Here is a 72,089-nt window from a genome sequence, read left to right on the forward strand (position 1 = left end):
AAGGGTAGTCTGGTCATTTTCACACTCTCAATAATATTTATTGCACTAATTTGCAATAAGGGTAATATGGTCATTTTCACAGTCTTTAATATTTACTTTACTTATTTCCAATAAGGGTAGTCTGGTCATTTTCACATCATAGTCTTTAGTATTTACTTTAATTATTTTTGATAAGGGTAGTTTGGTAATTTTCATAGTCTCCATGATATTTATTGCACTTATTTCCAATAAGGGTAATTTGGTCATTTACAGTCTGTAATATTTGGTTTGCTTATTTTTGATAAGGATAGTTTGGTCATTTTCATAGTCTTCATGATATTTATTGCATTTATTTTCAGTAAGGTTAATATGGTCATTTTCACAGGCTGTAATATTTACTTTACTTATTTCTGATAAGGGTAATTTGGTCATTTTCATAGTCTCCAGAATATTTATTACACTTATTTCCAGTAAGGGTAAAATAGTCATTTTCATAGTACGTAATATTTACTTTACTTATTTATGATAAGGGTAGTTTGGTCATTTTCATAGTCTCCATGATATTTATTGCACTTATTTCTTGTAAGTGTAATATAGTCATTTTCATAGTCTCCACGATATTTATTGCACTTATTTCTAATAAGGGTAATATGGTCGTTTTCAAAATGTGTAATATTTCCTTTACTTATTTCCGATAAGAGTAGTTTGGTCATTTTCATAGTCTCCATGATATTTATTGCACTTATTTCTAGTAAGGGTAACATAGTCATTTTCATAGTCTCCATGATATTTATTGCACTTATTTCTAGCAAGGGTAATATGGTCATTTTCACAGTAAGTGTAATATGGTCGTTTTCAAAATGTGTAATATTTCCTTTACTTATTTCCGATAAGGATAGTCTGGTCATTTTCACAGTCTCCATAATACTTATTGCACTTATTTCCAGTAAGGGTAAAATGGTCATTTTCACAGTTTGTAATATTTACTTTACTTATTTCTTATAAGGGTTGTATGGTTATTTTCACAGTCTGTAATATTTACTTTACTTATTTCCGATAAGTGTAGTCTGGACTCTGGTCATTTTCACTTTTTCCATAATATTTATTGCACTAATTTCCATTAAGGGTAATATGGTAATTTTTCATAGTCTGTAATATTTATTTCACTTATTTCTGATAAGGGTGGTCTGGTCATTGTCACAGTCGGCATAATATTTTGTTGCACTTTTTTCCATTATGGGTAATATGGTCATTTTAACATTCTGTAATATTTACTTTACTTATTTCCGATAAGGGTAGTCTGGTAATTTTCACAATCTTCAGAATTTTTATTGCACTTATTCCGATAAGGATAGTCTGGTAATTTTCACCGTCTTCGGAAAAAACAGATATGTCAAAGTCAAATTTCTATAAAGTCATGACTTGTTGACTAGGTCTTGATTTTGTTTTCTAATATTAAGAAAATTAAAATGAAAAATGCATTTTGATTTATAGAAGTGAAATATAATTGTTAGTTTGTACAAATGTGGGATAATTAGTGACAAGTAATATTCAAAGTGTTATAATTTTAGGGTTGTTTTAGTTGTGGTGAAATATTTGGGTGGAATTATCACTTTGAATTATAATTGTGATTGTCTGTAAAATTGTCAACAAATATTATTGTGACTAATAAAAGAATTTAATATTCCTAATTGTTATCATGAATACAAAATCTAATAACAGTTATAACTGTTGCAGGACTTATCAGAGGTGTATCTGTGACAGAAAAATAAACTGTGACAGGTTGCACTGTTACAAAATCCTGGTTTTGGTGTAGTGATGGACGAAATTGGAGATTTGTCGGTATTATGTTAGAACCGTGTATATTGCATTTTGAATGTTTTCCTCCTTATTTCACCATTAATTTTTATGGTAAATAGTTAGGTTTGATTTTAGAGAAGATATATGCACCGTATAAAATGTTACGGCGAGCAATAAGGAGAGTTGCATATTTTGCGCCCTTATGTACTCCTGTTAGCTTTGCGACATGCATAATATGCGCCTATTATATGCATTGATGAGCTTTAAAAAGCTAGTGCTTAATTTGCACTTTGTATATGTTGTTACAACAATAATGAGAGATGCATATTTTAATTGCGTCTCGCAGATATACAAAAGTCGAGCGACAATGAGTGTCGCATTTCTTTAAATATGATATTTAGAGTTAATATCATGTCTTCTGGTCGTCTGAGCAATTATTTAAATCATGAATTTGGTGAATAAAATTTGCACTTGTACCTATACAAATATTAGTCTATCTTTGGAAAATGAATAGACTTGAAAAATGAGGAAGATGCAATTGCGGTAGGCATATCTGAATATGGGAACCACAATAGTTATCAGGTTTGAAAATCTGGTAAACACCGTACCACCACAAGTGAAAAAATACGGAACAGTAGCATAAGAAATGGTTTGAAGAAACAATCTTTGAGCCTGGTAGAGCTCTGCTATCGTTGTGACATAGAAGATACTGTACGTGCATTTGAAATGCCGTTCATTGTTGTTGATCTCTATCGGTCGTCTTGGTAGGACTGGTACTGATATTGAGATACTGTCTATAGTCACAAAATTTGTTTACAGTTTACTGTTCATTTTACATGGCAATGTAAATTCTTAAATTTTATTCCAGCTGGACAGTAAACGAGAGAGGAAGCCTGATCAGTTACCTCTCCTGGGTTGCGTGTTATTGTTGTTTTCTGCACCCAGTTGCTCCATTGATAGGTAGAGTAATGCGGAACTAAAGGTTCTGTTGATGAGACATTCCCTCCTTAGGAACAGGGGGAGAATCTCGATGATATTGGTTAATTCCAATTTCGTCTCATCTAAATTCTCACACCGAGAAATGCCTGAGGTGTTGGAGATTACTCTGTTGCTATATTTAGCAAGAGTGCGCTTGCTTGATTCGGCATATATTAAAGTCCTTGCAAGGCTTGCCATGTAACCACAACGATTGTTTTGTCTAGAAATATGCTTAGAAGCATAGACGAAAACCTCTTGTATGAGGTATGCCAATCTAATCGGATGATGCCCATATTCTCTTTGAGTTATGAGTTGATATATCTCCTGAAGAGGAGCATATCCATAAAAGTTGCATTGATATCTCGTGGTGAAGAATATATGCATACTGAAATCTAGCACCAATGGATTAAAATATCCTCATGCTCTTGAGAATGATGTAAGATCGTTAACTTGCCTGATTATGAACTGGTTGTCGATAATGTTCAGAGTAGCTACTGAAATTGTTGTGGATAGATATCCCTCATTTGCAAAGGAATTATCGACAGAGTTTATATGATTGGCAGATATGGGCCTTGGTTCATATTGAGGTGTTTTCTCCCTTGTGTACGCTTTTGGAACCTTAGTCTTAGCATCAGTCACAAATTTGATGCTTATATGAAAGCGTAGTGAGAAAACTGATTGAGGTTACTTGTTATGCATCGCCACCCCTTGACAAAAATAAACCAGGATGTATATTGGTAGGCTCGGAAACTTACAATAAAATACTGCAAGCGCACAACATCTAACTAGTAGACAATGGCAAGTACAGGTCGTTCCCACAAGGAGTGTGAAATACTCTGCCAACTAATACCAAGAATTAACTAATCAATAGGATGATGTTTAGGGATTTTTCAGATATCCGGAATAAAATGAAATAATAAATAATCGTAACAAAATGGGTTATGGGTTATTAAGGTTTTCGATTTCCACCAATTCAATCATATAAACTCAACTAATCTCTATGTATTACTCAAGACAAATATTGAACTCAATCTCATGCCTCGGAAGATGGTATGTTAAATTTTAAAATATTGTTTCTCCGCTGTTATCTCCTTCGCTTCATGGGTAGTGATTCTAAAGCATTACCTATCAATCCTAAAACATATCACGTCAATGGATTTAACAGAAGCACGAAATATCAATTGAAAAGCATAGATAATCAAAACAACCACATAAACGATTAATCACCAAGCTATATGAAGAGAAATTACTAGTCAATGAATTATTATTAGAGATATCATCGTAGTGTTTAAACAATTAATTGATTTCCATCTAGACCCTAACAAACGATTTAGCAAACCATGAAGAAAATGAAATCAAAATCACAAAACCCTTGTTTCTCCTCTGCGGATCTGCAGCCGTGCCTCTCCTCTCAAATATTCGACACCCCTTCTTATAACCTTCCCTTTCTTTTATTTCATTAATCAAAGAATCAAAATAAATTATTCTATGAAAATATCTTGCATGCAAGTTGACGTCGTCATCAGTATGTTTCCCCAAATAGTATTGCCACCTCGTTCTTCCAATGAAATAATAATCTCTCCTTATTTCCAAAATTTCCCAAATGAAGAAAGAGTTACTTTATTTCCAAAATAATCTCACGTGTAAATATTCCTCAATTAATTCTTCACATGGAAAATAAATTATCTTTCCTGGTGAAATATATTTGTAATAAAGTAAGAAAGATAAAATACTCCCATTTTCAGTTTGCATGTGCCAACCCCACTTTGATTTAAATTCATTTGTTGCGTTTGTGCCTCGCCTATGAAACAATTTTATGCTGCTGATATATATGGAGATACCATGCCAACAACATTTTGTCATTTTTTCATTGTGGTTGCTGATATATGGAAATACCAGGCCAACCTCATTTCATCATTGTGGTTGCTGATATATGGAAATACCAGGCAAACCCCATTTCATAATTGTGGTTGCTGATACATGGAAATACCAGGCCAACCCGGCTGCTGATACATGGAAATACCAGGCCAGCATAATAAGCGCTGCTGATATATAGAAATACCAGGCCATCATAATCGATCATTGTGGTTGCTGATACATGGAAATACCAGGCCAACCACATTTCATCATTGTGGTTGATGATATATGGAAGTACTAGGCCAACCACATTTTTCCATTTTCGTCGCAAACACAATTAAGTCTCACATTTTGCTGTTTATTCGCTGGATGATCGAATTCACTTGTACTTTCTACAAAAGTACTAAAATAGTATTAGTAACTAAAATATTGTATCATAGCTAATATAAATATGGGTATAAAATGTAGCATATACATGCTTATCATATCTCCTCTGGATGTTTTCAGCAATGAAAGACATGTAGAAGGCTTGATATCTTCAGAAATTGCAAATCAAGTTTCTTCATGAGAAGTTGTGTATATAGTAGATAGTGTATCATTTAAAACACACCACAGTGTGGATGACTAGTTGATTTAAAATATTCTGCACCTCCTAAAAGGAAAGAATCAATCACAATCATTGAAAGATAGTGCTCTCAAGGAGACTATCAAAGGAAGATCTGATTTCTCTAAGTATATCTCTTCTGATAAGAGAACATCTCTGCAAAAGCTATGATACCTCAAAATGAGAGGATTTCCTTGAGGCATGCATGCAATAGAGAAATTTTCGATCGTAATTCAATGATTGTTGATGACATAGTCAAAGTATCCACTGATACTGTCATAGGTGTTGTTGGTTTTAAACCACTCTCTATGAGAATGTCATCAAAGGTATGATTGGTTAAACCAGGAGAGATCGAAGCAGAATAACAGCTTTCTTGCAAAATGCATAACATTGGTACTGCAACTCGATCACTCGATAATGTGAACCACTCTTAGCCGCAGGTGAGTGTTTGCAGTTCCGACATCCGATAATGTAACTCCTAGTGGTTACAGGTGGGTATATGTGCAAAGTGAGAAAAGTAAAGTAAACTAATGGCACAGAGTCTTTTACAGGTACCTGATATGGATTTCTTTGTAACATATTCCCTATTATGGATGCAGCTACCTTTATGGTATTTTTCTAACAGTCTTTAAGGACTCGATGTGCATCTAGTTGATGTGGTTATTGCGAATCTCTATGAAGTATAGATAACTGCATATAAATTCCTGAAGGTTTCCACTTATCAGTAGAATTACCATGTCATATGAATTTGCTCAATAAGGACGAGAGTGGTCAAACGTCTACGTGAATGCCATTATCCAGGAATATATGAACCATCTTCTATGCCCATATACTGTGCATTTACTAGGTTTAACACAATATATACTTCATTGGAACTTCTGAAGAGTCCTCCAAAGCACAAAAATGCTTAAAGCAGAAGTTCGAGATGAAAATTCTCGGTAAAACAAGATCTCAACCTGTTGATTGAGCATTGTAGCTTGAAGACCATTAATTTTGTCAACCTTAATGGTTTGGACATGTTTAAATGGGCAAGCTAATGCGATTCAGTCATCCAATCTCTTATCTTTAAGAGTGATCGATTTACATCTCAACAAAGGAGATGTATTATCTTGTGGTTTACATTACATAAAGATGTGTAATTGGTTTTTTTGTCGTAATAAAAAGAGCATAATATGATCGGGGAAATAAAGATGTTAAGTTGAAACCAAGATGAACTTAGCAAACATATATTATGGAAGTATTATTTCTCTCAACTATTTTGTATGACGTTTTGTTTCATGAACGGCGTACTACGGGTTTTTGTTTAGTTGAAATTTTAATTAATCGTTTACTTTACTTAATTACTTTGTCGGTCACATGCTATTTGGAATTCACAAAATTGGTTAAAAACACCAAAATCAACAATTCCTGGGTGAAAAAGACATGTAAGATTTGATACTGTTTAAATGGAAAAGAATGTAAAAATAGCCAGGATGTAAACAGTTTCATCCCACCCATTTTGAAATACTTTTTCTTATTTTTAATTTATATCAGGATGCATCCAGTTTCATCCTCGCTCTTTTTTAAGTTTAAGCCAGGATGAATTCAGTTTCATTCTTGCTATTTTTTTGTGTCCATTTCATCCATACTAATTTTTACTCGTCCATTTGAACCATGTTTTAAAAATATCTGGAAAAATGACCCATTTTACGTTTGGAATTTTGTTGGCTCGGCATATCTCAACTGATTCCCATCTAGTTCAGTTGAACCAAATTGAACTCGCGCATATCAGTGCATGCCTATATGTACACATTTTAATCATTTTTGTTTTTATACATTGGGTAAAAATCCGATTCGGTAGAGCAACAAGCAAATAAATGATGTATTGTCCATCATTGTTTTTTTATTTTAGTTTGCTTCATTTATTAGGAAACGAAAAAATCTACCAAAATTTGTAATAAATCGGTTGGATGTTCATTTTTTACAAACGATTTTTTTTGGTCAATCAACAATTTCAGCCTCGTCAGCATCCCTATTTTTAGGAGGAACGCGATTGTGAGGTTTATCTGATGACCTAGGTTTGTCTCTTGAAAACCGTTTACTTCTCTTCAATAGAAGATCCCTAAACTGTCTTGTGATCAAGGAGACATAAATACTTTTACTTTTATCAAGTAATTTAGTGTTCTTCTGTGCTTTAAAGGCAACATCCTTTCCGATTTTGGATGTATGCTCATGATCAAAGATTTTTAGCTTTCCAACCAATGTATTTCTGGAAAGATTATCAAGGTTATTTTCCTCAACAATGGCATGCTTCTTAGACTTGTATCAAGATGACAGTGATATGAGAATTTTCATCACAATATCTTTTTCAGGAATAGTCTTACCCAATGCAAAAGATGCATTAACAATTTCAGACACTCTGTGATTAAACTCATCAAATATATATTCATCTGCCATATGAAGGTTCTCCCAATAAGAATTAAGGTTTTGAAGCCTAGCTTCCTTTTCACTGGAGTTACCTTCAAATACGGTTCTAAGATATCCCAAGCATCTTTAGACCTAGTGCAATTTGACACATGGTGTTGAAGATTTGGAGAAATGGCATGTATGACGGCATTCAAACCGTCGGAATTTTTCTTTGCAGCAAGTATCTCGGAAGGACTGTATTCACCAATATTCTTGGGAACGTTTACATCTCTAACTGCCACAACGGGAGCATCATAGCCATTACAACATATACCTATGATTTAAAATCACGCGCTTGAAGAAAATCTCGCATAGCAATTTTCCACCATAAGTAATTAGAGCCATCGAAGACTGGTGGTACGTTAATAGAGATAGCACATCTGTCCATAGAGTCAGATCGCTACAAACACAGACTTGTAAGGTCTTGAACGTGTTTGCCTGCTCTGATACCAATTGAAAAAGCGGGGGTCTAACGACACCACCAAATATTTCGCTTAGCAATCTGTATGGACAAACTCGAATACACTTTTAAGAGAATCAACAAGACTCAATCAATTAAAAGTATATCAACGAGTTTATATCTTTCTTCTTGATTTGATTTACTCAAGCAAGAACTGCGAATTCTAATCAAATACAAGGAATAACTTGGATGGTACCAAAGACCAATATCCAAGGATCAATCAATATCAATCAACAACAAATGGTCGGATTTCCAATTGATTGATTCAAACGCACAACTTGTATTATTTCAATTATATAAACAAATATAATGCGTAAATAGAAATAACACAAACACCAGAAATTTTGTTATCAAGGAAACCGCAAATGCAGAAAAACCCCGGAACCTAGTCCAGATTGAACACACACTGTATTAAGCCGCTACAGACACTAGCCTATTCCAAGCTAACTTCGGACTGGACTGTAGTTGAACCCCAATTTTAGCCATTTTATATCATAAACATGCGACATTATTTAAGTGGTGGGGAAATTGAGACATACAATGTGCAATATTTGGGGGCAGAGGATGCACCACCGTTGACTAGAGACCTGCGACATGACTACTTATATCTCAGATGAGACTTTTAACCGGTTCAAAATGCATTCAATTTTATTTTGCCGAATTTGGAGTTATTTGTTAATTTGGTATGTCTCAAACCATAAGAAGAAAAACTCATAATAGATTTTAATTATATTCCAGTGTATGTGTATTGTTGAGTTATGAAGAGGCATTTGATAGAAAAGAAGAAAAAAACAACACAACATGGAAACAGATAATCCATTAACAGAAATCGGGCTTCTTCTAATCACAGGTGTGCTTAAAAATCAGTCTAATATTTTCCTCATGGTAATAATCTGGGTTCTCTCTTGAGGATGATAAAACCTTCAAGAATGGGTGAAAGGGGAATGATGTACTTCTCAGTAGCGAGCTGTGCTCTATCACCTGAAGCTAAAGAACAGGCGCTGAGTGTGTCTGGAATCCGGTGATTGTCATGGGCCTACCAGCCTGACCATACTGATAGAGGTTTCTTATACTCATCCACAATCATCAACATTCTCGGCTTCATGGCTATAGCGAGAATTAAAGGACATAATGGTACTTCCCAAGAATCAAAAAAGTTCATGCCAAGACAAGTATGGAGCAATACGATCAATCTAGCCTTGAATAATGCTAATCCACGTATCTAACCACAGATTTCATCGAATCAAAAACAAATATCAAATCACAGAGAATCAGACATTGAATGTATTATTGCATTCCAGAGTTTTACGTATGCACAGCACAACCTCATTTGTTATACAACTTCAGGGATCATGTCATGAACCCAAAACTCAACAAAGCTGACTAAGTGGAGAAACATTTTGTATTTTTCCATTATTGTTTTGCCAAATGATAACATTCTTCTACAACTCTCCTAATATTCTTGTCTGTATAAGAACAATCAAAGAACATCTTGATATTATAAATTCAGTAACAAAACAACTGCAGTCGTATAAAATCAATTCAATTTGAATCTACAATCGCTATCAAGTTGCAGATACAATATCTAGTAATAGACTAGCTCTCTTGTAACAGAGATTTGTGATATTTCTGCAATGCAAATTCAAACAATGTGTATCTCCAGTCTTTCCAACTGTGATTTCAGTCATTGCTCTGCTTCGGCGGTTTCTGTTCTGTAAGCTTGCAATCTCTCCTTCAACTTTTTACTCTCTTCAAAGTTTGCTTTTCGCTTTACAGCTTTCTGTGTAAGAGATGAGAATAAAAATGTGAGCTTCTAAAAATGAACCTGGAAGTGGATAATGGAAAGAAAAACAAATAAATGAAAACTCACTTCTTGACGGAAACAACGATCAAGCTTTATCTTCAAATCTGTACACTCACCGAAGAATTTTGCATAAGGATGCTCTATGTGACATTTTTGGAACTCCTCAATTATCTGCACCAAAACATGCTAATATTTTCATTTTCTCCTCTTAGAAAAGAAACAATGTAACAATTAACTTGGATCTCTAAGACCATAAGGATTAGGAAATGTCTGAAAATGTTAACTTTCTGATAGACAGCGAAAAAGGGTAACATATACTATTGCAGGAAAAGTGAGTCATAGAATTGAAAGTAAGATGTGCAAGTGCTCAGTTAGAAATATTGTTCTCAAACTATAAAAGAAGGATGAAGTTAAATACCTCCGCGCACATTGGGTGCCTATGCAAGGTTAAAGGAGGATGCATACTTTTCCTTGGAAAAAACTTGTCACACTGCAAAACATGCCATAGAGATGGATGAAAGTAAACATTAGTAGTCAAATACCCTTAAAGAATATATAGACGTATGTAAGCATATGCGTCATGATTTGGAAGCAGTTAAAACCTAAAGTAAGAACAATTTTGAGGCACATGAGCCTTAAATGCCTAATAAACTAAAAGCACAGGGCAAAGTTATTAGCTGTATTCAGATCAGATCATACCCAAATAGACAACAGAGAGGTAAATACACTAGAAGCCATATAATAATGCTCTTGAGTATATATACCCTTTACTTCATGAACTCAGAATGTGTATATTGGGTCAATGATGAAACTCTTCTTCTCAGCGTTTGGGATAGTCCTACAACAAATTTTACAGTCATGCACATACATATCCCCTCGGACAGGTGTTTGAATATATTTTCTATGACTTTATCCACATTGTAAGGTAGTGGGCAGGCTTCACAGTACTAAGAATGCCAAGAATAAAATCATGTTTTTTGAAATATCAATTAGGATGATAAGTGGTGGGATGCCTAATAAACGGTTGATTCATTCACGGAATTTTGGACAAGATAATTGTGGACGAAACTGCGTAACTACGGTTTACTCCACTACTTCACTGCCCCACCAGGGCGGGGATCATTCACTAGGCGACTACTTCTTCGAAGTGGGGATTATCTCTCTAAGATAGTATTTCGAATACTTCAAAGAATAAATAATATCAAACATCCATCTAATAACACTTTTAAATCCACTGGAGCGTAAAAAATACTTGGGGAGATGATCCCAACCGTGAAGAAATAGTGAAGTAGCAGCCTAGTGGGATAATCCCGAAGTAGTAAAGCATTGGGATAAACAGTAGTTACGCCGTTTGGTCCACATTTATCCCGTCCAGAATTCCGCGAATGAATCAACACATATCATCTTATTTGATATTTCAAAAATTAAAGACTCATAACATTCGACAAACACCTTGGGGACATGAAAAATCGGTAACATAACAAATTTGTCAATCACTCCTACCTACTATTACTTCATTTCAACCTGAGAGAATGAGCATTTCATCAATCAAAAAATCCTCTCCACACCAAATGGTATATCAGAACACCACTAGATGGTTTCAGATTGCCATAGTTGCAATATGGTTTCACAAAATTTAACCTAACCTGATATAGAATGAACCAATTGTTCACAGTTTAAATGAATAAATTGTGATTTGGAGTTGACTAACCTTAACAGATCAGAGCTTGACCGGAAAAATATGATGCGAAGGTTTCAGAATGTGCCGTCGCCGTGGCCTTCGGTGGAACAAGAGATGATGGCTAGAGGGAACTGTTGGGAATTTCGTGTTCTTTCAAATAGTGGTTGAAGTGGTAATCACGTAAGTAAAAGTCGGTGTGCCTTCATCATCAATATCTAGGTGACCGACTTACATTAGCCCCACTTTGTTGGGCCGTGCCACCATGGTCTTGTCGTCAAAACTCCCACCCAAAAATATATACTAAGGTCTGTTTCTACGAAAGTGTTTTTTTTTTGGAACTAGGGTTTTACAAAAAAAAAAAAAAAAAAAACAGTTTTTGAAATCAAGATTCAATGGAGAATAAGCAGGAGATTCTTACTCGTGTTATTCCTTCCGATATCATAATTTATGACATACTCACAAGACTTCCTGTGGAGAGTTTGGTTCGGTTCAGGTGTGTATGTAAAAACGGATCCAACTTATTCTTCCGTGATCAATTATTCGTTAATTTACATTCTCAAAGGCATAAAAACTCATCTTCTTCGTCGGGTTTAATGGAACTCACTGATGATTGTCTCGTCTTTACTGATCACAATGACAAGAAAAAGAGGGTTATCATGCCAACTATTATTGGATACGACAACACTATTGCTGTTGAAAGTATTCAAGACTCTTTAAATGGCTTATTCATTTTATGGTGTTATAGTCACCAAAATTTTCCTCCGGATTTGTCTAGGAGAAGATATGATTTTAATTACACGTACTATGTTCATAATCCAATCATTAATTATTTAATTATGATCCCCAAACCAACCGAAGATGTTGATAGCTATGACTTCCGTTTGTGCTATGACCCGAAATTAGATAAATATAAAGTGGTGGTTTGTGGAGTCTTTAAGAAGCTATGGGAGATCAAAATCCTCACTCTAGGACATGGATTACGAGAGGAACGCAGTGATGATGATTATACTTGGAAAGATATTGTTGTCCCGGTTATGGAGCGTCTGGTTTTGGATTCTACTGGTAGGTACTTTTGTCTAAATGGTTCATTATACTGGATCATTGAAACTGATTCGGCTAAACCATATATTATTGGTCTCGACATTGTTAGAGAGTTTTTCTTTAAAATTAAGCTCCCTGAGGAGATTTCAGCTTCAACGTTGGAATCTAGTAATCTGAATGAGATGGATGGATTATTATGTTTATCGCATTATTTCATCCACACACGTGAATTAAAGATATGGACTTTGAAGAAAGAAGACCACGAGGATGGAAGTGAATGGTTGGAGTCGTACAAAGTTGATATGAAAAATAGCATGGTGAATATCTCTAACCCCCTTTTTGACCGGATCGTAGCTGTTTTTCCATTAGCAATTTTCACGGCTCCTAAACTGAAGTTTATTATGAGCAGTGAAAACTACAGCCACATCCATTTTCCAAAATCAGTAATTTCTGGGTGAAAAGGACATTTAGATTTTGATACTGTTTAAATGGACAAAAATTTAAAAATAGCTAGCATGTAAACATTTTCATCCTACCCATTTTTAAATATTTTTTTTATTTTTAATTTACATCAGGATGCATCCAGTTTCATCCTTGTTATTTAAAGTTTAAGTGAGGATGAATCCAGTTTCATCCTTGCTATTTTTTTGGTGTCCATTTCACCCATACTAATTTTTACTCATCCATTTGAACCATGTTATAAAAATATTTGGACAAATGACCCATTTTCCGTTAATTATTTGGATTTCGAATGGGCTTAAATATGATAAACATCCAGAATTATCACCCACAACGTCATCACGTGCCAAGTGTATATTGCATTATTAAGAATAAGCGTATGTCTTATGGATCGCATCAATAGCAATACTAGTGTAGCCAAAATTAATATAAGAAAGCTTATTATACTACTACGACTATTAGTTGAGTACAAAGTAAGTGGAAGAAGAATTGCGGCTCTCATTACTTCTTCTGTTTTCAACCATGTATCAGTTACAAAATGATACGATGATTATTTATCCTCGCATTTTTAGGGGCCACCCGAAAAGGATTTAGGGGCCATCAATTTATACCCATCCAAAGACTCTAGTTAAGGGGTACCCTATATGATATTGAAGTTACATAAATGCCCTTCTGATAAAACTGTATAAAAACCAAATCAAAAAAAATTCTACTCATTTCAACTCTTCTTCTTCCAGTTTCATATTATCTTCCGATTGTGGAAGAAAAAAAAACTTTCCCTCGTTCTTGTGTTCAACCGAAACATCGCCGCGAATCGTAAAATCAAAACATCGTCGATTCGTTTATAAAACAATGGATAAGGGAAATGAAACCCACAGACCTAGAACCAAAAACGTTGCTCGGGGTATCGATCCAAAGATTGGGATTTTAGCAAGAAATAAAGAAATTGTTGCTGCAAATGAAGAAGAACGCGAAGAACGCGAAGAAGAAGTACCCGTCGATGTAGTCGGTGGTGGCGATTCTGATAGTCAAACACTTCATCAACTTCAAATGGCCCCAATTAGGTAAGAATCTACCATTTTTGGGGTTTATTTCGCTTTAATTCGACGAATCGAGAAAAAAAATTTCAAGGGTTTTCGGTTATTTATCCAGATTCGGGAAATATTCATGCTTATTTACTTCCGAATGTAGTCGTGTTCTTCATTTCTCACGAACATCGACAGTATTCGGGAGAAATATTTGATGGTTATCGGCCGAATATTGTTGGCCATATCTTCCTGGATACAAACTGGTAATAATCGGTAGTTTAATGAATTTTTTGACTCCCAAATATATTTAGTAGACACACAGTATTCGGAAGTACACTCACTACCGAATATATATATATTGAAAAAATCTCAAAATTTCTGATATAGGAAAAATCCCATTTTGGGGCCAGTATTTATTCGGAAGACAATATAATGTTTTATACCTCCGATTGTGTAGGATAAAATTTTAGAGTTTCTGAACTCCAATTGATGAATATTCGGTTGTAAACATGTTTAAATATATTCCGATTGTTTTTCATTCAGGAAAAATATGTGTCTTCTTACTTCTGAATTTGTTTATTCGGGTTATAGTTGTGTACTTTGTCTTCCGATTGTGTAGGATGAAAAATTTAGAGCTTCTGAACTCCAATTGATGCATATTCGGTTGTAAATATGTTTAGTTAGCTTTCGATTGTTTTGTATTCGGGAACAGTATGTGTCTTCTTACGTCCGAATGTGTACATACGGGTTATATTTCCATACTTTGTCTTCCGATTGTATAGTTTGTAAATATTGTTACTTTCTTTGTTGTTTAGACAAAGTCGAGAAAGGAGGAAGAAAGTGACAGCTAGTGCTAGGAGGGAAAGGAGTGCCAAAGATAATTCAAGTGCTCAACAAAGCTTACAAGAACAAAGCAGTCAACAAGGAGTGCAATCAAGTGCTGAACAAAGTGTAGAACAACAAAGCAGTGAATAAGGGGTGCAACCAAGTGTTGAACAAGCCGCTCAACAAAGTGCAGTTGATCCAGTGCCAAGAGTAGAAGAAGAAGGACAACCAAGTGGTACCCAAAAAGCCAAAAAAAAGGAAAAGATGGTGTAAAGAAGGATATTGCTAAGAAATCATCACATCTTGTCCCTCAGCACTTGAAGAAGAAGGGTATTCCAGCAGGCACAATCCTTGGGCTACCGGCGGATGGAGGAAAATTGCTATTTGGATACAAAGACTCATGGGCCAGAGAAATATACGAAACCGAGGTAATAAAATTACTATATTTTATTAATGTATTATCTATGTGTTATATCGTAATATTTGTATTAAGGATTTTTTTATGTACTTTAATAGGATCATCAAGATGCGGTCCGTCTACTCAAACCTACCGCCGCACCAACAAAAATGCTTGCGTGGCCTTTATCCGGTGAATGTGAAAGGTTCAAGTCAATTGTTTCCAACTCGGGGTTAGCTAATGCCGCTGAGAATTCATTGTTGGAACATGATCGTGTGGACATATCGGCGTTCGTGGAGAGAATGTATCCTGAGACCGATACTTTTCATATGTCGTTTGGGGAGATGACGACTACCCCGGATAAATTACTACCGAATATACATAATCTATTTAATAAAACTTGGTTTCTTATGTATATAGGCATGGATCTATGACCACTTCCCTATCCTGAAGTTGTCCAGAGAGAACCCGGGGTGGTGCAAAGGTACTCCTAGAGGAACAAAGTATATATTTGAAGACAACCGTTCTAGGACAAAAGAGCAGCAGTTGATTTGCATGAGGGAGATTTTGGACCAATTGAAGGCCTCAGACGTATGCTTTGATCCATACAAGGAAGATCGAGCCAGTGGGCATATAAATGTTCGGTCGGACTTGTCCCTTTATTTTGGACCATTGTGGCACCCCACAGGATATGTGATGTATAATCCCTCTAGGGTGATGCGACAACACGGGTATATACAACATAAACCTGTGGAGAAAATGGGGGATTACTACAAATTGGAGTTGGAGTTGTGCTTTTCTAGTGGTGTTTCCAAAATATTAACTGCATACATGAAGAGCGGAGATCCCATGCCAGCTGAGAAGATCAAAGAGGCTAGAGACCTAGTTGATAATATGGATAACGAAGATTATGCTGCCCAGTTTGGGGAGAAAGTCACGAAGAGGCATCCGTCCAAGGTGGCAGTATCAAAGACGGGTAAAAGAACTCGAGCTTCATCAAGCGCTGAAGGTGCTCCAATTGAAGCTGCTCCAACTGAAGATGCTCAAACCCGTGGTCGTGCAGGACTGGGAGGTAGTCACGGTCGTAAAGTAAAGAAGAGCAAATAAATGACAATGATTTGTGTTGTACATTCGGAAGTTTGGGTAACTAAGTTGACTTCCGATTATTGCAAGTTCAAAATTTGAAACGTATCAGTTTTTCCCAAATTATGATTTTTGGGCCACCGTACATTCAGGACTTTACAAAAAAAAATTATCCTCTGAATATTACAAGTTCAAAAAAAACCATGCCATGTCTCTAGGTGGTTCCAAGGGCCAATATAGAAGGTTTGACAACCCATTTTCGGAAGTTTGGGTAACTAAGTTGACTTCCGATTATTGCAAGTTCAAAATTTGAAAAGTATCAGTTTTTCCCAAATTCTGATTTTTGGCCATCGTACATTCGGGACTTTACAAAAAAAAATTATCCTCCAAATATTACAAGTTCAAAACAAACCATGCCATGGCTCTAGGTGGTTTCAAGGGCCAATATAGAATGTTAGACAACCCATATTCGGAAGTTTAGGTAACTGAGTTGACTTCCGATTATTGCAAGTTCAAAATTTGAAAAGTATCAGTTTTTCCCAAATTCTTATTTTTGGGCCATCGTACATTCGGGACTTTACAAAAAAAAATTATCCTCCGAATATTACAAGTTTAAAACAAACCATGTGATGGCTCTAGGTGGTTCCAAGGGCCAATATAGAAGGTTAGACAACCCATATTCGGAAGTTTGGGTAACTGAGTTGACTTCCGATTATTGCAAGTTCAAAATTTGAAAAGTATCAGTTTTTCCCAAATTCTGATTTTTGGGTCATCGTACATTCGGGACTTTACAAAAAAAAAAAAAATCCTCCGAATATTACAAGTTCAAAACAAACCATGCCATGGCTCTAGGTGGTTCCAATGGCTAATATAGAATGTTAGACAACCCATATTCGGAAGTTTGGGTAACTGAGTTGACTTCCGATTATTGCAAGTTCAAAATTTGGAAAGTATTAGTTTTTCCAAAATTCTGATTTTTGGGCCATCGTACATTCGGAACTTTGCAAAAAAAATTATCCTCCGAATGTTACAAGCTCAAAACAAACCATGCCATGGCTCTAGGTGGTTCCAAGGGCCAATATAGAAGGTTAGACAACCCATATTCGGAAGTTTGGGTAACTGAGTTGACTTCCGATTATTGCAAGTTCAAAATTTGAAAAGTATCAGTTTTTCCCAAATTCTGATTTTTGGGCCATCGTACATTCGGGACTTTACAAAAAAATATTATCCTCCGAATATTACAAGTTCAAAACAAACCATGCCATGACTCTAGGTGGTTCCAAGGGCCAATATAGAAGGTTAGACAACCCATATTCAGAAGTTTGGGTAACTGAGTTGACTTCCGATTATTGCAAGTTCAAAATTTGAAAAGTATCAGTTTTTCCCAAATTATGATTTTTGGGCCATCGTACATTCGGGACTTTACAAAAAAAAATTATCCTCCGAATATTACAAGTTTAAAACAAACCATGCCATGGCTCTAGGTGGTTCCAAGGGCCAATATAGAAGGTTATACAACCCATATTCGGAAGTTTGGTTAACTGAGTTGACTTCCGATTATTTCAAGTTCAAAATTTGAAAAGTATCAGTTTTTCCCAAATTCTGATTTTTGGGCCATCGTACATTCAGGACTTTACAAAAAAAAATTATCCTCCGAATAATATAGTCGTGTTTAGAAATACCAACCTAATCGGTAGATAAAAATTTAAGTTCGCTACCGAATGTCCTATTCGGAGGGAATACGTGTATCGTTAGCAACCGATTGTAGTGCATCATTGATACGAAACCTCAACGGACATATTTTCAGAAACCTCAACGGCCATATTTTCAAAAATTAGAGCCCTTTCGAACTCTAATCTATATAAGGAGGGTAACCCCTCTCAGTTATTATTGAGTAAAAAATCAGAATGAAAAACCTTTTCAATGGTAAGTCCATCATCAATCGACAACATACTTCGAAGATGCAAGCGAACAACTACATCAATTGCAGCAATGGAAGAACAAATACAAAAAAGGAACAAACAACCCAAAAAAATTAAACCATCGTTAGTGGGAACGAAGGAGGAGGAAGAGGAAATCAAGGCTAAGAAGTGAGGTCAAGAACAATTCCATCATAGAGAAAGATTAAAACAAGTTGAGAAAGAGATCGAATGGATAACAAATTATTACATTGTGAAAGATCTACCCAAAGAACAGTAGGACGATCGTATATTTTGGATTAACGTTTCATTGGGTCCTTTTGTTGTTAAGTACAAGAAGCCACGCCACAATTATGAACCATCCCATGTTTCTTCAAGGGTGCACCATGTTATAAAATTGTGCATCGAGTACAACCGTATTCTTGCTAGGCACAGAGACGACAGGTTTGCGGCACAAGATGCTTATTCCAAGTGGAGAGGAGAGTCGTTTATACATTTCGAAGCCGCGTTGATTGTTGCATCTCGGACTGGGAAAAAAGAATAACATGTGATGTTTGAGTGCTGTAAATTCAAATTTTTAATATTAATCGGCGGTTTGATGAAATATGGAATTCCCGAATATGATTAATCGGATTGAAGTGTTATAATACTGTTGTTCCGATTATAATATTCGGAATCAAAACGTGTATCAAAGAGCCCAATTCCTACATTCAGGAGACAACATTGTATTTTTGGCGACCGATTAAATCATATATCTTCACAAAAAAGTTTCCAAAAAACTTGTACAAATTACATGTTCGAAAAAAAACGATCAAACATCGTCATCACCCGAGGGGATCAATTCGAGTAACTCAGCGGGAAAGTTGTTGTCCATAACGCGATCCCAATCAACCATGTTGGACTCATATTGTTTCACCCAATCCTTGCAATGGTTCATTGGGAAGTAATCGTGCCACTTACTCAACGGAGGTAACGGACAATCTTTCTTTACTCTTAAACCGATAAAATGCATTTCATTCACAAATGCCATTACGATTCTTCTATCTTTAACTGACTCGTCGCAAGCCGTTCGTGTGGGTGCAAACGTCATGCTAAGTCCATACATAGGAGGAACAAAGAAATGTACCACGCAATTCAAAAAGTCCGCTAGGAGATATCCAAATTTAGGCATTGTCATCCAATACTTGGATCCGATTTTCTTCAATCCCTTTTGGCACTTCACATGTGCAACTAAGTCTTTGAACTCTTGTTCTTTGTCGTATCTATCTTCTCGCCTCATCATCTCCATATAAAAATCCTTGTCCTTCACTAGTTGTACCGCCATCTTATTTCTTAAATATTGGCATTGGGTGACATCTCCGATATCCGCCTCTCTAAAGAAACCCATTTGTTCTGTAGCAACGTGAAACCCACAATTTCCATCCCCATCAACCTCGCCGGTCGACAAAACAAATGGAATGATAAGTGGAGGGAGTTGTTCCAAATACTCTTTGTATATTGTATATGTGGATCGATTTGGTCTTCCATTAAGATCTCTAGGGAAACGAAGAGTACCTTTTTCCTCTTTTATATTAAAAATTTCCATTGGTTGGGTTTGTTGCGAGGCGTTCATTTTCTCAACAACTTCTTCGACAACATTGGGTTGACTTACTTGAGAAGGCTCTGTAGAGATCTTTGGCCTTACTTGTCGGGTGGTTGGTCCACTTTGATCATTTCTTGGACGAACTCTTTTCTTAGGTTCCGTCTCATCTTCAAATTCGGATTCCGAACGCTCGTGCCTAGACAATATTCTTTTATTAGACAAATACTCCTTCAACTCTTTTATTTGGATGGTCCTCGACACTTCGGTGTTCGTCCTACCGGTGTTCTTTTGCTTAATAGGTTCATCAACCTCCCTTAAACAAGGGTGAAGGGATTCCTCCAAATTATGCATCAATATTTGCTTTTTGGTGCCGTTTGATGTAGCGTAACGCTCGGCTATTCGTGCACACAATTCTGACTCCAAGAAAGACGGACCATCAACTACCGTATTCTCGTCATCATAAGTTTTATATAACTTCAATTGTTTCATCATGCGATTTATTTCCCATCTTGAAACTTTATGAACAACTCCCCTTAGAAGCAATTTTTCCTTAATATGTTCCATCGAGAATTGGTGTACACTAAATTGCATACATTTCCTAATCTTTACGAGATCACTTGGTGAATTCATGGATTGCTTCTTGGATCGACACAACTCCATTTTGACTACCAATTAGTATTTTCTTTAGTCGACCATGAGACCCCTCCGCAATGCTTGTCGCCTCGTTCTTGAAGTTACGATATTCATATGTCCATGCAAACACAAACCTCTCCTTAATCGTTAACATTGTTTTTTACAATATTCAACCGGTTTTGGGTAGTCCGTGCCATATTCATCCTCAAATTTCTTCAAGTTACATTCGTAAATTTCCTCGGTCATCGACCAAACGATTTTGTACCATGCTTTCATGAACATTTTCCAAATAATTCCATCCTCCTACCACTTTTCTTCAAATAACCTATCCTCTTCCTTACGTTCTTCCACAGTTAATTTACTAATGCGCTCATCCTCTTCCTTTGACCTCTTGGTACCCTTCCTTGGTCTTTTATCTTGGAAATGATGATGGCAATTGGTTTTGAGATTGCATTGAATGTGCCACGTACATTTCAGGTTTTGGGCTTCCGGAAATACTACCGCTATTGCATGCATTAAGGCTTGATCGTTATCCGTTACAATAACCCTTGGAAAATTATCACCGTTATAAATGGACCTCAACGTCTACAACATCCAAATGAAACTCACATTGTTCTCATGATCCATTAAACCCCATGCAATCGTAAACGTGTTTTTGTCCGAAGTATGGCAAGCAATGTTCAACAACGACATGTTATACTTGTTTGTCTTATAAGTAGCATCTATCAACAAAATTTGATGAAAGCATTGAGCCAATTGGATCATTTCGGGATGTGCCAAGAAAATACGAACCACTATACCATCCTTTTATTCCCTTCTCAAAGTGTAGCCGTGTAACTCCGCTAACCAGTCCGACTGTTGCATGACCGTTCTACCATCCCATTCAGTCCTTTTGATCGTAGTTAGGGACGACTTAATTGTAGACAAAGAAGACAAGTTGTCGGGGTCGTCCGCCTTTATTTTACTTAAGATCGCACTCGTTTTTTGGATCCGCGTAGACCTCACCGTCTGCATTTGATGTGGTTTTAACTTGGCAACCATTACATGTCCAATTAAATCCAACGGATCATCATGGTTGTGACAACAGTTATCAACTTTATACATTTTATACTCTTTACCTTTAATACCATCGGGCTTATAGAAGACAATCTTAAATGGGCATCCTATCTTCTTGGTATTGCTTCGGTATTTCCTATTCGTCTTCCGTACGTACTTACTATTCTTTCCCTCGTGACTCTTTCGCGTCCCACCTCGCTCACAAATCATTTCAAATCGAGTGTCACTAACATGATTATTTTGAACTACCACGCACATGTTATCTTTTGCCTTGTTCATAAGCCATTCCTTTGCCTCCTTCTTACTTCCAAATGTCTAAACGTGCATAAAACAAAACAAATCTAACAAGCATAACCATTTAACATATAAATTCTGGAAAAAAAAGTAGTAATGAGTATACCAAATCGTTTGCATAGTATAGGGAAGTGTGGGGCCTCAAATATAAATCATCAACAAACTCTTCAACGGCCTGCATATGAAAGAAACGAATTATTATACAATAATCGGAGGTTATTAAATAAGTCAAACTGCCGAATATACTATATTCAGAATCCTATCGGTTACACAAAACACCCGATTTATGCAAATGAATGTACACAATTTACTGAGTGCAAAAAATGATATAATCAGAAGTTAAAATATATAGTAAAACAGCCGAATATAAATAACCGGGAGATAACTTTAATTGATAAACATCCGATTTTCAAGTTTTCGGAAATTTTATTTTGAGGCCACCATTATATTCAGCAGTCAAATAATGTTAAACCATTACCGATTGTAAAGGATAAGAATACTGAGTTTTGAAATTTTTAGAGGAATTCGTTTTTGGGGCCATTCGGGGGTAAATAACTCTACATAACTACCGAATGTAGATTTTTTTGGAAAACCAGTTTGGGTTTTTTTTCTCATATTCAGCAGTAAACTACTATCTTTAAACTACCGAATATACATATTTGGTACTTTGTGTGTTATATTCGTAAGTTTATTCGAGAAATTATCTACCGAATCTGGGTAGTTCATGGAATTCAATGCATGCAATAATCGGTTTTTCTTGTTTACAAAAGCACACAAACGCATGCAAATCGAGTATTTGAGTTTCTTAACACAATACCTGTGTTTTACATGCATCGTTAGCTTTAATATCAGGCGATTCTCCATTTTCTTCCATGAAAGGGTCGTCTAGGTTTTCCTCTCCACAAAAGTTTGGATCATTCAACATATACCCCAAATCGTCTTCGCCATGATTCTCACCTTCTTCTTCATATCCATCCATTTTTGTAGTGATAAAATGGGTTTTCCCTTTTTTCCTTCACCTTCTTCTCTATAACTCTGACAACTCAAAAATGAAAAAGAAATGGAAAAAATGAAACATAAATCATTCTACTACTGCACCGACAACAATCGGAAGTCTGGGTATTATTTTGGCTTCCGATTTAAATCGGAGGATAAAAATGTTATCATATCCTCCGAATATGTAAGGGTAATTTTGCCATTACGAATTACGCGAGATAAGGGCTGGCTACATTTTCCCTTTGAGTGACCTTTTTTGTTTTATTGTTGGCCCCTAAATCCTTTTGAGTGGCCCCTAAAAACGCGAGGTTATTTATAGTCATACGTTGAGAACAAAATGATGACACGTAATAGTATTGTGTGTCAATATTACATTTAATGCTTAATGGTCAAGGAATTCCCAGGTAATGTCTATCTCTTTCGTCGAATCTCTTGAATAAGTCGGTGGATCAGCCACCAATAGCATCTTTACACAACACTCCCCTTGGATGATCCACCATCTATAACCTTTCTCTTTGCCAAAACTGTGTCGGGAAAACTATTTAGGAGAAGTTTGATCTTAGAGTAATGTTGTATATTGCCGTGAGATACTTCTTCCGTCAAAATCGCGTTAGGAAAACCACTTGGGACAAAGCCTAGACGCCTGCGCCAGGAAAACCGCTTGGGACAAAATCTGAGCGCCTGAAACAGATAACATGCAGTTATCCGGTAACAACATTTCAAGAAAATCTATGGATACACATCACTTTAGATGATGATCACCGTCCTAAGTTGTTATCCCAATAAAAACCTCGTCAGGAAATTAAATCCAGAGGGACAAAACCTGAACGTAGGAAAACATGAGTTCTCGGAACAATGATAAACCCGCAGATGTTGCCTCGTTAAAACCTTGCCCGGAAAAACCCAAAGAGACAAAAACCAGACGAAGGAAAAAGAGTACAACATTTCGAACTGCGGATGGTAGTGGACTCGCATGCCTCATCAAAACCTTGACAAGGAAAACCCAGTGGGACAAAACCTTGATTAAGGAAAAAGAGTACACGACGTAATGTCCAACATACCCAATATCCATAGTCTTATGTGTCTTTACTCCCCCTGATGAGTAGCCTTCTCAGTTGACCATTGTGCCCGATAATATTTCATAGAGACAACGAACCATCTTTGAGTATCTTCAGCAGCTTCAACTTCCTTTAGTTGAGAAAACTTGGTCTGATCTTCCTCTGTGCAATTTCTTAATGATCTTCTGATTGTACCAACTTTTTATTCTCAACTAGCTTTGTCTGAACAACCATAATTGATCGGAGTATAAACAAATATCCTCTATTACCAGACTTCAGCTAGGAAAATGTTTTAGATGTTTTAACTAACCTGTCAAAGATCGGAACTTAAAAAGACTGATTAGCTTTTCTCTGTGGGAGACATCCAACGATCTTTTATGCAAAATCCATCTTAATGGTACCACGAAGATGAGGGAGACTTTCTTCGGACCAATGTCTCGATATTGGTGCTAGGAAGAGCTAGACTTACATTTGTACTACAAACCCAATATCAGGCATCTATAGCATATTTCAGCTACTGTAACGACCACCTACTCGTTCTTCCAGTACTAATGGCTACATATAGATTTGATGTTACAATTTTCCTATACTGCAGAAAATTGGTCCAGTAACTTACAAGCTGGAGTTACCTTCTCATTCCCTCATACACCCAGTATTCCATGTCTCTCAACTGAAGAAACACATTGGTACTCAACTCATTCCTTCTCGTACTCTGCTAGTGGTGGATCTTCATGGTGATATCATTATGGTTCCTGAAAGAGTGTTGCAGAAGAGGACTGTGCTGATTGGCAGCAAATTGATACGCCAGGTCCTAATCCAGTGGACCAATTCATCACCAGGGAATGCTACTTGGGAGGCCGTCACCAATATCAGAACACGCTATCCAAGATTCATCCTTGAGGACAAGGATGCTGTTCAGGGGGAGGCAATGTTGCATACTTAAGCTGTAACGGCTAGATTTAGGCCGCCTTTATCTATCTGTCGAGTGCCTTAATACAATCAGTCCCGTCCATTTGATTCTCGTCACGTGTCGTCCATCCATTGTGCCTCTCTAAGATTATTGATTGCTTAAATATTGTAAGAGAAACTCTTATCTGTTTATGATGAGAAATAAATGAACTTATTGGCTGCGCTGTTTATAACCGTATTTGGTCCAAATCTTTGATTTGGGAGCTACTAATTTCAATTTATATATCATTTCTGTTGTTAATTTGTTGTAAATATACAATAGAAAATTCACACATAAAAGAGTTAATCAGTTGAGATGTTAACAGTTATACCTCAACTTGTTGTTAAATAATTTGCAGCTTCACAAAAGACATCCAGTTATTACCAATCAGTTCTTGAACACGGTTTGTTCACAGATATATAATTCACAGGTATCTGCTCTTTCGTTAGTTTTTCTGGTTTATTTCCTATCTACTATTACGAAACGTGACAAGTGACAGGGGGAAATGTAAAAGAAAACAAACCTCGAAGTTTTTGTTCGTTCTTCCAGTACTAATGGCTACATATAGATATTAATTATTTCTGGGCCTAAGACGGCCCTGACGTAGAGATGCTAGATTGGAATCAGCAGATAGCTGCCCAGCCAACAAAAATCCAAACAGATGTGACCGACCGACCAGGTAACAAAGTAAAGTAAAGTAAACCGTTAAAAATTTCAACCAAACAAAAACCTGTACTTGTACTTTGGGGGTTCGGTATATCCCAGGAGTATCTCCCTCTTTATCCCTTTGTCCAATTTCTATTTTTCTCTGCTTTAAAAATCTCATGAGTCTCATCTTCTTCACATTCTCTGGATCAAATTTCTTCTTCTTCCATGGCTCACACCACTAACCTTAATCACATTCTCCTCCTTCACCACAACAATCTCTTCTCTTCATATTCATCTCCGACCACTTCTACCTCCTCCTCCTCTGGTAAACCACTTAGTTTCAAACCACCACCACCACCGCCACCGTCATTACATTCTCTTTTCCTTCCTTCTTCTTCTTCTTCTTCTAGAGTGACTAAATGTGGTGTGACGACAGTACCAGTAGCATACTCATCGCCATTACCGGATTCTGATTTTGCTAAAGAAATTTCAAGATTGAAATTACTGATTTCTAAATTATCCAGTACTTCTGAAAACCCTAAATTGAAGCTAGAAATACTGAATAGGGATTATAGAGTCAAAGAATTTTTGAAGAAAAGTCAATTGACTAGGGTTGTGAATCAGTTTGAGGTTCATGAGGTTGTTTTGATTTTGAGTTTAGTTGCTTGTGGTCAACAACATGTTCTTAGTAGTCAGGAGTTTGATTTTGTTGAAGGCAAGAAGACGAGTAAGAAGAGAAGTTCATTGAGAAGTGTGTTGTTTGGGTTGGCTGAAATGGTTGAGAATTGGGATATTCATGGCGGTGCTGGTGGTGGTGCTGGCGGTAGGGAATTGAATGGATGGAAACACGAGGATGTTGCGAAAGTTGAGATTATTGAGCCATTGAAGGAGCTTTTGAGGAGTTTAAAAGAGATTGATCACTTTTATAATTGCATTGGTGGCATTATCGGGTAAGTGTTTGATGATTTGTTAACTCATAATTGGCATTATAGTTTTGTTAATTGCGGAAATGTGAATACTTATAGCTTACATTTGTTTTGTTATGATCAATGTAGCTTTTTTTTTTTAGTTGGATACATTAGGACATGTATAAACTAGTAATGTTAGACTGCGAAGATTAAGCGGGATTGCTGCTAATATATGGAAGTTCTACACTTTTATTGAATGCATACGTACTGAATAGTCAAATTTCTATACTTGCAGCTCTCTATTGCCATGTTCTTTGTGTTTATAATTAGAGAAAAGAGATACATTATATGGATGTGTAATTCCGATATGTTTTTGTTGCAGCTATCAGGTTATGATATTAGAGCTTCTTTCGGCATCTACATGTGAAACCAGAAAACAAAATTGGTCTTCTCATCTTGATGAGTCAAAGAAGCGTCAGATTTTAGAAATTCATGTTCCATCTGGGTTGGATCTTTCTAAAGATACGGAATACGCTTCACAAGCAGCTCTTTGGGGAATTAAGGTTAGTTTAATGAGCATTTTTTCTTAATGTTTAGTAAAAGATGAAATTGCAGGTTGTCCTTTATTAGAATGTCCGATTAATTTGGATGAGTAATCAGGTTTACATCATTTCCAGGGTCTGCCGGAACTAGGTGAAATTTATCCTTTGGGGGGAGCAGGGGACAGGCTTGGATTGGTTGACCCTCATACAGGCGAATGTCTTCCAACAGCGATGCTCCCTTATTGTGGACGGACTTTATTGGAAGGTCTTATAAGAGACCTACAGGTATGTTCCTTTTAACAAAGTTTATAACACCCCTTTTCACTGTTAACTATTTAGATTTGAAAAATATGAGCCTAAGTATGCATTGGATCACAACCTTAGTTTCTGAATGTATGCTCGTTCAGATTGATTATTGAGGACGTCTCTATTCTTACCAGGCTAGGGAATTTCTCTACTACAAGATATATGGCAAGCAATCTATTACCCCTGTAGCAATAATGACAAGTTCCGCAAAGAACAATCATGAGCGCATAACCTCATTATGTGAAAGACTCAGGTGGTTTGGAAGAGGGCAATCAAGTTTTCAACTTTTTGAGCAGGTACGATTTTGAAAGCTGTCAGGTTTCCACCTCTGTCTCTCTTTCTCAGCTACTTTCCCGTTAAATCCATTCTTTTCTAAAATAAAAGTAGCATTTTGCACTCAGTAGCCTAGTTTTGTTTTACTGCCAGCCTCTTGTTCCAGCTGTTAGTGCGGAAGATGGCCAGTGGCTTGTTAGTAAACCTTTTGCACCAGTTTGCAAACCCGGCGGCCATGGAGTGATATGGAAGCTTGCATATGACAAAGGCATATTTAAGTGGTTCTCTGGTCATGGAAGAAAAGGTGCAACTGTACGGCAAGTCAGGTTAGCTTAGTTTATGTGAGTTTGATCTTTAAAATGACTTGACGAGATATATTCATGAATGCCCGTGGGCTAATTTTGTTCTTGGTGCTGATTTTGCAGTAATGTCGTGGCTGGTACAGATTTGACTCTTTTAGCATTGGCAGGAATGGGACTCCGCCATGGAAAGGTACTGTTCACAATATATAAAATTGACAACTAAGCTTACCTCATCCTTAATAGTAATTTTCAAATGCTTTTTCCTGATTTCAGAAACTAGGGTTCGCATCATGTGACCGGAAATCTGGTGCTACAGAAGGCATTAATGTTCTCGTTGAAAAAAAAAATGCTGATGGAAAGTGGGCATATGGTTTATCATGTATCGAGTACACTGAATTCGAAAAGTTTGGAATCACAGATAAAACTACTGCTCCATGCAGGTAGAAATTTATCACTGCAGTAGTATTACACAAGATTTTTAAACCAATCAACATGGTCTGGTGACTTTTGTAGTCATTACTTTCAGCATTTGGCATCATGTTTTATAAGATTTCACGAGAACTTAAATTTTCTCCTTAATCGCTCAGTAGTACTAGGTCATTACAGCAATTATAATACAACTCTGTATATTCATCACACTGTTGAGACCTTTGATTTAAGGAAGGTTACCATCACTGTTGAAAACAAATAAATCAAGTAGTTATTCTACTTAGCATTCAATGTGGTATATTTGTTTTATTTGGAGTCCTTAAAATCATTCTTGTTGAGATGTTGGCATGCATTACAGGTAAATGTTGTTGAGTTTATGAATTTGTATAGATCGGAAGTCTTTTTCAGGAGTTAAAGCATTGCATTTGAGCCATCCTGACTCCTGAACCGAATGATAGCGTGTCACACAAGCGAGTAAAGAAAACTTATCTCACTTATTTCCTGCTCAAACCCTTAACAACTAAACTTATTCTGAAACGATTTGGTGCCCCTTAGATGTTATAATTTGCAGCTGCACTCACTAAATGTATCTGCAATTTTTCACTTTTTCTTTCGTATGCTCCTTGTGGTTCTCATTGGCTAGTAATATGTTGTTCAGTGTGAACCTTTTTTTTTTTGTGGTTAAGCTTGCAGGCAGAGTTTCCAGCAAACACAAACATTTTATATGTTGATTTAGCTTCTGCGGAAAGAGTTGGTTCAAGTAAAAGTTCTGCCTGTTTACCTGGAATGGTATTAAATCTTAAAAAGAATATTGTGTACACAGATCATCTTGGACTTCAACACAGGTAGACCATATTTATTATCATATTTATGCTTTCCAGTTTGCACATTTTTTTAGGAGGACGAGTACAACGTTTTATTTCCATTAACATCTGCTTATTCTATGTTTCAGTGTTCCTGGTGGCAGACTTGAATGCACAATGCAAAACATTGCAGATAATTTTATGAACAGATATTCAGCTAGAAATTATACAGATATAGAAGGTAAGATATCCCTCAGCTCTCATGCATTCTTGTTACCAACTTACCATTTTGGCCTGCATTAATGACACCTATAACAAGCCAATCTGTTACAGACGAGCTGGATACATTTATTGTGTACAACGAAAGAAAAAGGGTTACGTCGTCTGCTAAGAAGAAAAAAAAGCATACAGATAAATCTATGCGTCAGGTACATGTTTCTATCCTTATTGTTTTGTTCGCTTTTTGGTACACGACAATTAATGTTTAAAGTAAACTGTTATAACAGTATGAGGCCTTTAACGTGATAACGGTATAGAACAAAGAAATGAAAACGAAAAAGACCTAAACAACAGCCTTTAGAACTGTAACTAACCGAAAAAATGGCTGTTGTAGACCGTCACTGAGGACGGTAACAGCCAGGTACTGATACGTTATAATGTCTGTTCTTCAAACATTGGATGCTTTTGCTCATTATTAAGAATTTGACTTGGTATGCAGACTCCAGATGGATCGCTGCTGGATGTCATACGCAATGCAGCCGACATTTTGTCTCAATGTGATATAAAAGTTCCCAAGGTAAAAAATCTGTGTTAGACCATGTGTAGTTTATGAAGTGATGAATATCTTTTCCAGTTGACGTGATAAATATCTGTTCCAGTTGGCATGCTATATGTAGTTCAGCAAAAACTTACTTTTTGCTTGGTGTTTGATGTCCAAAATGCTTCTCAGTTCTCACCAATATTTTCTGAGCTTATTTATATCTATGATTCCATGTTTGCCAGATTAAAGAAAATGTAAAATACTTCGATTCTGGACCACCGGTCCTGATTTTCCTACATCCTGCTTTAGGCCCACTTTGGGAGGTCACTAGGCAAAAGGTATGGTTGCAACTCGCGCGGCGCTTTTGGGGTTCATTTATTATGATATTGCAAAGTAACCTGTCATATCTTTATTTTATCTTAACTATATCTCATTGGCTCAGTTCCAAAGAGGTGCCATAGCTGAAGGTTCCGAGTTACAGATTGAGGTTGCAGAGTTTTCATGGCGAAATGTTGAGGTAGTTCTTACCAGATACATGATCTTTTGATTCTGGCACTTCCTTGATTTTGGATGTGATTAAATGTTTGGTTTCTGAAATTGCCTTTTTACTTCCAATGCAGCTCGACGGAAGCTTGACTGTTGCTGCTGAAAATGCTACGGGATCGTCGAGGACAGATGAAACTGATGAGTCCATACTACAATATGGATACAGGTAACTTATCAGTTTCGATATCAAGTCTCAATATATTCTACAAGGAATATCATTCAGAGATGAATGTTGGAAATGAGGCAAACATCTTGTTTGGTGATAGGTGTGGAAAGTGTAAATTAGAGAATGTTAAGGTCATCAATAGAGGGATCAACTGGAATCATCCTGAGAATATTTATTGGAAACATGATGTTCAAAGATTCGAAGCTGTTAAGATCATGCTGCACGGAAATGCTGAATTTGAGGCATTTGATGTAGTCTTAGAGGTTAGTACGAAGTAGGCAGCCGATATTATGGTTTCTGAAGTACAATACCATATTCAAATGAAATATCAAGGATTATAAAAAGGTTGAAGGTGTTTGTCCCAGAAATGGGCGCGTTACCTCAGTTTGTTATTGCTTCTAGCTAACTTTGTGTTGTTGATGGCTGATTTTGTATATTATGGAAGAAAATATTTTGATTTCTCTAACGGTTCTGCATTTTTCATCCAGGGAAATCATGTATTTGAAGTTCCAGATGGCCACAAAATGCTGGTTACAACAGGAAAGACAGGTCCCAGGCCTTGATTAGCTTATTTCCTTGTACCTTAATGCTTCATTTATCCTTAAAATGTGGCCGTCAAATTCTAGAGGATTTACCTTTATTTTGTGTTGTTTTCCTTCTGTGATTCAGGTCTATCTGTTAAGTTGGAACCGATACAGCAGGAAATGATGGATAGTGGAAGCTGGTATTGGAAGTATAAGTTAGATGGCACACATATTCAACTGGAAATGGTGGAGTTGTAGAATATTAATCTAAACCTTCAACATCGACCTTATTCACAAAAAAAAAAACCTTCAACATCGAACTCTGTGAACCATGGTTCACACACTGATTTGAATCTCAGTGTCAAGTTGAAGGCCATTTAATTTTTGTTCGTTGAACAAAAGTTCAACTTCCAATGTATAAAATTGTTGTAATTGTGTAGTATATATGCCTCGAGGATCCTACCATTTACTTAAGGAATCTTCTTGTTAAAATATGTACGAATTTAGTTGATAAGTAATACAAGTATATCTACTTCACTTCCAGAAATCTGCATCTACTAATAAGATTCATGTTCCTCTGTTTTCCTGATTTTACTTACTTATCGAAATTGTATGAAAGGGTCACAGCTCTCAGGTACGCAACCTTCTAAAGCTTTAGTTTACTATACCTCTCACTATATCTTTGCAGGTCAAGTTCTGTCAGAGAAAGTTGATTCATGTTGGTGTTCAAAGATGCAACATCTTGAGGTTCCTCTCGGCAGAAGTTAAAAATAGAACCAGGTAGTAGCTTATGAAGTTACAAGTTTACATGTGCAATTTTATGTAATATCAACAACATAACTATGTACCGTATAGTAATGTATATGCCAACATTTACAAGATTATCCCGCTGAGGAATTCTGATGTTTCTGTTCTTGCTAATATTGCTATTTACTTGGTTCGTATTGTCGTTCCAGGGAATTGTGAGAAGAATTCTGGGAAGAATTTTGAGAAGAACTGTGAGAAGACTGGAAGCAAAGCCTATTGAGTAATTTTAGAAGAGCTTCACCTCTTCTTCTAGCCTTGAGAGATCCATCAGAAATTACTTTCTGTAACGAAGGTATACTGTGTGGGTGTAATATCAAACGCCTAGTAAGTTCTTCTCCTCCATTTTTACAGAGTCCTAGCAGAAGAGTTACTGCGTTCTCCTTCCCTTTTGCAGAACCGAACCTCAACAGATCAACAAGGAGTGGCACCATCGTTCTGTTCTTCTTAATCTCTTCAAGTCCTTCAAGATTTCCAGATAGTAAAGCTAGCACAGCCAGCGCATCATCCGTGATTCCTGCTGTATCATCCATCAATAGTTCAATGAGCAAAGGAACTGCCCCGGCGATCACCACATTGGCTTTGTTAGCATTGTAAATCGCAAGGTTAAATAGAGCTGTGGCTGCATCTCTCTTGCCAACACTGGTCCCCTCCCTCAGTAGACCCACCAATGCTGGGATTGCTCTTGGGCGGGCCCCAATTGTAATCTTACAGTCGTCTATCATCGACAAGCTGAATATGGCTGCTGCTGCATTCTCCTTTGCTTCCATTGTTTTCCCTGACTGCAAGATGTCTATTATATTATCAATTGCTCCAGCTGCCATTATAAGAACCTTATTGTTATCGAAAATGGAGAGATTCAATAAGGCAGTAACTGCATTCTCTTGGATTTGTGGATCATGGGAACTTAACAATGTAACTAAGAATGGAATAGCGCCTGCCTCGGAAATTAGTCGGCGATTGATCATTCCTGTTTTGGCAAGTAATCTTAGTTGGTAAGCTGCCTGTCTCTGAGTATCAGGTGACCCAGTTGCCAGCTTCCCCACTAGGAATTCGGCTGTCAGCTTTACAGAATCTATAGCAGCTTTTGATGCAGAAATGTGATCCACAGAGTTCTCCATTTCTTTTCTCTTACTGGTACTTCTCTCTTCAGATGAAGAACGCATTTCACTTGTTAGTGGGATATTATTTTCTTCTCTCCATTGACGGATTAAACACTTCAGTGCGTAATTGGGTATCAGAGCCATGTGAATTAGTTTCTGTCCACTCTTTGGGCATGTGTGGTGACCTGAATTTATCCACTGAGTAATCGGACTTCGATCATAAGTGTGGCCAGATGCTACAATGACTGGGTCTTTCATCAAATCAAGTGAAATTGGGCATCGAAATTCGTCAGGGATGTGAAGTATGATTGACTGAGAAGTTGAAGGTGATGGATCAAAATCTCTAGATAAGGACGCTGACCTCTTCACCACTGCTTCATGATCTAGTTTGCTGATTATTTTCTCATCATATTTTGCATCACCAAATATCATAGATTTTGAATACGATACAAGGGAGATAAGGTTGTTAATATTTGAAACAACAATTAGACCTCCTGTTCCAGCTTGTTTACGAGCCTCTCCTTCTAGCTTCAATATTTCCTCTTCATAATCAGCATGATTCTTCAGACCTATACCACACATAATCTTTTCTATTTGTTTCTTGCTGTCGGAAATCCTCTTATTTTTATACTTGTTTTCATTGTTGTTGCTCATCAATTTCAGAATCTCTTCTCTTCGTTGAAACTCTACAGGATCAAGAAAAGCATCCACCCTCTTTATCTGCTTGTGGAGAAGCTCTACTTGCTCTCGAACATCTGGAGTTATGTTGATCAAACTCAAAGGAAGAATGTCAAGTGCCATACCCATCTCCTTCACCAAAACATGAAATTGTTTTGACATGAATTCAGATTGCAAAACATTCCACAAGCAACTCCCGTCTTTACACTCTTGAATCAAAACCTTTGCTTTTCGAATCACAGTGTACAACTCATTAAGACAAAGGATCGAAGACGGCGGAAGTGGACCATTCAATTCACGGATATCTTCGAAAAGTGAAGACAGTAGCTTAATCTTCCGAGTTAACTTAGCAACATTTCTAGCCTGTAACAAAGGAAGCTTACTATCCACTGAAGAAACTTCATGAGAGATATGAATCAGTGACTCTATTAAAGAACCTGTTGGGAGAAAAGCTGATGAAACCATCAGAATCGGAGATGAATCCATGGAGTCAGAGGTAAGGGTTTCCATTGGCTATAAGTTTTCATTAACAATGGGAAACAACATTCTCATATTCGTTAAGAAACTTACTTAAAAATTAATGAATTCAAAGTTTGCAAGTCTTTGATGGATTTGTTTTTGTTTTGAATCTTTATTTACCTGCAGGACAAAAAGAATAGGTTTGGTCTTTTGGAGGGAATCGAGGAAGACCTTCTGGGTTCTCGCCACGTGGAGAGATTTCAGAAGGAGTTATGTTTATTTCTTCGTGTTCTAAGCTTAAAGAATTGAGTTCGTCAAAGTAAACTGAAAGGAAGTTCGGTAGCCGTTTTTATCTTTCCAAAAGCATTAGTCCAAAAATCTAGTAAGAGTTCAAGTCTTCATGTTGGTTTTGTACAGCATGGGCTTTTTCATATCTCTTGGGTTGAGCTTGAGACAGTAAAGGTGAAGATACTATTACTACGCTACAAATGATTTTTGATTTTGGTGTGCCGTGTATTTTGGGTTTCCCATTTCAAATCACTTGAAATAAAAAAATTTGGTCTCTAGTTTCATTTTGGATCACCAATCAAATCCGTCCAAATCTATCGTTACCAAAACCATGGCAGTATCTCTCAGTAAGTAATTTTCGAGCCATAGTTGTGACAGTAAAACAAATGCGAGCTAGGCGCTCACTTAGGCGTGGGAGTCGTCCAAACGGCGCTCAGCAATAGAACACCCCAAGGCGAAAAACAATGAGCAAAGAAAGAATTTATTTTTTTCTGGGCGCCTTAGGCTCGCCTAGGTACTATTGCGAGGCAACGTGCATGCTTACAAGACAAATTTAGTCAACTTCCCTTCTCTTGGTGTTAATGTTAATTCCCCTCCTCCAATATCAAATCTCAAATACGCTTCTGTTAACTTTGTGTCTCTAGAATCCATGGCCGATCCACCGTCCACCACAACTATCCTAGTTCCATTAATAGACCAAAACCAAAACATAATCCTACTAGAAGAAGAAGAAGAAGAAGAAGAAGAAGAAGAAGAAGAAGAAAACCACAGGTTTCGGATCTTTCTTCTTTTGGAGTTCCTGGTTGTGACATCTAGTCAAGTGCTGTCGCTCTTCCGAACTACTGAGTATCAAGGAATCATCACTCTCATCAATGGAGGGGATTTCGCCGTAAGTTCTACGTTAACAACATCTAGTCAAGTGCTGTCGCTCTTCCGAACTACTGAGTATCAAGGAATCATCACTCTCATCAATGGAGGGGATTTCGCCGTAAGTTCTACGTTAACAACATCTGTTTATTAAATGTTATAAAGACATTTTCGATTTATTAGTTAGAGACTATATGTTGTGAGGTGCGAGGGGAGGCGAAGCGCCAAGCCCTGCGCTCACGCTTTTTGCGCCTAGGGACGCCTAAGGAGACGAGAAAAGATTTAAAGGTAGTGGCTAAGGCTTCTATTGCTAGTCAATGACATTTATCATGTTTTTATATGTTGCCAGGTAAGCTCCATTGTTCAAATTGTTGGCATATCCATTTGCTTACATGCAGCCGCAAAGATTTCTCATAGAGCACAACGTGTTGCATCTATTGCTAGTCAGTGTCATGCTTTATTAACGAGTAATTCACCGGATCCATCTTGCATGAGAGGCTCAAAAAGTGTGGGCAACTTGGAGGCACTTGCTAATCCAAGAAGAACAATACCTGCAGTCTTCTCTGAAAGCGATTTGGAGTCATTGGATGGCATTGTACAACCAAATTACACACAGTTGGCTTCTTCATACAACAAGAGACAAGCGTTTGGTATGTGAATTATCATGTCCTCATTAGTGTCTTTGCATGAGCTTCTATAACCTAGCCATTGGATTAGTTACTTGCTCTATCGTTTTAGTGATTATGTTTAAAAATTCGTTCTTTCTGCAAAGTTAACTTTTGTTGTGCAGTAATGTATCTGCAGTCTAATCGGGCGGGAGTCACAATATATGGATGGACGGTGAATCGAGAGCTAATCAGCACAGTTTTCCTTAGCGAGTTGTCGTTGATACTTTTTGTTCTTGGGAAAACCGTCATCTTCACTTCCCAACCAACTTAAAACCTCTGACATGGAGGTATGCTCACGGGCACCTTTTTGGTAACGACGTTCCACAAAAATAAAAAACAAACAGAGACTAGAATAAAGAAGGTGATTAGCTCGCAATATGCACACCACTGAAGCATCATATAGGATTCAAACTCTGTCTGAATCATATGAATGCCTTCTGAATTCCGATTATTATTTTGTGTTTAGATTGATCATGGGTGAATATAGTGAATGTAATGTACCTCGTATATAAAAAGATAACCTACACGGACTGACCATCCAGAGAACTACATATAGAATATGTGTGTTTGCGTCCATGAACTATGATTGTCCCATATTTATTCAAAAGTTAAGTCTATCGTATGTCTTCATGCAGATATTGATAAAAGATAGAATGAACTTTTGTTCACTTTTGATAACAAAAGTTAAGCCTATTATGTCATTATGCAAATATTGATGGAAGATAGGATGAACTTTTGTCTACAAATATTAAGTCTATTACATGTCTCTATGCAAATATTGATGCAAAATATAATGAATCTTTGAATATTCCGCAGTATTGGTTTTTCCCTGATCCACATCCTTGTGCAAATACTGTGCGGCTTCGTAAGTTCTCTTATGTGAGCATTTACTATTAAATTAATCATGGGTCTCTTGTGGTTAATTTAATTGAGTATTTTGGATACAAATTCATGTTTCATGTGATTTGTTAATGTCCAAAGAAATCCTTATTTTCTTGTGAAAGTAAGGTCTGTCTTGTTGTTCTTTCGGGAATGACATTTTATGGGGAAGAGTTCTTAATTGAACTTGTGCTTAATAGCCAAATCTTTGTGGGGAGTGCGGCTGTCGAATATTGTAGGAGTTTTCTTGCATCTTTATAAACTCCTTGATGAATACACTAGTTTCGGCTATGTGCAACCATCGAAACAAAGTTGATATATTCTCTTTTGGTCATGAAGTATCTCTATGGAAATTTCATTAGGATCCCATTAGTTTTCGTACCTTTGCCAATCTATATTGACAAAAAGGGGGAGAATTAATGTGTAGTTCACACTACAAATACATATGGCTTACGGATCATTATGTAAGGGGGAGTGGTTTTCATGTGAGATGAAGTATTGACTAATTTGGGGGGTGATACATATCACCATAGTATTATTGTCAAAGTTGTGATACAATTGGACTTTGATGTTGTGTGATAATAATATGACACTGTATAACAATGATTGAGAGCTACTGTTTTCTCATTGTTATAGCTACTGATCTTCAACAATTATGATGCTGAATAGAACACGTTCAGAATCACTGGAGTACTTGGAAGTGACGAAGATTTCGAGTAATGTTGAAGAACCAAGGAAATCAAACATTTGGATTGAGAGCTACAAAGTTTATTTATTTTGTAATCCATATGTATTGATAGTTTTGTCACTAAAATTTACAAAGGGGGAGATTGTTAGAGAACTGCTCGGTCGAACTCGCAAGTGTTGCTATCTCAAGCTTGTTTTTCAAGTTTAGTTGCCAAAATGATAAGTCTTGATTTCTAGTTTACTTATATCTAAGTCTCGGTTTAGGATAGAAAGTGTAGTAGAGCATTAGACTTCACGGCGTTCATCGATTGAAGACGAAGAACTACTAAGGGGATCTTGTGGAACTTCATCAACAAAAGGTATGTGAAGACTTGAACTCATCTATCACTCAAAAGTATATCTACTCTATCTCCTATTTGAGACAAAAGTCGTATAGCTATATATACTTCAATTATGTACATTTGATATTTCGAACTGAGTTTAACTCGCTTACATATTTCTCGAAATATGTGTTGGTAAGCTTTCACTTTAACCAAGTTCATCTTATATTCTTGACGAAAGTCAAAAAATGATCATGTGAAAATCGACTTGTAACATCTTACATGGTTTGTGTGAGACAGTTATTTGATGTAGACTCAGAATGTTTCGTATTGATCATTCGATCACTTGAAAGTTGCTTGGAAGTTAATAGTTTGTGTGAGACAGCTGTTGTCATCTTCGAGAATGTTTCAATGGTTGAAATGAGAGTTTAGAACAATTGGATATAAGCACAGTATGCGTACTTGCATATGTGTGATCCAAGTCCGGGAACCACGATATGCATACCAGTATGCGTACTGGTTGGTTTAGTGAAAGTCCGGGAACCTTGTACACATATCGGTACGCGTGCTGGTGTGAGGTTCAGTTCCGAGAATTTCTGCTGAGTTTTGTGGTATGCGTACCCGTTCATATACTGGCGAACCCAAACTTAGTACGGCCACTAAGGTATGCGTACCCGTTTGCATACTTGAGTGGATAATGTTCTAAAATCGATTTGCTCATGAACTAATACATTTATATAATAAGGAATGCAATCTTTTGCAAACCGTGGCTATAATGTTCATGACTTGATTCGAGTGAATAAAAATCAATTTTGCTTCAATTGTGTCTTGTATACTTTTATCAGAATATAAACAATTGAACAACTCTAGAACTAGTTTCATTTGAGTCATTTGAACTAGTTATGGTTAAGATGAATGAGGTTGATATGAAAGTGTTCATATGTCTAACTTCGGTTAACTATTTTTGATCCAACAAAGGTGTACACGTTTAGGTAAGGTTACTCATATCTAAATGAAGTCACTTCTCATTTGTGTGTAACAAGCTAAGTTCGACCTAACGCTTGAAAGATATTAGCTTGAGTCTAATCAGGTTTTCATATAACGGTGAATATTAAATGCTTTGTTTCCAAGGTAACATTGATGCAAACCCTGATCTGAAGACTATATAAAAGATAACTCTAGCAACTGGGAAACCTAATCCGCACACCTCTTGTGTGATATTAGTTGCGACTAGAGTTGATTCTACTTTACCCTTAGGTTTTTTCAAAACCATGTAGGCTAACGACTTGAAGACTTCATTGGGATTGTGAATCCAGACCCAAGTATTTTCTCTATAGTTGCGTGTTCTGATCTTGTTATTTCCTATCGTGATTGAGTACTATATTCTCTAAGATTTGCTCGAGATTTAATCTCCGATAGGCAAGATAAAAAGTAGTCACAAACATCTTCATCTCATCGTTTGTGATTCCACAATATCTTATTTCGCTACCATACGATTAAGATTATTGTGAGGTGATTGATATTTCTAGGCTGTTCTTCGAGAATATAAGTCTGGTATATCAATTGGTTACTGTTAACCTTGATTTATCAAAAGACGGAACAAAACTCATAGGTCTATCTGTGGGAGACAGATTTATCTATTCAATAGACTTTTCTGTGTGAGACAGATTGGTTTATCAAATCTTCGACTTTGGGTCGTAGCAACTCTTAGTTGTGGGTGACATCAGCTAAGGGAATCAAGTGCGCAGAACCGGCGTGGTTCTAGAGGCGTAAGGAATGCGACTGTACCTTGATCAGTGCGAGATTGGTTAGGCCTCAACTACATTTCAGTCTGAAGTAAACTTGGAGTAGGCTAGTGTCTGTAGCGGCTTAATACAGAGTGGTGTTCAAATCTGGACTAGGTCCCTGGGTTTTTCTGCATTTTCAGTTTCCTCGTTAACAAAACTTCTGGTGCCTGTGTTATTTCTTTTTCGAATTATATTTGTTTATATAATTGAAATATCACAGGTTATGCGTAATTTCAATCAATTGCGAATTCCAACCTTTGGTTGTTGATTAAATTGATTGACACTTGGATATTGGTTTTTAATACCGTCCAAGCTATTTCTTATATTCAATCGGGCTCGCAAATTCCTATTTGTTTGATTGCAGATTGAATTGATAAATTGAGATATAACTCTTTGATATACTTTTCGTAAGATTGAGTCTTACTGTCTAGTTGATTCTTTTGAAAGTATATTGGCGTTAGTCTATACAGATTGCTAAGTGAAATATTGGGTGTGGTTGTTAGACTCCCGTTTTTTCAAGTGAAAATTCAATTTTTTTACATGTCTTTAATCAGCTTATGTTGGTCACAAAAAAGACCGATTCCTTGTGGCATAGAAACACAATCGGATTTTACATACCTTCGAGAAGACCGATTATTCCAAATTATTTCACTTTAAAAAAAAAATAGTTGTTAGGGACTTTCTCTATATATATAGACCTCATCCTTGGACCCCATTTACCCCAAAATTTCTCATTATATTCCCTCTCACTCCATATATTCCACAACTACTCATTTTATAACTCTACATACAACAATGACATCATTTGATTCAAATGAAGATCTATCCATCACCAAAGTATGGTGCGCGGAAACTAGAATCAAAAATCATTCCTCTGTAAGGGTTGATGTCGAAACCTTTTGGACAAAGGTGCATAACAAATATAGGAAAAATTTTGGGAATCCAAATGGAAGAAGTGTTCAACAAGTCCATGATAGGCACAAAGTCATCGAAAGTGCGATACTTGCTTATTTATCTATCCAACATCGGATTTTGAACGCTAGCCACTTTAGCTTGTCCGTTGAACAATTTTTAAGTGTTTTTGTGGTTTATTTTACGTGATCCATGTTGTTTTATCTCCCAATGAAACACCACTAACTAAGTAAGTTTGTGTTCTATTTTTGTAGCATGAAGTCGTGATGCTACTTGGAGGAAATGGGGAAAGCATTCGCATTCGATGAAAGCTATATATCACTTCATGGTTTCCAAAATTCCGGAGTATGGCCCGGATTTTATGGTGGGTAAATCGGACTCGGATTCCTCCAACGAAGATTGATGGTTTCACAAGTTTTTGTGTAGGTTTTGTGGGTAGACTTGTATGCAAACCCTCACGATCACTCCACGAAATCAAGGAATTGTTAACGCCCGATTTTGTAACGGACATTTATAAGTAACGTCGTATCGACGCTGGAAACTTTGTAACGTTGGATAATCGTTGCAATAATTGGTATCTGTTACAGAGTTTCGGGAGGGTTGTGGGTAATTACCTTCCTATCCTCAACTTAAAATGCTATGTTACATAGTTACCCTCCATTACTACTATTAGTGCCTTTACTACTATTATTAGCTCCCAATTTCATCTCACACTCAAGGGATACCCAGCCTCCCAACGATTATGGCTTTTTTCTCTAACATTTTTTTCCCATTATAACTCTTTATTTTAACTAACGAAAATCAGAAAACAAAATTAAAATCTGAAAACAAAATTAAAATCATCTGAAATTAGTTTTTCGTTTAATATGTCTGGAAGTTGGGAGGTAGATAAACAACTTAATGCTTTGATAGAAAAACGGTTTAGACATTACTACATTTTATATCTTTCACCTCCATTTATTTCACACCTCACCGACTTCTTGGTATATCCGCAGCCGCCATCGATTTCACCAGAAAATTCATCGGATTCAATTTGAGATTCAGTTGCAGGAAGCTTCATCAACAAAATTGATTCAACCGATTCTTCTGCGACTCGTCGATTTCATTAAAGATTTAAGCTTAATCGAGTTATCACAGAAGGATTGAGTTTGATTAAAATTTCTGAATCTATCAATTCTCCTGGGTTATCTTCAACTAATTATTAAGGTATTTCTTTTATTGTTTTCTTAATCGACATTTTTTCAACATGTGGGTTTATTAGTTTTATAAATTGATGTTGTTGTGAATTGTATTCTATTGTGGTGTGTTGATAAATCTGTGACATTTTTAGGTTTAGTTGATAAACTTAGGTTACTAAGACATAGTACTTTACTTGTTTGTAGATGTCAAATTTTGTGGATAAATCTTGGATGCGTATAACAGAATATTTATAGCCCAAAATACAGAGAAGGGGTTAGAAAATTCATTGATTTTGCAATGGAAAATGGTACTTGTGAAAAAACGTGTGCTTGCCCTTGTAGGAAGTGTGAAAATAGACATCCACTTGGATTCTCGATTGTTAGGACCCATTTGTATGAGCATGGTGTCGACAAGACATACACCACCTGGAGCTTACATGGTGAGAGAAAGGATGGTGCTTCAACAAGTCGTTCTAAGGGGAAGTCCGTAGTCGAATAAATGCATCATAAGAAATCAAATTGTTTGAATTTGAATGATTTTATTGACTCTTCTTTTGATATTCATCATGACCATGATGGAACACAAATTGGAGAACTACCCTTAGAAGATCCAGATGTCGAGAAGCGTTATAATAGGTACAAATCATTAGCGGTAGAGAAGTTATACCCTGGGTGTGAATACAATCTCACAATCCTCTCTGCTATGGTAGAACTGCATAATGTGAAGAAAACATATAAAATTTCGGGTAACTGTGTCAATAGTTTGTTGGATTGTTAAGAGAGTCTCTTCCTAAACATAACAAGTTTCCCAAAAACTATGATGCTATGAGGTCAATGCTTAAGGATCTGGGGATGAAAGCGAAGGCTATTCATGCTTGTGAGAATTATTGTATTCTGTATTACGAGGAGAATGAGGATTGAATAGAGTGTCCGTTATGCAAAACTCCGAGGTTTAAGTTGAAAGATACCAAAGATGGTCTTGTGGTGACAAATGAACCTTGCAAAGTGCTGAGATACTTTCATGTAGATCAAAAAATAAATAAAATGTATTTTCTACCTTGGATATCAGACGTAATGTTGTGGCACGATCGAGCGCAAGTTTCATCGGAATATGTGGATCATCCAATCGATTCATCTCAGTGGGAAAAAATGAAATTGAAGTTTCTGTTGTTTGCCGCGGAAGGAAGAAATGTTTGGCTTGGAATATCAACAAATGGGTTTAATCCTCATGGTGTACGGACTTTGAGTTGGAGTTGTTGGCCTGTGATCCTTGTGGTTTATAATCTTCCTCCTTCTATATGTATGAAGTTTGAATTCCAAATGATGACTCTGTTGATACCTGGGCGTAAGTTACAGGGTCAAGACATTGATGTTGTTTTGCGGCCGCTGGTCAAGACACTAAAAAAACTTTGGCATCAAGGTGTACAAGCTTTTGATTCGTTGAAAAATGAGTATTTTACTCTGAAAGCAACTCTAATGTTTAGAATTCATGACTTTCCTGCTCAAGGTGTTTTAAGTAGATGTACTACTCATGGCTAATGTGTGTGTGTTTACTGCGCAGACGAAACTCGAAGTACTCATCTAGGTTACGACAGCAAGATTGTGTACACTAACTATCGTATATTCCTTAAGTCAAGGCACCCATTTAGGGATGGGACTTATTTGGGATTAGAGACACATGAGCACAAAAGTGCACTGCTGAGACTAACAGGAGCGCAGTCGCTTGAGAAGTTGGCTGATGTTCATTACGAACCTGGGAAGTTAGTGGTCCGCAAGACAGGTAAACGAAAGAGATATCAGTCTGATAAAGAGGAATATGATTCTGAGCTTGTCACAGGTGATTTCTTTAAGAAGTGTATTCTTTGGGAACTTGAGTCGTATTGTTCCTTGACTATACAACATTGGTCGATGTGATGCACACGGAATAGAATGTCATGGAACACATTATTTACATTATCTTTGATAAGGATAATAAGGCTATTGTTGCATGGAATAATCGTGACAAATTAAAGGAGAATAGACTATACTGTGGAGGGTGGAAAGAGAAGAAAACAAAGAAAGGAGTAGAGATGGTTCCGCTGTTTGTTTTGAGCAAAAAAAAGAGACAACCGATTTTTGTCAGATTCTTAAAGACCTGAAAGTTCCCACAGGCTTTTCGTTGAATATAAGTAACAATGTCAATATGGAGCAATTGAACTTGAGCAGCTTGAAGTCACATGACTACCATGTGATTATGGGGTACTTATTACCTGTTCTGCTTCAACATGCCTTTCCAGGAGAGAAAGACTTGCGCACTGCGCTTCAACAAGTCAGTTTGTATTTTAGAATTTTGTGCTCAAAGGTGGTAAGAAGAGAGTGTCTGAACCAGGCTAAGTGCATGATTGCAGAGGCCATGTGTGTGCTCGAAAAGTATTTCCCGGCTGGATTTTTGGATATAAGCGTGCACAACATGGTTCATTCGGATGATGAGGCCTTAGTTTGTGGACCTGTTAGGTATCGATGGATGTACCCATTCGAAAGGTGGATTGTTATTTTACCATTTTTCCTTTATTTTTATTTATTTTTGTTGTTTTTGTACTGAAATTTACACGTACATACTGAATCAGGGGAATGAAGGAGTGCAAAAGCATCCCAAATAACAACAGATATATTGAAGGGTCAATTACGAAGTCGATTGAAATGGATGACTATGTTAGATTTTCCATGGAGCACATGAAAAATGCCGATAAAGGAGGTCACAAAGTAAATTTGGATCCCTTCTTAAAGGATGAACGTGAATTCAACGATATGGGTTCTCTGCTTGATGAAAATCCGGTTCAGGTGAGCCATATTCAGTGGATGCAGATACGTCGGTCGGTAATTTTTCGGAATGATCCAGAAGGTCTCGATGTTTATTACAGGTATTGGTTGGTCGTGTTCTATTTGTATGTGGAGAATAGGTTATTCTATTTAGATTCTAATACTATGTATGCTAAATGTAGGGATAATTGCGAGAACTGTGAATCTGATGGGGTTGCAATGGAGGAAGTCGAGATGCAAACCAAGTTCCTTAGTTGGCTGTATGAAAAGGTTTGCATTGGCGCTCCTGTTTGTTAGCGTAATAATGATGCAGTATGATGATGTTGATTTTCTTTTCGCTTTCATATCTTAGATGAGAAACAAAATGGATACAGATTTGTGGCGTTACGTTAGAGGTCCAGCGTCTCAGAAAGAGTACAAAAGATACCGTGTGAATGGATTTAGTTTTTTTTCCCAAGAAAACCAGGAAAAGGCTAAGACCCAGGACAGTGGTGTCACCGTGGTTTCATCGACCACTTTTAGGAGCTCGAAAAGGGACAAAAGTCTGGTTACTAACCTAACTCGGTGGTATGGGGTGATCAGACAAATCCTAGAGAATGGAACAAAGATCTGTCAGGATTCAGATTTTCCTTCGGTAAATCTTTCAATATTGAAAATTCATACCAAAATTTCGGACGAGCCCGTGATTCTAGATGAAGAGACTGCCCAAGTTTTCTACTCCAGAGACGTGAAACATCCAGATTGGTGGGTTGTTATTCATACGCCGAGAGGATTGACTGCAGATGTAGACAAAGCAGAGATACCAGGTCACGACAGTTTCCAAGATATTTTACAAGAAGAACCACATCTATGTAAATTGTTGGAGCAAAAGCGTCTCCCTAGAACAAAGAAATGAAAAATCTCCAATATATGTTTGATCAGTAAGTTTCCTTTATAATGCTGGTCATGAATATATGCAGATTCCAATTGCAAGATACATTGCATCTTATCAGATTAATGTTGGTCTTAAATAACAATTTGTTATTTTTTTCACCCCCTCTCCAATTTTAGACATATTTGCTTACAGTTCCCTTTGTAAGTTACTTTATTGTTTCTGCCCCACTTTTTAGCATCCTTTAAGTTAGAAGATGTTGTTTCCACCCAACATCTCCTTTTATCACTACCAAACAAACACTCCTTTTCCCAACAAAATCATCTTCTTTGGGAAAGTAGTTATGTTTTCTACTCAGAGACAAAAAGCCAGTAGTTATTAGTTGCTCTTCAATATTTCAGAAGCTGAAGTAAATGGGAAAACAACAACAAAATCATCTTCAATTTTAGTTGCTTCTGAATCTTTGAATAAACCATACTCTTGAATCTTCATCTACACGGTATGGGTTTGTATTCTTTTAAGTGTTGTTTTTCTTCATCTTCCTCTGCATGGATTCTCTGTTTAATGATCCTTTTTTCTTTGTTGCAAAGAGAATTCAGAGAAGTTTAATAGCACTTAATGTATTTTTTTAATTTTTTTGCTACTCTGTTTTGTGTTACACTATCTAGTGGGAGCACTTTGTTTGTGGTGGTGTGTGGTTGATTTAAGAATTAAGTGTAATCATGATATGGGTTTTGTTTGAATTACATTATTTTAGTATGCATATGTGTTTGATTTAAGTTTTATGGTGGTTGTTAACTTTTTTTTCTAGGGTTTGATCTGTTTTTTGGGTGAAAATGCTGATTGTTTCTGTTATTGTTTCTAGGTTTTGATCTGTTTTTGAATGAAAATACAAATTGTTGTCTCTCTTGCAATGTATTTGGTTTTGTTTAACACCAAAGTAATTTTTTTGAAGCAATACTTTTTATACACTGTTGTATGGCATCAAGGAGGAGCCGCAGTCCTGATTCGTCACATGAGAGGGAAATAGACAAGAAAGGAAAGAAGCCTAAGATCTGTTGTTCGGATAATGAACCAGATGCAAGCAGCTCCAAGGATCCTCTTGCTGAGTCTTATAAACTGATTGATCTCATGACCCCTGAAGAGTTGAAACAGCTCCAGAAGTGTGTGAACGACTTCATCGCATGTCATGAAATAGGGCTCAAAGTTAAAGAGGATGAAGCGGCACGCCAGAGGAAGGCTGCTGAAGAAGCTTCTTTGCAAGAGGAGTATGACAAGTTCAGAGACGAACAGTTTCGTCGTGCACATGCAATACTTGCAGCAAGTATGCCGCGATATCCTCCAGAAGCAGATTTTCTGGCCTCTGATGCTGAATCTTAGGATGAACCAGATTGGGAACCTTTTCAGCATGTGCCTGATCCATACTCACCCGATGAGGAGGTAGAGCATCTCGCACAGGCTAATTTGGAGAAAGAAATAGAAGCATACAATTGGCATGACTTTCTCATGGGGCCTATTGATCCAGAAGAAGAGGAGTATGCTCAAACACTAGTGGATGTTGAAGATAACGACGAAGATAATGAAGACTATAAGGAAGATGAGACAAGTGAAGTCATCGACGAAGATGAAGAGGATGAACATGAGGAAGAAGAGGATGAAGAAGAGGAAGATGAAGATGAAGATGAAGATGAAGAAGATGAATCCGAGGAATATGATAGATATGACTTGTATGAGGAAGATTCTACAGATGATGATGAATGAGGATGACGGATTATGAGATTGTTCTTAACTGCTGATGGATGAACTAACTTTTTGCGGGTATGTTTTGGTATAAATATATACTTAGCGGTGATACTTAGGGGTATATCTTTTGGTTTACTTTTTGTTATGTTGTTAAAAAAACAGAACAATTGTTATGTGGATGATACGACGACGGTATATTTTTTGTTCAGAGATCGCTATGTGGATGTGATCTCTGTTTTTCTGTTTTCCTATAACACACCGGTTGAAGACATTTTCTGTGTGCCATGTAAAACAGATATTATATATATATATATATATATATATACATGTGTGTGTATGTGTGATTGTGATTGTTAAAAATGGAATGGACCCGTTCCGGCAGGGTATTTTCGGATTTTTTGAAATCAAGGAAAAGTTTATGCGCTTATTCTGGCAGGGGTATTTTCGTTATTTTTGAAATCACCAAAAAATGTACCTGTTTCGGTAGGGGTATTTTCGTATTAGGATGCAAAATCCACTCAGGATCCATTGAGAACACTAGGTATGTATAGGTTGCAGTTTCATCCAATCTGATATTTGACTTCTCAAACCTCACCTGGATGAGAACACGGGGTCTGTATATGGTAATCTTGTAAGCTGAATTCAATAATAGGTTGCAGTTTCATCCAATCTGATATTTGACTTCTCAAACCTCACCTGGACGAGAACACTGGGTTTGCATATGGTAATCTTGCAAGTTGAGTTCAATAATAGGTTGCAGTTTCATCCAATTTGATATTTGACTTCTCAAACCTCACATGGACGAGAACACTTGGTCTTCATATGGTAATCTTGCAAGCTGAGTTTAATAATAGGTTGCAGTTTCATCCATTCTGATACTTGACTTCTCAAACCTCACCTGGACGAGAACACTGGGAAACATGAATTCAATAATAGGTTGCAGTTTCATCTAATCTGATATCTGACTTCTCAAACCTCACCTGGACGAGAACACTGGGTATGCATATGGTAATCTTGCAAGTTGAGTTCAATAATGGGTTGCAATTTCATCCGATCTGATATTTGACTTCTCAAACCTCACCTGGACGAGAACACTGGATCTGCTTATGGTAATCTTGCAAACTGAGTTCAATAATAGGTTGAAGTTTCATCCAATCTGATATTTGACTTCTCAAACCTCACCTAGACGAGAACCATGGGTCTGAATATGGTAATCTTGCAAGCTGAGTTCAATAATAGGTTGCAGTTTCATCCAATCTGATATTTGACTTCTCAAACCTCACCTGGATGAGAACACTGGGTCTGCATATGGTAATCTTGCAAGTTGAGTTCAATAATAGGTTGCAGTTTCATCCAATTTGATATTTGACTTCTCAAACCTCACCTGGACGAGAACACTTGGTCTGCATATGGTAATCTTGCAAGCTGAGTTCAATAATAGGTTGCAGTTTCATCCAATCTGATATTTGACTTCTCAAACCTCACCTAGACGATAACACTAGGTATGTATATGGTAATCTTGCAAGATGAGTTCAATAATAGGTTCCAGTTTCATCTAATCTGATATTTGACTTCTCAAACTTCGTTTGGACGAGAACACTGGGTCTGTATATGGTAATCTTGCAACATGAGTTCAATAATAGGTTGCAGTTTCATCCAATCTGATATTTGACTTCTCAAACCTCACCTGGACGAGAACACTGGATCTGCATATGGTAATCTTGCAAGCTGAGTTCCATAATAGGTTGCAGGTTCATCCAATCTGATATTTGACTTCTCAAACCTCACCTAGACGAGAACCATGGGTCTGTATATGGTAATCTTGCAAAATTAGTATGCCTTGTTTTATTTCCGATTATGTGTTTGGCCACAATTTTGACCAACTTGACCACAAATTTGACCAAGTTGACCAAAATTTTGACCAACTTGACCACAAAATTGACCACTTGACCACAATTTTGACCAACTTTACCTCGATCCGGACACCTTTGACCTAGATATTTTGATAGAGAAGCAAATATCTCCTCTATTATTGTACTCTTCTCTCTTGTCCGAAAAAGTAAGGTTTCAATTTTGAGTCTCAAATTTCGTTCCCTCTCAAATCCTCACTTTGATACATCTTTTAGATTTCAATTCCCTCTCAAATTTGAGAAACTTTTTCTAATTTCCTCTCAAATTTGAGAAACCTTTTCTTATTCTCTCTCAAATTTCATTTCCCCCTTCTCAAATTTTTCAGAATGATTTCAAATCTAATCCTGCTTCTCTATAAACAGAGGGAGATGAAGATCTTAATTTCTTTCCCTTCATTCTTACCATCCTCCTTCGAGATTCTCACTTATACCCCTTTCTTCTTCCGTACCTCTTACCTCGCATACATCTTTGTACCTCATTCATTCTCCAGAGGTAATCTATGTATCTTTTACTTTCGAATATTTATTTCAAATTAGGGTTTCTTTTTTGTTGGTTGGTATCTCCTTCATAGATTTACTTGTATGTTTTTATTTACTGCTTTGCAATTCTTGGTATTTGGTTGTTATCTCTTTCCATATATTACAACCAAACTCAGGGTTTCTACATGGTTATGAAGTTTTTCTTAATAGGTTGTTCTTATTACATTAAAATTATACCTTTGTTGGTTGTAATCCCTTCTATAGATTTCAACCAGAATTTGGGGTTTTGTGTTTTCGTTCTCTGCTAGGTTTGCTCTCATTTTAGTTCAAATGCATAATATGTTGTTTGTTGTTTGGTTTGTTTGGTATGAAGATGTTGTCAAATCAGGATTCTCACACTTCAGATCATGTTGTGTCTACCAATGAAAGTGGTTCTGCATCTGATGTTCGTAGTACTCCATCTCATGGTGGTTATGAAAATGGTTCTCTATCTCATGATGAAACTCAATCTGATTCTGACTTGGAGGAGATAAAACTTCCACCCATACTCTTGGTGGAAATAGATGAATGTGGAAGACCATTTGGCGAATATTCATCAAAGTTTGCAACTCGTGCAGGAGAACTTATTCGAATTCATTGTCCAATTGACTACAAATACTGGAGGCTCATTCCTGCAGCCTTCAAGGACCAAGTCTGGAACATGCTCATGGTAACTTATTATCTCCTATGCATTTCATAATGTGATTTTCTCCACTAATACATATCAGTGTTTATAGACCTATTACCTAGTTATTGTTTATGGCTGACAAAAATACTTTGTTGTTTCAGGACAAATTTTGTTTCGCATATGATGAGTCTCTTGTCAGAACATTTGTCCAAAAATATTTCCCCAGAAGTTTCGTTCATTCAAATGGGAGTTACGCCTTAACATTCTGAAAAAGCTTCATACTCGCAAAGAGATGGATGCAGCATGCCCTTATGGTGTTAATGATGACGTTTGGAAACGATTTGTGCCTAATGAGTACCATCCTGGCATGCAGGAGAAGTATGCTAGATATGCTGAGAACCAGCGGAAGAGAAGGATTCGATATTGTTTAGGTAGACTCTCCCATGCCAACAAATCCTAAAGAATTGTAGGTACTTTCTAACCTAGTGGTCTTAACATTAAATTCTCAAACTATTTTATTTGGACAACCCTTACTGACCATACTGATTGTACATGCCAAAAAAGAAGGTAGGGTTATCGAGTGTCGTGGTGAGAGCTGGATGCTGGCTCATGTAGGGAAAAATGGAGCTGTACATCCAAGTGCAGTTGAAGCATATGTGAGTATAGGACCATCATATGTTATTCAGAGTTCAAATAAATTTAATTGTTTATAGTTTGGTTCTTTTGGATTTCAGGAAAAAGTGAAGGTTGCTGTGGACAAGAGAAAGGCTGAATCTGAAGCTGGTTTTGAGGTTGTTATAGATATTACCAATGATCCAGTTACTGAAGTTTTTGGTGATGAATCTAATCGTAGTTATTGCCGACGCTTTTCATCGACTTTTACCAAGAAGCAAACAATACAAGGGAAAAATTTGGTTCTTCAATAGCCGCGAGTGGAAAAGCCAATTCATTTACTCCAGCTGGTAATGAAGGCAAGCTGGACAGGATCCAAGAGGAGTTAAGTGTTCTCTCAAATGTGAGCTTCAATCTGTAATTCATTTACGTCATTAATTTTTATAGTTAGAGATTATAATTTTTTTAATCAACTATTGAATTGAATGGGTTAGTTTTGGTTATAAGATGTTTTCAGTTTCATGGCAAGCCAACAGAACAATTCCAATTGCCAAAGCAGAGCACAAGTCCCTGATATCCATTCTCCTGTCTTTCAACCTGGTGCTGCTGCTAATACTATACCTGCTGAAGGAGATCCTCAAGTTCGTCTTGTTAACAGAAAAAGGGAGACAGCCGCAACAGGTTATGTGGTTACCGGCTTGCATGGAGAAATATGTCACGGGGTGAGTGTTAATCATGACGAGAGGATGGCATGCATTGAGGATGTTCTTGATGTGCACTATCCTGTACCCGATGCTTCTCAAGGCCCGGAAAAATGTTACACATTGGTTGATTATGTTTTAGGTGGATTTTTAATCTCCGGTAGATTAAGCAGTTTGGAACTTATCTTTTGGTGCAGCTTTCCTTACTTTTTATATACATGTGCTGCTTCTTATATTTTGTTGTGTTCTTTTGATTTAGTCACTCTTTAGTTAGAGTTCGTAGTTAGAGTGTAACTCTGAAATCTTCTTAGTCTTGCCGGCAAACTGGTTGGTCCTGCAAGATTTAGACTAAGCAGTTTGAAACATACTTTTTTGTGCATCTTTCCTTACCACTAATATATACATACTGCTGCTTGTATTTTGTGGAGTCTTTTTTCACTCTCTAGCTAGAGTGTACCCCAGAAAAGTTCCTTTCAGTTTTCTGTCACTTTAAACATTTCTTAAAAATACACTTCTCCGAGTGTATCGGGTTGTACTCCTTTGTGTATATCTATATATGGATATCTTTTATTTACTTGCTTTTATTCCCCTCTCCCTTTTTAACTCCGCCATTTTAAATGTCGGTCCCTAGCACGGGTAAAGGAGGAGGGAAGATGGGAAACCATGTATCCTCTTCTGATATTTCATATCGTTTTTTTTGTCTGTTTTCAGGAACTTTGGTGCGGAAAAGAATGTTGATTCAGAAGTTTATCAGTTGTGTATTTTTCATATATGCAAATCCCATGAGCATGGGATACCGCAGGTCGCCTTTTTAATCTCGGGTTTTTTACTCATATTTCTTCAAATATGTCATTTACTTATTCGGCTGTCATGCATCTGACCGATAATTATTTGTTTTACAAGGTTTCATGGATTCTAACACCCGAAGATGGAGATTACCTACTATGGAGAAAGTTGGCAAGTTATTTTAATCTCAGGTTTGTTTCATTACCTATTATGATCTCTTCAAGCTACATCTATTCATTATTTTCAAGTATGTGTTTTACATGATTTCTGCCAAAAGGTACAACTTACTACCATCGATTTTTCAGAGTGGAGATGTTATGATCATTAGGTTTGCTGTAATTGAAGGAGATAAATGCATCTAACCTGACGAGCAAAACATTCTCCTCTCTAATTTTACTAGTGACTGAACTATTATAATTAGTTTCCTTGTTATCATTTGCTACCTCTGGCTGATACACTTACATGCTACAATTCTCTTTTTGTTTTGTGAGGTTTCATTGATGCTAACACCTGAAGCTGGAGAATACCTACTGCAGAGAGTTGACAAGTAATTGTAATCTCAGTTTTGTTTGTGTTACCTATTCTGATTCTTTTGAGTATGTGTTTCACAGTTGGTGGGTAAACTCTTGACACATTAGAGTTTCATGCATTACTTACTGAAAATTTAGTTGACTGATGGTAACATTATCTTTGTTTTTCGAGAATTCATTGATGCGAACACCTGAAGCGGATCAGTCCTACTATGGGGGTCAATCATGAAGATGGTTAAACAAGCGATACTGTGTTGGAATTGCAAAGTTGTAGCAAGCGAGGGAAAGAACTTGTACCAAGCGAGAAATTCTTTTCTCTACTTCTATTAATTGGTGAGCAAAGTCTTGCTATATCAGTGCATCGTTTGTTGTTATCTTAATTTAACATATGAAACAATGTATATAAATTCCCAATGACAAGTCTGTCAAATATAAACTTTTGATGCTTAAGTTGCCATGTTCATATAAAAACAGTGAGAATGTATGCATTAGAAACTTGCTTATATTAGAAACTGCTGAAACACATAACATAGGTAACCATGTATGTTTTTTTGCCTCAAGCAGTTGTTTCACTCACATATACTTAGGCATCTGAATGAATGATAAGACAAATATTGGTTCAATTGGTTGGTCTATAACGAGAATGTATGTGTTGCAAAATGACAATGAACATGTAAATGAATTGCCGAAATTACTGGATTAGTCTTTCTCTCCTATGAGAGTTGTTTCTAATTTGAGTTTCTGTTTCATTTTTGTTGTTTTGTCAGGATACTGGAATCGATGGCAATAGCTGATGCCATGAGCTGGTTAAGGCTACTCTGATATCAAAGGACGACTTATTTTGGCTGATCATGAACAATTTTTTTTCAGCCAAGGTATAATGCAGAACAATACTTATATACTGAAAAACACAACCCTTGTCATTTGATTATAACCATATAGGGAACCATGTAATTTTTTAGGCTTAAGCAGTTCTTTCAATGTAAGAATGATAATCGTATATACTTGCGTATGTGAATGAATTAGGAGAAAAACCTTGGTTCAATTGGTTGTTGTATGGATTTGTGAATGAATGAATTCCTTATGCTACTAGAATGATAATGGATGTATTGTGGAATGAGAAATGAATTATGGGTTTCAGATTCAGTATTGCAGATTCAGAATAAATTGCAATAATGCTGCAATGCAGCTTCAGAAACTAATTGTATTGCAGCTTCAGAAATGGATTGCATTGCATTGCAGGGTCCAATTATGAGAGCTTATTTATAACAGATAAAAAAGTTATTTTTTTAAAAAAAACTATTTTTTTATCAACGTCGAATCGACGTTATAAAATATGTTAGTAATTAGCACACCTGGCAAATTCATTACTGTTACAATGAATTGTCAACGTCTAAAGACGTTAGTCTATATGTTACAAGCGATAGACACGTGGCAGACGACAAACATTACAATTAGCGGTTATGAATCGAATCGTTATAGCAAGTTGTTATATCCAAAATGTTACAATCAAGCATCAACGTTTGAAGCTGTTACTTTAAACGTTAGAAATGATTGACACGTGTCGTACGACAACCGTTACACTGAACTATCACGGTTGTGAATCGTTACAATAACTGTTAGACTCAATCTGTTACAATCAAGTAAACAACGATGACAATCGTTGCTGTAGCTGTTACAAGGAAGGACAGGTGGCAATAAGTCAATCGTTACACACAAAGTCGCCGTTACAGTATCTGTTACACCAAACTGTTACAAGCTAACCGTTACTATCTGCACAATAACGGCTATCTGTTACAACAAAATGACATCAGATAAATCTTGTGCTGACTAGATAACCGTTGGTGTATTTAGTCCCACGAATGAAACCGTTATTTAATAAATTTTCATTGTAACGAAATCAACCGTTGATAAATTATTGTAACACTAATAATAACGGCACTTTTCCAACGTTTTTTTAACGTTACAATATATAGATAGTAACGTTTTTTCGACGTTACAAATTCCCTGATTTCGTGTAGTGCGAGACTATAACTCGTGCACTAGGGTCTCCTAGGGGTTTAAATGCTTGATGCATATGCTAAATGCATCCTACAATAATGAAATGAATGAAAAAAAATTCTTAAGAAAGACAACAATCGGTTTATATATGTCACATAAAACTCCGATTTGGTCAATCGGATTATACGTGTGCCAACATAAACTGATTATGAAAGTCCTCTGTTATTTTTGGAAACACCAACCTAGAATCGGTTAACAGGCGCACGAACGTAAACCGATTCTGGGTACTGTTTACGAAAAAAAATCAAAAAACTTAAGTTATTTTATGTTTTGAAGAACTCCTTAACATTAGTTGATCTCACATCTAAAACATAATTAACACCTAATACGATTAATTAATGTTAATTAATCAGGAATAAAATAGGTACTTAGGTAATTGTTGGATAAGGGGTGGTGTGAAAGTTATTTCTAATGACCTTTTTTTCATCTAGTAACAGGCCTCAAATAAGTGGTAGATGCCCCAATTTCACTAGGTTTACCAGCACAGTCTTTTTAAATTTTGGTTTTCATATGAATTTTTAGTTTTTCGACTTAAATCTTGTCCAAATGTCCTAGGACAAACAAAACAAATGTAGAGGTAGTTTTGGGTTTACCATGATTGATTTTTCCAAATATTCGTGTTGTTTGGCATATAACCTAAAGTACAATCAACCACTAAAAGAACATGTGATTTGTTTTTCAGAAGTTAAGGTATTGTACGAATCCTGAAAACATACCTTAAATGCTAGTGGTTAGAAAAGGAAAACCTGAACATCTTGATATCTCTTATTAAAAGATTATATTAATATATAGAAAATTGGCTATATGGCCAAAAATGTGTGTTTCCTGAGCCAAATGGACGGGTAGAGATTTCTTCTGGGTCAAATGGACAGTGAAACTTTTTAATTGAAACTGACCCAATTAACCTTACCTTTCTTCTTCCTCACTAGATAATATCGATCTCATCTCTCAATTTTCCACCGTTTCCATTACTTTATCCTTCTGCTCTCTGCTTTCGATCTTCTCTTTATCAACCACCACCATCATCAACTATAAGCAGATCTATCAAACTAGGTCGTCGACAATACTACAACCACCACCATCAGTATCTACAACAACTACAACCAACACCACCACCTTCCTCCACCACCGCAACCATCGACAATACTACAACCACCACCATCAGCATCTACAACTAACACCACCACCTTCCTCCATCACCGCAAACATCAACATCATCATCAACATTGATATCACCACCACCACAAAACACCGGAAACCCTAATTAAATGGAGAGTTCTCAAATTCATTCAAACCAAAATTAGGGTTTTCTCTTCCATCAATTTCACTGGTAAGTTTCTCGATCCTAATTCGTTTTCATGATTTTATTATCAGCACTCATCAATTTCACACGAATTGATGTTAACTACCTTAATTTTCTGAAATGAATCATTTTTATGAGTGAAATTTTGATTATGTTTTTTTCTTCTTGTGTAAATCTAGCTTAAAACATGATTGAAAATGGTTTGGATTAAACTGGTTTCATCTTGGTTTAAGTTTTGTAAAATCCAGTTTAAAATTCATTGAATTTTGTTTGTATGTAACTAGTTTCATCTAGGTTAAGCTTATGTAAAATCTAGTCTGAAATTAATTGAATTTGGTTTGGATGAAATTGGTTTCATCCTGTTTTGGATGGAGTTGAAATTGTTGAATTTGGTTTCACCCATTTTAAACTACCATGCAACTGGTTTCATCTTATACTAAAATTGGGTTGAATTTGCTTTCATCCATTTTAAACTAGGATGAAACTGGTTTCATCCAGTTTTAAATTGAGTTAAATTGAAATTTGTTTCCGTACAAGCTTAAAATAGGAGGAAACCAATTTCATCCTTTCTTAGATTGAGTAGAATTTTGTTTTCATCCATGTTTGAACTAGAATGAAACCAGTTTCATCTAATTCAACAGTGGATTGAATTTGGTTTCACCCATGTTTAAACTAGGATGATAGTAGTTTCATCTAATGTACGTTGGATTGAATTTAGCTTCACCTATGTCTAATATAGGATGAAACTGGTTTCATTGTGTGTTAGATCGGGTTGAGTTTAGTTTCACTCATTTTTAAACTCAGATGAAACTGGTTTCATCCAGTTTTATGTTTGGTGGAATTTGGTTTCTCCCATGTTTAAACTAGGATTAAACTGGTTTCATCTAATATAATTGTTAATATGTGTGTTGTTTCCGTGGGGATGATGATGAATTTGAGTTAGAAGCAGCTATTGCAGGATTTGAAATAAAGTGCTGAGATGTGTGCAACCGGTGGAATTACAGGCTATGCCTTGGCGTGGGATTGTGTTGAAGTTATGAATAAGTTGCAACTGGTTATGAAGTAGTTGCAGGGGTGATGCTGAAATGAGATTGTTGTGATGTCGAGGATATGAAACTGATGTCATTGCAGTTAAATGTAATGGCTTGGAGGTGCTTGTACTGGAGTTTGGTTGCAGCTGCAGTTGTTGGATCTGGTGGCAGTAATGGAGCTATTGATGGAGAAACTGGTTCTAGTAAAGTGTCAGGTGGACTGGTTGGTATTGCAATGGAATGAATGCAGGAGATGACATTACAGATGTGCAGGTGATGGCAGTTGTGGTTGGCATGAGGCAGGGATGAAGGATCTGCAATGGATTGAAGTTATTAAACTATGGCAATGGAGTTGTTGCTATAACACTTGGCCTGGCAGAGAAGGTAGTGAACTACAGGTGGTCTTGTAACTGCTTACAGGAAAGCTGAAAATATTTTGCAGTTACAGTGGTTGAATGTTGTACAAGCTCCGTTTTACGTATTCTGTTTTTTGCTGTACAAGCTCTGTTTTACTTACTCTGTTTTTTGCTCTGTTTTACGTACTCTGTTTTTCTTGCAATTAATTCGTACAACAGAGCAATTAATTCTGTTTTTTTTTTTGCTGTACTCTGTGTTTTTTTTGCTTTACTTAGTTTTTTTTTGTTGTACTCTGTTTTTTTTGCAGATTACTCTGTTCTTCTCCAACCCATTAAACATTTGAAGAAGATAGGGACATATTGGTCTGTTCCAATTAATTCATAAAAAATATTCTGGGTGAAATAACCAAATTGGTTATTTAAACAGTATATTTCTGATTTTTGGCTATATAAACAGTATCTAAACCTAAAAATCTATTTCACCCAGGAATTCTTGATTTTGGTCTTTTTGACCAATTTTGTAATTAATATACATCCCTTTGAATTTTAAAACATTTCCAATGCCATATAGAATGCCAAAGAAAAGCATGTATCCATACTATGAAGCAGCAACATAGCCAGGAAATTTGTTGTGCTGAGACAAAAAGAAACATTGAGATAGCCAAGAATAGAAAAAAGAGTTTTGGATAGGGAATAGCTAAAAACGGGCTTGAAAGTCATCCAACAGAATGGGGAACTTCCCACCCTTATCATGGGCCTGCTCCGCCCTCGCTCTAGATAACTGAGACCTTAATCCACAATAAGAGATTCAAATTTTAAATTTGGTTTAATTTTTCATCCGGCAGGCACTTGACCATGTTGACATTTATTTAGGGATGTTGTATGAGTTAATCGAAATTAGCTTTGATTTGAAAGGTACCCTGATTTGAATTTCAGAAATTATAAGAGATTCAAATTTTAAATTTGGTTTAATTTTCCATCCGGCCGGCACCTGACCATGTTGACATTTATTTGGGAATGTTGTATGAGTTAATCGAAATTAGCTTTGATTCGAAAGTTACCCTGATTTGCATTTCAGAAATTATTAAGCCACTGTGAGAAAAACATGAGCAAAACTGTCCGTCACACATATCATGACATGGCGGGGTCTAAAAAGGTCCCCTGCTAACTTTTAGGGGCATGGGTCCACAATCATGTGAGAGGAGCGATTTTGTCCTTGTTTTTTTCACGGTCGCTGTAGAAAGATTGGGAACTTTAAGCGGCCAACATAAATCAGCCAACTTACAATCCATATAATATTCGGTGTTATTAATAACAAAAATGCTACACGTACTGTCCCATAAACCACACCAAAACCGTGGTGTGAACGGGGGCGCTGGAACCCACAGACAGGGAGTTAGCAGGGGCCCATTAAAGGGTGGGTTGGGTCCATCTTTTGGGGGAATTTTATGGGACGGTACGTTAAGAATTTTTGTATTAATAAACGTTGAACCCAATGTAGTCAATATCGTCCGTACCGGCCGATATATCGGCGATATTACCGGTATCGGTGGTAGAGCGAAACGGAAACAACAATATCGCGATACGATATTTTGCCGATAATATCGGCCGGTAAGGACGAAAACGATACCACCGGTCTTCCGGATCTTCCCGATATTTGATATTTTAGGAATTTATTATTGAACATTAGGGTAAACATTGTTGTCAACCATCAAAAAAAACTAGTTTCATAGTACTAGCAGAGATTTGATAATCAAAACCTCAGCCCACAAACAATATCGATTAATATTTTATCTTGATTTGGTGGTTTTATGGTTAAGATTTGGTACATAGTGAAGGAAATATGAGTTTAGAAGATGACCCATATTTCCATTTATCATGTATTGTTTGATTTTAAAATATTTTCATTCAATGTATTTACAGGACTTACACTTACAGAAGCAAAAGAGGAGATGAGTTAAAAAGAAGGAGACGGACAGAGGTTGAGAACATCTTTTTCCTTTTCTTTTCTTACTTTATGGTTTGTTAACTTAACAATGGGACACTTGGACTTTTGGGGATGTGCCAGCTTGTACTACACACATATCACCATTTGGGAAAAGAAAGAAAATTACACACGTACATAAAGCTGGCTTGTTTTCCCGATATTTGAAAGCATATTCCGTATCTTGTTGTGTTTGCATCCCGGCGTGCGCTTCAATGGGTGTTTAAATTTTGTTGGCTGGTATACCCAATAGTTAATAGTTAATACAATGTATGTTGTTTTTGAAATAGTCCGGGAAAATAAATTGAGTACCTCGTTAACACGGTAGCAAAAATTTTAATGGGTATTTATTTTTCACGGAACTATATATTATGATGGATAACTAATTTTGATGTCAGAACTATATATTATGATGAATTTAGAACCGATTTTGTACCGATATTTGAAACCGAAATCTCCCCGGTACAATGTTGTACCAGTGTACCGGTCCCTGGTCGAGACAAACCGGTATCCGATATTAACTACATTGGTTGAACCAAATAATATTCCCCTGTGGATCTCACATGCGATTTTTGTTGTATTTTAAGAACCATGCCGGATTGGATGGTCTAATCGGTAAACTGGTGGACCATTTAAACAATGGGTTGCGACACCTTTGGACTAGAAACTTTTCAACAACAACAGAGAAAAAACGTGTCATAATTGTTAACCCAGGTGAATTGACCGGTCTAACCTGTGAACTAGCTGATCCAACGGAGTTCTTAGACAGTTCACAAGGTTGATTCTCCATTAATCTCCTTTCGTATTTTTGTCTCCGTCAAGTTCAACAAGAAAAATGAAGCTTAACTAGTTTGGTTTCATTCAAAATTTACAGGCCACTTATCTTTTTCGTTTTAGTAATATTTCACAATTAAACAAGAGGAATTTTTATAAAGAGAAAAGAGGGAAAATGGATCATTTGTCCAAATATTTGTAAAACATGGTTCAAATAGACAAGTAAAAATTAGTATGGGTGAAATGGACATTAGAAAAACAGCAAGGATGAAACCGGATTCATCCTGACTTAAACTTTAAAAATAGTAAGGATGAAACTGGATGCATCCTGATATAAAAAAAATTTCGAAGAAAAGGTTATATTAAAGAAGAAAGAAAAAACCTTACACAATACAAAGGGAGTTATACATTCATGAGAGTCTCCCAATCTCTCCAAATCAAACTAAGGCTAACAAACTTAAAGGTTTCTGAGTCACAAGACCAAATAATTACAAGTTGTTTGACAAGATCAATAATCTACGTCGCCTCCTTCTTCCTAGCCCCAAAAACTCTCCCATTTCGTTCTTTCCATAATCTCCAACAAATAGCATAGTGGATAATCTTCCACACTAACTTGCCTCTTCCTTGTAAGACATTCGTAGACCAAGCTTCAAATACATCAAATAAGGTTTTCGGCATTGGCCACGAAATTTTGAAGGCTAAAGAAATAATTACATACCTCAAGATAATAAGGACAGTGCAAGAACATGTGATCCGTTGATTCTCTAACATTATTGCAGAAGACACACAAATCACTGTCTATCTCTACTCCTTCATGCCTCAACATGTCTCTAGTTGGAAGGTAATTGTGAAAAGAAGCCCAAATAATAAAACTAACCTTGTGAGGAATGTTGTTCTTCCAAAGGTGCTTCGCAAAGTTACACGAATCAAGCTGTCCAACAAGAGCCTCATAGCACTTACTAGTGGTAAAGCTATCCAAAATAGACAGAACATCTTTGTTTTCCCCTAAAACAGGAATACGCAAATCACGCCTAAGCATGTCCCATTCAAGCTTCTCATTAGCATTCAACAATCTCTCGAAATCATTCTTCCATCCATTATTATCAATCATCTCTACCATCGAAATATCCTTATCCTTCACAACTTTAAAAACCTCTGGAAATAAGTCTTGCAAACAACCCCTATCAAGCCATCTATCCTTCCAAAATCCGATTCCTTTACCGTCATTAACGGTAAATCGAACCATATTATGAACCCTAGGAACCATATTAGCCACATTATTCCACAGACTTCTACATTGAGGTTTATAGTCTACATCCGGCACTAACAAACTATTGTTCCTCTTAAACTTCTCTTGCACAATCTTCTTCCATAGACCATTCTTCTTTTTAGAGTACCTCCAAATACATTTAACCAACAACGCCTGGTTAGTTCTCCTCAAATTCCTCACTCCTAAACCACCATTTTCTTTAGGAAAACAAATTTTTGTCCAACCAACCCAAACTAACTTCCTTCGTCCTTCTACCGCTCTCCATAAAAAATTATGCATGATTCTAACCATTCGTTTTTCCGCACTGACCGGAAAATGAAATAAATACAAATAATAAATTGGAAGACTAGCCAAACAACTCTTGATAAGAACAAGTCTACCTGCTTTATTCAATTTCCTTTTCTTCCAAGTTGCCAGATTTTGCTCCATCCTACCCAAGACATAATCCCAAACTAATGTACTACGCCGATGAGCCCCTATAGGCATACCGAGATAAGTAAAAGGTAGCTTTTCCGACTTGCAACCAAGCTCCCTGGTAAGAACATCAATAACATCATCTTCTCCCACACTAATCATAGTGGATTTTTCCAAATTCAACTTCAAATCTGTAATCGTCTCAAAAACGGCCAGAATAATTAAGAGTCTCCTTACTTCTTCCACGGTTGCATCAATAAAAATTAATGTATCATCCGCAAACTGCAAATGAGAGATAATAGTAACGTGATCCACAACCTGAAAACCTGATAATTGTCCTCTTACCCACTAGTCCAAAAGGGGCTGTAAATGACGAATGAAAACTGTTATAAAACATGATTTATCACGATTTTTATCTGTTATTCGAACCGTTATTTATTTGGTGTGACTCGTTATAAATGACAAACAGAGAATGTTATTTAGTGTGACGAATAAATTTTATGATTTTAAATTACATACAAAATTTGTTATTAAGTATCACAGTTATTATATGTAAAATAAAATAACGGTTGATGTATGTCATAAAGAAACTACGGTTATTAAATGTAAAAAACAATGACGGTATATGTATGCTATTAAAAAAGCACGATTATTGTATGTTATTATGATAATACAATAACGGTTAAAATACGTTATACTGGGGGTATTTTTACAAAAATACTAATTTAAAGAGAATATTTTCTCATTTTCTGGCTACTGATTCGTATTCCGATTTTGTGGTCATTTTCAAATTTGGCTACTGATTTGTATTCCGATTTTGTGGTCATTTTCAAATTTGGTGTCTGAAATTCGTTCAGATTCATATACCTGGTATCAGAAACTGATATTGGAATCTGGACGTGAACCACAATTATGATTTCAAACTAAATCTAAAATTAACTTTATTAATTATTTTTTCAAGAAAATAAATATTCTAATACAAATTAGAAGATAAATACAAACCGGAGGATAAAATATTAACTTCATTAATTATTTTTACATATTGAAAATTAGAAATGTGATCAATCCTCTATAGGCTTTTGGCACTTAATCGTGTCACTCTTGAAACATCCCCAAGCACTGCATCACATCGCACAATATCGCTCTTGGATTAATGGTTTCAGCAACCATGCGATCATAATTGTCATCAATTAGCAGCTTAGTATCAACATATGCAAGTGCAACTGGTCTTTTCCTGAAGTTCCTAGAATGCAAAGACCAACCAACGGACATTTCAGGAGTCCTACATAATTCACATTTCACTAAGGGTTAGTCACCCCACTCCAATTTGATTACCTAGCGAATTAGAAAGCAAAATTTAGAATATTTCTTTTTACTGCCAGATGCTTTTCTTTATTTAGGTGTTTTAGATCATTTAGCATATTCGAAGTAGGATAAATTTTCTAAGGAGTGATAACAGTGAAGGATACATACTATCTCTCCTTGTTTAGGTAGGAGACCATGCCACATAGGAATGTCTTGTGCACCCTTTACATATGCTGCATTTGTTCCAGTTCCAAAAATAACTGCAACTGTAACATCATTATTGAAGTATTTGCCTCCTGCTAATGCACCAATTGTATCATTCACCTGCATCAACAATGTCAGTTATAAACTTTATTTGAAGAACCAGTATGCAAAGACAGCAACAGCATAAGAAAACTCTAAACTAAAAAGAGAAATTGACTTACCAAAGCTGCAACAAGGGCAAATCTATGCCCTGTCTTCCTAAGGCTTTAGTTAGTTCCACCACCAAATCTTTATCAACCTAGCACAAGGGATAGGAAGACTCACTATCAGAAACATAAATTGGTCAAGGAAGTTCAAGTACGAAAAGAACAAAAACAAACACCATAGTATGAACCATGCATGAACACTGTTTTTACTTCAACTACAGACATATATGCATGAGTAAAGTCAGTGAGGAAACCAGCATTTCAAAATGAGGGGGGCTAAAAAAAATATGCCACCCAAGTCAAAGTGACAGGGAAACACCACATGGCCTTGAAAGCACTAATGAAATAAGATAAGACCATATAGCTTCAGCAAAATAGTAATGCACAAATATGTAGTCAGTAGACTACGCCTCCGACGGGAAAAGAACAAAACTTACATTAACCGTTAGGAACATTAATTTTTCATTGAGCTTGTAGCATTGCAAGGAAAAGAACTCTTAAACGCTGACATAACAAGAATTCAAGTTTTTGGGGGAACTGTGCAAATTATCCATGCATTGAGAAGAGTGGACTCTTCCAACAGATGTGAATAGCATGACTAGCAATCTAGCATTAGTCCACACTACTTATCTTTTTTTGCTTCATTAAAAGCCTACAGCAAACAAACTTGCATATTATATGGGAGTATTTATGTACTACGACTGCGATTGTATGTTTGGTTGCACATGTTGACATGCTAGTGTAGATTAATCAGTTCGGGGGCTTTCCTGACATGGATGCTTGAATGTTTTCATATCGCTGGTAACGGTAGGTAGTTAGTTATATAGATATGATTGTTGTACATTGATCTTGAAAACAGTTAAACATCATGAAGTTCTCTCAAATTCTGCAAAACCTAATTGAGTGACCTTAAACAAAATAACTATTTATTGCTATTGTGGATGATAATAGGAAGTATTAGAGGAAAAATCATTGATCTTGTGGACACTAATTGCATTCTATTTCACTTAAATAGCTAACCCTCCATCTTTTTTCTATAACTACAGAAAAAAAACTCTCTCTTTCTGTAGCTATACTTGTGAGCACTAATTTAGCAATGAAATCAAGAGAAAAACTTTTTTCAATCATTACTAAAATCTAACCTCTTTAGTTGGAAATTGAAATTTCGTGGTCTGCATCTCCTCCTCTTTCACTTGAAGATTGGTTACAATTTCGTTCTTAGCATCTTTCCGCTGTTTCTTCTCTGAAGTACAAAGATACCAAATTCAAAAACCTAAGAAATCAAACTAAAAGATTCTAAATATTTTAGTTTAGATCTTAATTACTGAGATTTGTATTTTCAGAATCTGGAGAATTACATATCAATTCCGAGCCATAAAAATTAATCTCCATGTATTCGTTATTGCGAAGAACCACTTGGTTGCACTCATATTCTCCACGAAGGGAAGGTGAGACCGTGAGAGAGGTTTCTGTTTAAAGGGAAATCTTAAGCTATTTGTAAGATTCATGAGTTAAATATATTACCTTTCAAGATCCATTAACTAGCTCTTCTTCTTCTTCTTCGGAAAAGATTGAGAGAGTAAAAGAAAAGAGAAGGCGCCTGCATCTTAGGGTTTTGCCGAAGAGGCAGAGTTAGAAAGGAGAAGAGACCGAGAAAAAGAACGATAAAAGTAGGGCTGTCAATGGATATTCGATATCCGGTATCCGTTTCCAAACATCCGGATTCCGTTAGGTTAATATCCGACATAACGGCTATCCGATATCCGATAACCTTAACGTAACGGATATCCGTTTATTAACATAACGGTACCGGTTAAGGGAGTTTCCGTTAGGTTAATATCCGATACCGTTAGTGTATAACTATATAATAAAATTTTCGGAAATTTTCGATACCTAATACCCTTTAGGTTTACTCTTTAGCCATTTGATTACGTCTCTCCTAAGTAAATATCGGAAATTATCGAATATTAACGGAAATTATTGAATATTAACGGAAATTATCGGAAATTATTGGAAGTTTTTTGTATCATGAGTAGATAACGAAAATTAACGGAATAATATCCGATATCCGATAGCTTATCCTTAACCTTATCGATATTGAATTTTTAAATTCCGACGGATATTATCGGATACCGGATATCCTATAACCCTTAACCTTAACCTTATCGGTATTGCCAATATCCGACGGATTTTTACCGATTGACAGCCCTAGATAAAAGTGAGTAGATATAAACTAGAACATTTAGACTTTTTAAGGATCCTCATACGCATGTTAAAAATTTTTAACGGTAAAGATTTGGTTTTGGAATCTCATAAGGATTGAGAAAAGTGTGTGGGAAGTATGTGTGGTTCTTTTATGCTCCGAAGAACTCGTGTATTCGGTTTTACTATCGATCTTCTTCGATAAGAAAAAAAATTCAAAGAATATATAAAGTAGAAAAAATTTGGATGTGGTTATCGATTTTTAACTATGTATAAAATCTAATCTTGAAAATGTAATACGTATACACCTCCGACACAAAATGAAAATAAAAGTAGAAAAATATATTCAATCTAAATAATAAAAATAATCATCAGTATTTATGTCATACAAAAAATATATCCAATCTAAATAATAGAAATGATCATCAGTATTTAAGTCATACACAAATTCTAATAATATATACGATGATGAATCTGAATAACTGAAGTGGATTTCTGTTGAGTTTTCGAAAAGAACTTCCAAACCGAGGATTGTCCGGGAAGAGTTTTCGAAAATGAATTGATAAATTGGCAACTCGTCTGAAGATATATTTTCAAAAGTAAATATTCATCACGTTTTCATAATCCACAAGCTAATAAATATGAGGATGGAATTGTAGTGACATTTGGCTTTGTTAAATCAATAATTGTCGGTGCTCAAAATAGCATAATAGTACTACTAAACCGATTTTAGGTTTAAGTTTCAGATTTTGGGTCACGAAGCTGATTTTTTGAGTTACATGATTTTTCAGTAGTAATTATATGGTTAAATGTTTGTTTCGCCCATTCTTTCATTTTTGATATGACAATAAATATGAGAATGGGATTGCACTGTGTATAAGTGTATTTGGCCAACCGATAATCATCGGCGCTCAAAATAGCATAATCTATATCACTGACTTATTTTAGGTTTAAGTTTAGGATTTGGGTCACGAGGATGATTTTGAGTTACATAACATTTCGCTCATACTAATTTTATTGTCCATATGACAAATAATATTAGAGTGGAATTGTAGTGACATGAACATCGCAATTTTGTAATTATCATAATTCGTATACTTTACTGATTTAAGGTAGTTTTCGATTTTGGGTCACGAGGATAATTTTGGATTACATGACATTTCGCTTGTATTAATTTCACTATACATCTGACATTCTCGATCAAACTGGAACGGGTTCGAGTAAAATTGAAGAAATTGGAACTTCATCCTTTCAAATTGAGGCGATTTGCATCAAAATTTAGTTACATAATCAAAACTCGGCACTTCGGTTGTAATAAATCAAACACAATTTCAATATTTTTTGATGAAAACTCATCAAAGTGGAACGAGTTCGAGTAAAATTGAAGAATTAGAACTTGTCTTTTCGGATTGAGGAGATTTGCGTCAAGATTTAGTTACATAATCAAAACTCGACACTTCAATTGTAATAAATCAAAAACAATTTGAATATTTTTTGATTAAAACTTGATCGAGTTCGAGTAAAATTGAAGAATTGGAACTTTGTCCTCACGAATCGAGGAAATTTGCATCAAGATTTAGTTACATAACCAAAACTCACACTTCTATTTTAGTAAATCGAAAATAATTTGAAAATTCTGATGAAAATTTGAACGAATTGGATCTAGTTCGAGTAAAATTGAAGAAATTGGAACTTCATCATTTCGAACAGAGGCGATTTGCGTCAAAATTTAGTTACACAATCAAAACTCGACACTTCAATTCTAATAAATTGGAAACAATTTGATGTTTTTTTTATTTATTTTTTTGAGTCGGAACGAGTTCGTGTAAAATCGAAAAAATTGGAACTTCATCCGGTTGACTCAATTTTTTATTTTATTTTTTTTGACACGATCAGTGCGGGAATTGAACCCGCAACCTATAAGTTGGGAGACCAACTCCTGACTCAATTTGCATCAGAGTTGCGTAATTATAGTAAAAAAATCCCTTACTCAGTTGCAATAAATATAAAGAAAATAAGAAGGATTAAACTCAAATTAACTGCAACTCAATATTTTTATCTTGATTGAATACATTATCTGAATAGAAAATATTAAATTCAATTCGGACCCAAAGTAAAAATTTCAGAAAGTACATTATGCATCATAATAAGCTTTTGTTAACGAAAAATCCCACTCAATGACCAGTACTGATAAATTTTATCTCGACCCATGGTTTACATCGAAGCAAACATCCTTCCCATCTTCCCAATTATACACAAGAATATCAGAGGGTTTCAAACCATTTTCAATATCCGATAAAAAACCCAAAGATACTTCCTTCCTTGCTGCCACACCAGCTTTATAAAGCATATCCGCAAGAACATCTTTAACCACATCGTGCCTAAATTTGGGACCCAAATCCTTAGAGCAGTGTACCACATGATCTCCAAAGATATCCATGGCATGATTAAAACTGGGACACAAACTTTCGTTGGAAAAGAATGGGATACCCAGCTGATACATGAGTACATAACTGAACTGTCGTGGCGCAACTGCATGATTAATCCCACTAATTGGGATACCTTTTAGAAAGTCCATCGCATGTTCAACTCTATTGCACTTCCATAGAATGTCATCTCGCTCAGTTAAGTTGTAGCTGGTAGGAATTCGTTCCTTGACAACACCAAATTAAACAATTGCCAGGGACTGCATGTACTTGGGGCCAACATAATTGATGTTGAAGTTGGGTAAACCACAAGCTTGAGTGAACGACTTCAAAGCATGCTGAAACCTATGGCTATGTTCTGTATCTGCTGGTAACTGCATGATATTGTTTTGCAAATAATGAGTCTGTGCTTGAGAGACTAAGTAGCAATACTTACCAGTGTCTGCCATGGTATGAACACCTAAATCTCCATCTTTAATTGGAAAAGTAGCAATACGTTGTTGAACAAAACCAAAGCCTGCACCATCACCCATAATTAACTGCCGCAAGTACTGTATACGATTGGTATCAAAAACTGAGGTAGTTGCTTGCAAAGACATATGACTAGTGGTACGGAGTGCAAAGTAAAGTCTGAAGACACCGCTGCAATTACGTAATATAAGAAGCTCACTCTGTGGGTCTTGGAGTTTCCTAACTTTCTGCATTAGTTGTAAAGTTTTATCAACCGTGCTCATAACTAAATCACTGCAATATTGCATATCTAGACTGACAGGCCCTCCTAGAAGTTTGACTCCACCTGCTGGTTTACTAATATGTGCTGGAAAAATACGTGCCTCATCTCTCTTGGGGTCAAATGCTGGCCAACAGATCTCTGTCTTCGTGACATTAAGATATATGCCTCTACAGGGACCTTCCTCTTGTATTATTCTCAAATCTTTAAACACTTCCAATGTGTCACCTGCTAAAGTACCATCATCTAAATACCATGCATGAAAATCAAGGGTGTAATGAGAAGCAATTGTTTCCACCAAAGGATGTAAAGCTAAAGCAAATAACAGGGGACCAAGTGGGTCACCCTGTTGAACACCTTGTGAAGATGAGAGCACTGAGTCATTATGGTATAATCTGGCTGGGGTTGAGTAACAAAACTCTACCCATCTGGAGATGTTAGGGCAATGTTTTATGACTTCTTTAATCATGGTAGATCTATCCACCAAATTGAAAGCATTAGAAAAATCAATCAACAACATGGTCTTAGTGTTGTCGTTACCTTTCATGTCCAATAACCTGTTTTTTGAATGCAAAATCCCTTCACCACCAAAAGGGATGCCTACACCAAATTGGTATGTGCCTAAATATGTGATTAAATCTTTGCAAGCATATGTTGCAGCTATTTTAGCACACAGTCTTCTCCAAATGGTCCCAACTGCAATGGGCCTTAAACCACCACCAGGTTTGAGCAATGGAATTATGGGAGCACTAGCAAAAAATTCACCAAGAACTGGAGGGCACTTACCTGCCAACCATAAGTTTACGACACCTGATATGGATTGTAAAAGGTCCTCAGCAACAGCTGCAGCATTACCACTCAGTGCATCTAATAAATTCTGAGCTCTAAGACCGTCTCTTTCACACGAGGTTCCCTTGGGGAAACTACGTAGAGAAGCTAACACGGCTTTACCATCAATTTTCAGCGTAGGAGTTGGGATTTCTTCAGCAGGTATAAAAGGTGGTGGGGCAGGTGGGTGTTTTTCCGTAGCTCATGCAAAGTGTCTGGAGTTGAGGGTGAAACACCGTTGGAGGAGAGAATACAGATGGCAGCAGAGTAACGGCTGGAACTCAACTTTTTCCTGCAAGCAATCAAAGTAGAATCCTGCTTCTTAAAGTTAGAATGCGCTTTCCTGGGGGATGGATGAGAGATTCCCAACAATTTTTGAGTCATGATAAAATAGCCATTGGGTTCTTTCCATCTTGTTAGTTCCTGATTAATTTTCGAAATTTGGAGTTTCTTTCTATTGCTAGAACGAGCTTCTCTAGAACTTTTTGGCACATAAAGATGCAAGATGCACGCAGAAATTAGGAGGAGTTGTAACCACGCAGTAACATCAGAGGGGTGGACAAGCACATTATCAAGAGCCTTTTTTCAGAGTTCTAGAAAAATGCAACCTACATGGTGGGGGAATACTTACAATTGTAGGGATTTCTCTCAGAAGTATATTATTAAGCATCTCCACTGTAATGTGCAATGTAGCATCTCCACCGTTAAGATTTCTCGACTCTGGAGAAACATCAGCATTATGATCAGTACTTATCTGTGGTTTAGTGACTCCATGAATGAGAAAATAAACACCTAAGTCATTAAATAGACCTGCTATAATATCCGCAGGGTGTAAAGGGGAGAAACAAGTCTTCTTCAAAGCATGGATACGCAAACATTTAATGCATAACCAACACTGCAAATCATTCAAAACCTTTTCCCAAGCAATAAAGCAAGAAAAATCATTACGAATCCTATCTCTACAAAACTTTTTCCCAACTCATAACGATCACCTGAACCATAATGCACGATCCCCGCACATTGCTGAACTCGTACTTCCTTGAAAACTCAACCAACATGGCCCTGTAATGTTCTTTCCTAAGCCAATGCACGGAAAAAATTACGCAACAATTATCTTGGCCATTTTCTTAGCTCATTTTGGTTAATTCATGTGTCGTATGCTTCAAGTAGCCAACCTGCTCGATAATAGGAATATCTACTCTTGGATTACTAACTTTCTTGCACTGCTTAAGATTTTGCCAGCCTTGGAATAATGCATAGGCTAACACTTGGACTGTTCTACACTCTTGCATCATCCTTGAGTTTGGGACAACTCAATTTCGCGGATATGCCTCAATACCGACATCACATGTTTCATTTTGTCACTTTAGCCTTGTCTTGTTTTTCCCTCAACGAAGCTTCATTTTGTCGGCCAATAAATTTTATTACTTGGCCAATGTTCTTATAGTGTAGCACCACCTTTACGCATCACTGGCCATGCAGGGTCCTGCAATCTTAGAGCTTAAGAGTCTATATAGTGTAGAACCATCTTGGATGATCACTAACTAGGCTGGCTATGCTGTAACGCGCCATCTTGGCGCTTCACTAGCCTGACCAGCCATACTAATCCATTAGATTTGGCAATAGTTCAATATGAATTGGGATTATTTCTTCCGAGAATATCATCAACATTCAAGCATCGGATGAGACACATCCAATGTTATACCAAAGGTTAGTATATTTGGATAAAATCAGTGGCGGAGCCAGAAATTTTTTTCTAGGGGGACTAAAATGAACTTATCAAAATGTAGGGACTTACAGTGGGCTAAATATTTTATATATGGTGGACTAAATGCAAAAAGATAAGTTAAAACAAAGAATTTTTATACAGTTTCTAGGAATTTAGGGCGGGCGGAGCCTAGGATTGACTATAAAATTCTACACAAATTGTACAGAAAACAACTGCCGTAACTTTCTTCATAGAGTATAATCTTTTTATGTGTCTCGAAATATTTCCGAGTTTCTGGATGAGATTTCGTTGTCAAGGTGATTCGTACTTAGCCGAGACATAAAAAACACGTTATGCAATAATATTACATTATGAGTTTGATCGATTCTAAGGGATGATGGTATTTAAATTTTAATTCCTAAA

The 72,089-nt window shown here is 36.5% G+C and overlaps 5 protein-coding genes and 1 long non-coding RNA gene across 7 annotated transcripts; 3 read left to right on the forward strand and 3 right to left on the reverse strand.

Moving 5' to 3' along the window:
- Positions 1-9,509: 9,509 nt before the first annotated feature.
- LOC113360981 (COX assembly mitochondrial protein 2 homolog) lies at positions 9,510-11,778 on the reverse strand. Its single transcript, XM_026604384.1, has 4 exons — positions 11,639-11,778; positions 10,346-10,417; positions 9,994-10,098; positions 9,510-9,903 (listed from the first exon to the last, which is right to left on the reverse strand). The coding sequence occupies exons 2-4, from the start codon at positions 10,388-10,390 to the stop codon at positions 9,808-9,810; spliced, it is 246 nt and encodes an 81-aa protein (XP_026460169.1). The 5' UTR covers positions 10,391-10,417; positions 11,639-11,778; the 3' UTR covers positions 9,510-9,807.
- Positions 11,779-12,000: 222 nt separating this feature from the next.
- Positions 12,001-24,922, forward strand: LOC113359088 (putative F-box protein At1g47790). Its single transcript, XM_026602778.1, has 2 exons — positions 12,001-12,966; positions 24,575-24,922. Exons 1-2 carry the CDS (start codon positions 12,001-12,003, stop codon positions 24,920-24,922), a joined length of 1,314 nt encoding a protein of 437 aa, XP_026458563.1.
- Positions 24,923-25,692: 770 nt separating this feature from the next.
- LOC113355430 (UTP--glucose-1-phosphate uridylyltransferase 3, chloroplastic-like) lies at positions 25,693-31,682 on the forward strand. Of its 2 annotated transcripts, none has more exons than XM_026598284.1 (17): positions 25,693-26,526; positions 26,867-27,047; positions 27,162-27,311; positions 27,467-27,628; positions 27,759-27,931; positions 28,031-28,097; positions 28,181-28,347; positions 29,023-29,181; positions 29,289-29,380; positions 29,473-29,567; positions 29,858-29,935; positions 30,142-30,237; positions 30,342-30,416; positions 30,520-30,611; positions 30,712-30,874; positions 31,100-31,151; positions 31,281-31,682. In XM_026598284.1, exons 1-17 carry the CDS (start codon positions 25,802-25,804, stop codon positions 31,391-31,393), a joined length of 2,640 nt encoding a protein of 879 aa, XP_026454069.1. In that variant the 5' UTR covers positions 25,693-25,801; the 3' UTR covers positions 31,394-31,682. The 2 variants fall into 2 exon arrangements, with proteins under 2 accessions (XP_026454069.1, XP_026454068.1); XM_026598283.1 differs by having other exon boundaries at positions 25,694-26,526; positions 31,100-31,160.
- A 379-nt stretch (positions 31,683-32,061) lies between these two features.
- Positions 32,062-34,209, reverse strand: LOC113359089 (U-box domain-containing protein 1-like). The gene has a single exon (XM_026602779.1). It carries the CDS (start codon positions 34,204-34,206, stop codon positions 32,062-32,064), a length of 2,145 nt encoding a protein of 714 aa, XP_026458564.1. The 5' UTR covers positions 34,207-34,209.
- An 8,630-nt stretch (positions 34,210-42,839) lies between these two features.
- On the forward strand, positions 42,840-45,459 carry LOC113359090. Its single transcript, XM_026602780.1, has 6 exons — positions 42,840-43,272; positions 43,327-43,602; positions 44,042-44,285; positions 44,372-44,665; positions 44,747-44,834; positions 44,917-45,459. Exons 1-6 carry the CDS (start codon positions 42,840-42,842, stop codon positions 45,457-45,459), a joined length of 1,878 nt encoding a protein of 625 aa, XP_026458565.1.
- A 17,528-nt stretch (positions 45,460-62,987) lies between these two features.
- Positions 62,988-65,394, reverse strand: LOC113360983. Its single transcript, XR_003364901.1, has 5 exons — positions 65,297-65,394; positions 64,915-65,015; positions 63,788-63,864; positions 63,531-63,686; positions 62,988-63,339 (listed from the first exon to the last, which is right to left on the reverse strand). It is a non-coding gene; the product is annotated as an uncharacterized LOC113360983 (long non-coding RNA).
- Between the last annotated feature and the right edge of the window lie 6,695 nt (positions 65,395-72,089).

Source organism: Papaver somniferum, chromosome 3, assembly GCF_003573695.1.
Source record: "Papaver somniferum cultivar HN1 chromosome 3, ASM357369v1, whole genome shotgun sequence".
In the NCBI taxonomy this organism is placed as follows: domain Eukaryota; kingdom Viridiplantae; phylum Streptophyta; class Magnoliopsida; order Ranunculales; family Papaveraceae; genus Papaver; species Papaver somniferum.

Bases quoted from the DNA above. Each gene is read 5' to 3' on its own strand.
- LOC113360981 (XM_026604384.1), bottom strand. From the start codon at position 10,390: ATGCATCCTCCTTTAACCTTGCATAGGCACCCAATGTGCGCGGAG. The intron at 10,099-10,345 runs GTATTTAACTTC...GTTTTGGTGCAG, and splicing joins GGCACCCAATGTGCGCGGAG to ATAATTGAGGAGTTCCAAAA. The intron at 9,904-9,993 runs GTGAGTTTTCAT...TCTCTTACACAG, and splicing joins ATCGTTGTTTCCGTCAAGAA to AAAGCTGTAAAGCGAAAAGC.
- LOC113359088 (XM_026602778.1), top strand. From the start codon at position 12,001: ATGGAGAATAAGCAGGAGATTCTTACTCGTGTTATTCCTTCCGATATC. The intron at 12,967-24,574 runs GTGAATATCTCT...CCTATACTGCAG, and splicing joins TTGATATGAAAAATAGCATG to AAAATTGGTCCAGTAACTTA.
- LOC113355430 (XM_026598283.1), top strand. From the start codon at position 25,802: ATGGCTCACACCACTAACCTTAATCACATTCTCCTCCTTCACCACAAC. The intron at 28,348-29,022 runs GTAGAAATTTAT...TTTGTGGTTAAG, and splicing joins AAAACTACTGCTCCATGCAG to CTTGCAGGCAGAGTTTCCAG. The intron at 29,936-30,141 runs GTAAAAAATCTG...CATGTTTGCCAG, and splicing joins GTGATATAAAAGTTCCCAAG to ATTAAAGAAAATGTAAAATA.
- LOC113359089 (XM_026602779.1), bottom strand. From the start codon at position 34,206: ATGGATTCATCTCCGATTCTGATGGTTTCATCAGCTTTTCTCCCAACA.
- LOC113359090 (XM_026602780.1), top strand. From the start codon at position 42,840: ATGTTGTGGCACGATCGAGCGCAAGTTTCATCGGAATATGTGGATCAT. The intron at 43,603-44,041 runs GTGATTTCTTTA...ATGCCTTTCCAG, and splicing joins TGATTCTGAGCTTGTCACAG to GAGAGAAAGACTTGCGCACT. The intron at 44,835-44,916 runs GTTTGCATTGGC...TTCATATCTTAG, and splicing joins TTAGTTGGCTGTATGAAAAG to ATGAGAAACAAAATGGATAC.